This window comes from Nicotiana tomentosiformis, chromosome 4 (assembly GCF_000390325.3).
Source record: "Nicotiana tomentosiformis chromosome 4, ASM39032v3, whole genome shotgun sequence".
Classification (NCBI taxonomy): domain Eukaryota; kingdom Viridiplantae; phylum Streptophyta; class Magnoliopsida; order Solanales; family Solanaceae; genus Nicotiana; species Nicotiana tomentosiformis.
The window spans coordinates 97,812,410-97,884,498 of record NC_090815.1 but is presented as its reverse complement, the minus strand read 5'-3'; the positions used below and the strand labels follow the sequence as shown (position 1 = coordinate 97,884,498).

The window sequence follows — 72,089 nt, the reverse complement described above, 5'->3', positions numbered from 1 at the left end:
CTTACCATAAAAGGGTATTGTTTCTATTTTATAAGCAGGGAAGTGGATTTATCATCACATTGTCTGCTAATAAAACACCTCCAATTATCTGTGAAAACTAAATAAAAAGTAGCTAGATAATAATAAATCCATGGCTATGTTTTTTTTTTTCCTAATAACTACAGTTATTTGATTCTTAGAATTCCTTTGGAATAATGCTTATTTTTCAATTGGTAGCATGATTATTTGTGATTTATTTAGTTTGCATTGTTAAGTTATTAATGGTTTTCTCTGTTGTGTGTTTCTCCTAATATTGGTCATCATATGTTGTTCTGGTAAGATTTTTTCATTCATAAGAAGTATCAGTATCTTGTTCCTGCTGCTCTTGTGAAATATCCTACATAATCCCCTTCTCTTGAAGTTTCAATCTTTGAAAATTGCGAGGTTCACAATTACCTTGGCGGAACTTACTCACAATTACCTTGGCGGAACTTATTCAGGGCTCTGTAGTTATGCATGGTGAAAATGTTAGTAGTTCGTTCCCTACCCACAAGCCGCATCAGCTGAAAGAGAAGGGAGTTGAGTTGATTTCAGTAGGTATAGGCGTAGAAGGGGAAAAAAAGGGCACTCTGAAAGTTTATAAAGTGAAACATATTGCATTGGCTTACATACAATTGCACAAGATCTAATTGAAGGCGACTTTTTACTTTAATTAAGTTCATGACTAACACATCCATGTTGAGTACCTTTCAAGATAACATACGATTGAAGGTGACTTTTTCACAATTTGGAGATATCAGCCGATGTACGATGTACGTATTTGCCATCGTGGGATTTTTATGTCTAATTTTGTCTTTGTTCTTTTGGCATAACTGTACATCTCACGAAATGTTCTTCTTTCATAGTTGCAATGTAAAGTAAAACTGCATTAGAATCTAAATCGTCGGGCCCGCAAGCGCGGGCAAGAGTCATCTAGTATAAAAATAAAAGTTAAATAAAAATATAAGTTCATGAATGATGATTATTGATATTAGTCGTAATCCTCTATTTTACATTTATGCCATTCTGTTGATCGAAGGTTTTGATTATTCACTCTAAATTACAATGTCAGGTTTATTATACATATATAACCAAAATTAAATCCGATCATGGAATACATTTTAAGAATGACTTCACGCACTTCTTCATGTTATATATGTTATTGCCTTTTTTTTTTCTTTACAGATGAAATTAGTATGTTTACTTGCAAATATATGTTTTGAATCGGTAGTTATTCATATTCGCATACTCATGTAGACTAAAAGGATGAATATCTTTAGCGAAATATCATTCGCTTTATTTACCCTTTAAAAATAGAGTTCACCTTTTTAAAATAAAACTTCTTATGTTGTAGTTCAAATAATGAAAGATTTAGTAAGTAAAATTTTAATTAATTTTAAAGTTCTTAATTATATTCAAAAATTAATTAAATAATAATTTTATGCAATATAAAATTTATTTTTAGGAGAAAAAGGTTGATTAACAATTTAATAATGCAGAATCTATGGGGAAAAGAAAAGATATTGCAATGACAAAGCTAAAATATCGATCTAAGCCTTTTATAAAACAAAGAATAATGTACCTTTGAAGTGTCGATTTCCAAGAAACCAAAAAATGTCGGTAAGCAAGAAGAAGAAAGAGGCGCATAAACAAAATATACAAAAATTAAGTTGATGTAACTGTCATCCAACTATTTAGATTGAAATTCTTTAAGCAAAAGTAAAAATACTGAACTGAAGTCCAATTCAAATACAAACAGCCTGCCATAGCAAATCTAATAAAAAAAAGATTTGAAATACATCGATGACCCGACTTATCGTTTTAAGAATTAACGCCCCGTTCAATAACTTAAGGTCTCGGGCAACTTCATAATATGTATTATGACCCGCGTGTATGGTCGAGTTTGATTTACGGATGATTCGGAGTGATTTGGGACACTTAGTCCATAAGACGGAAGCTTAAGTCTTAGAATTTTGACCATAGTCGGAACTGTGTGAAGCCGACTCCGGAATGGAGTTCCGACGGTTCCATTAGCTCAGTTAGGTGATTTTGGACTTAGGAGCGTGTCCAGACTGTGAATCTGAGATCTGTAGCCAATTTAGGCTTGAAATGACGAAAGTTGAATTTTTGGAGAATTGGATCGGAAGTGGCCTTTTTGATATCGGGGTGGGAATGCGATTCCGAGAGTTGGAACAGCTCCGTTATGTTATTTGGGACTTGCCTACAAAATTTGACGTCATTCCGGGTTGGTTTGATAGGTTTCGGCATGAGTTTTAGAAGTTGGAAGTTTTTGAAGTTCATAAGTTTGATTTGTGGTGCGATTTGTATTTTTAGCGTAATTTGATGTGATTTGAAACCTCGAACGAGTCTGTGATATGTTATGGGACTGGTTGATATGATTGGACGGGGTCTCGAGGGGCTCGGGGGTATTTCGGGGTGGTTTCAGACCAAATTGGAGTTGTTTGGATTGTTGTTGCTGTAGTCTGGTTTCCTTCTTCGCGAACGCGAAGGGAGTCCCGCATTCGCGAAGAGAAATTTGAGGGGCTGATGATTTGTCCTTCGCGAACGAGAAGCTGTGAACGCGAACGTGAAGAAGGAGCAGGGCAAGCCTTCGCGAACGCGGCCCAGGCAACACGAACGTGAAGAAGAAAGGAAGATAGGGGTCAGGGGTCGTTTGGCCTTCGCGAACGCGAAGGACTTGGTCAGCTGGTCATCACGAACGAGATGAGGGGTTTGCGAACGCCAAGAGGAAATGATGGTGCAGAAACAATTGGCCTTCGCGAATGCGACGAGGAGGTCGCAAACACGATGAAGGATTTGAGGCAGTTGGGTTTTGGCCTTCGCGAACGCGAGGCAATGGTCGCGAACACAAAGAAGGCCTACCTGGGCAGAATTAAAAGTCCCAAAAATGGGGGTTTGAGTTCATAACTCAAAAATCAAAGTTGGAGCTCGGTAGAAGGCGATTTTTGGAGAGATTCTTGCGTGGGTGTTTGGGGTAAGTGATTCTTATCCAATTTTGATTAATTTCCATGATTATGTCTTTGAATCCATCGTTTAATTCGGATTTAATGGAAGAAAAATCAAGTTTTTTGTTAAATCTTTCAAAAATGAAAATTTAAGATTTGGAAGTCGAGTAGTTATTGGAATTCGATAAAATTGGTATGGTTGAACTCGTATAGGAATGGGTGTTCGGATTTCATGAAAATTATGTCGGGTTCCGAGAGGCGGGTCCAGCATTGACTTTTGTTGACTTTTTGGAATAAATTTTTAAGTCGACGTATTATTATCCGGAATTGTTTCTGATAATTTTTAATAAATGTATACAATTAATTTGGATATATTTGAGCTGTCAGAAGGTCAATTCAAGCAAGAAGACAATTTTTGAACATCGGCATAACTTCAAAAAGGTAAGTGTCTTGCTTAACCTCGAGTGGGGGAAATTCTCTTTAGGCATTGAGTCTTATGTACAACTCGGGTAATTGAAAACCATGTACGCGAGGTGACGAGTACGTACTTGGTTTATATGTGCAAATTTTATTGAGTTAAAAGTCTTGAGCATATTGTGTATTAAATTGGATAATTATTGGCATGTATTTAATCATCTACTTGTCATGCCTAAACCCTCATTGTTGACTCTGTTGTTATATGACAATGTGATGTGATTGTTATTTGATTATTTATAAAATTTTGTGAATTTGCTAGTTTGATAATTATTGAAATTTAATTTCATTTTGAATTTTTTCCTCTGCAAATAATTAATTAAATGAGCTTAAAAAGAGGTGTTTATATAATTATTGAAAATTTGATCTTTTATGAAGACTTTACTTTATGTTGAGTAATTTCTATCTCTATTGATTGTTTATGGGTGTTGTACACATTGTATGGAGCATTTGGCTATTTGCTGTGAGATTAATTGACTTGGTTGTAGCTTTGAAATTTGGTTGTGGTCATTGGATAAATTATGATATGAATTGATTTTTGTTATGTTGTAATAATTTTTTATGTAAAATGTTGTGTTGTGTGAGTTGTTATTTTGGGGAGATAAGAGTGGCATTTCACCGTTGATATTATGTGGTTATAAGGGTGGCATTTCACTGTTGTGTTTGTTGGCTATTGATATTGTATGGGCGGAGCGATAAGGGTGGCTAAAGGAGCGATAAGGGTGGCAATAGGAGCGATAATGATGGCTATTGATATTGTCTGGGCGGAGCGATAAGGGTGGCTATAGGAGCGATAAGGGTGGCAATAGGAGCGATAAGGGTGGCTATTGTGAGGGACGATATGTGATGATGTGGGGTTGTGGTATTGAAACTTTTCATGTGATGTTGTGATTTTCTTGTGTTTATTTTTATACCTTGTGAAACTTGTCTTGTTGTTAGTAAATTGATAATAATCTAATTTTGTTGAAATTGGGAGCCTGTGGCTATTGCCAGGCGGTTTATTAAATGAAATGTGGGCATGAGGTGCCGTGAATTGTGATATGAAATGGGGATATTGGCACGTGAATTATCCTTGCAATTGTGATATAAAATGTGGGCACGAGGTATTGTGATGAAATGATAATGATATTTGTCACGTGAATTGTCCGTGCAGTTGTGATATGAAATGAGGGCACGAGGTGCCGGGCAAATATGATGATTTAATTATGGGCACGAGGTGCCGTGGAAATATGAAAATGGGTTGAGACCCGTATTTTGATGATTTTAAAATGAGGTGTCACATGGGGACTTTTTAATTGAAAGAGTTATATTCAAAATATTTATTTGGAAGGATTTTTACTTAGAAAGTATCATATAAAAGAATGGTATTTTGAAAGATATTTATTTGAGGAAATTGTATTTGAAAAGATTTATTGAAAGAATTATATTTGAAAAATAATTATTTGAGAGAATTATATTTGAGCTATATTAATGGTGTTCTTGTTGTCTGTTGTGCATATCACCGGTTGTTTTATCATGCCTTTATTATTATTTGTTTCCTATTATTTTGTATATTATATTGCATAGGTTATTAGACTAGTGAGTGTCTTGACTGTACCTCGTCTCTACTCCATTGAGGTTAGTCTTGGTACTTACTGGGCACCGTTGTGGTGTGCTCACTCTACACTTCTGTACATTTTTGTGCAGAGCCAAGTATTAAAGATATCGGACTTGAGCAGAGTTAAAGTGCGATCATAAGGATTCAAGGTAGAGCTGCTTGGCCGTCGCAGTTCCTTGGAGTCTTTTCATTTCATTGTACTGTTAATTTGTAATCAAACAGTATTGTATATTTGGTTCTCATGATCATTCCATGTATTCAGTTAGAGTTCGTGACTCGGTACTACCAGTCTTGGGAGGTTGTGTATTGTAATTATTTTCGCTGTTAGATGTTTAAAAAATAAATAGGCTTCAAAATGTAATAGAAATCGGCTTACCTAGTCTTAGAGGCTAGGTGCCATCACGACGTCTGTAGTGGAATTTTGGGTCGTGACAAGTTGGTATTAGAGCTCTAGGTTCATAGGTTCTACGAGTTACAAATGAGTCTAGTAGAGTCTTGCGGATCGGTACGGAGACGTCTGTACTTATCTTCGAGAGGCTATAGAATTGTTAGGAAATTTCTATTTCTTTCATTCCTGTCGTGCAGAATTTGTTGAATTTGGAATTTGAACCTTTGTATTTCCATTCTCTCACAGATGGTGAGGACACATGCTATTGGGTTAGCTGAGCAGGCATCCGCACATACTACTAGGGCTGCAAGAGGTGGGGGACGAGGTAGAGGTCGAGGAAGGGCTCGTGCTGCGACTAGAGCACCTATCAGAACAACAGTTGAGGAGCCACTAGTAGCTCCAGTTGGGGGACAGGTACCAGAAGCACATGTTGTTACCCCCGGACTTCAGGAGACTTTGGCACAGTACCTGAGTATGTTTGGTACATTAACTCAGGCAAGATTGATCTCTGTTGCAACAACATTCTGCAGATTGGGGGAGTAGCTCAAACTCCTACCACAACTCCAGAGCAGCAAGTTCACGTTGCACAGGTTTCGGATGTAGTACCGGTACAACCTGTTATTCCGGTTTGGCCTGAAGTCTGGCCCGAGGCATCAGAAGAAGAACAAAAGAGACTTGAAAGGTTTAAGAAATATGATCCACCAACTTTCAGTGGCACAGCCACAGAGGAAGCCCAAGGATTTCTTGAAAATTGTCACTGTATTCTCCGTACCATGGGTATTGTGGAAATTAGAGGAGTTTCCTTTACTACATTTCAACTGTCAAACGTAGCGTATCGGTGGTGGCAAATCTATGAAGAAGGTAGACCAGCCGATGCCACACCACTAACTTGGGCTCAATTTTCGAAAATGTTCTTGAAAGAGTTTGTTCCCCAGACTCTCAGAGATGCGTGGCGCACAACGTTTGAACGGTTGCGTCAGGTCACTATGACAGTATCAGAATATGCTATCAGGTTCAGTGAGTTAGCCCATCATGCACCTATCTTAGTTCCTACAATCAGAGAACGGGTTCGCAGATTCATTGAGGGGCTCGATTATGATATTAAAATATGCATGGCTCGAGAGTTGCAAACTGATGCTCCATTTCAACAAGTAGTGGAGATTGCAAGGAAGATTGAGGGTGTTTTAGGCGAGGAAAGGGAGTCTAAGGAGGCCAAAAGGTCTCGAAGATCTGGAGGGTTCAGTGGATTTTACTCTTCACCTAGAACCCATTATAGCGGAGGCTCGAGTATTCGGTCAGCTTAGTCCGCACATCAGATTACTCGGGGTGCTCCAGTTTATAGTGCACCACCGATATGAGATTCTTGCAGTGGTTATTCCAGTTATTCGACACAGACTCAGTACGAGCAGCCACGACCTCAGAGGGGTTATTTTGAGTGTGGTGATACTAGGCATATCATGAGAGATTTTCCTGGACTTGGGAAGGGTGGATTTAATCAGAACACTCCAGCTACAAGCTTTATTCCAGTTGATACTCCACGTGTACAGTCAGCAAGAGGTGGAGGACGGGCGGGTAGTGGGCGCTTAAGAGGTGGAGGCCCGACCCGTTAATTTAATCACTATGATTTGGCTAAAGCTAATACACCAGATGGTGTCGTTACAGGTACGATAGTGAATTTTATTATAAAAGGATATTTTCCTTAATTTGATTCGGTTCTGAATATTGAGGTGAATCCTCCTATTATGCTCCACTCATGGGTGGGCTTCGTAAATTTGCGACCCACTTATATGTGTATCCCTGTTGGGAGATTTAAAGATGTGAGCATGTGTCTGTTATTTTATTTCGGTACACCATTGATGGTTATAAGTCCAAAAGTAATTTTTATTATTCATTACAATGGGTTTAATGAGTTTCGGAATAATTGATTACAATTTTTATGAATTATATGCCCTACCAGTATGAGGGTTCATTATATGTTGTGAAAATTGTTTATGAAATGTATTAAAAAGAAGAAATAAAGGAAATTGAAATTTTCAGTTAGCACAATGTGCAACATAATTGTGACTCAGATTTGAGGACGAGATTCTCGCATTTTTACATGATGTAAAATATTTAAACTGGGCTGCAAGCCGCGATGGAAGTTATATAAGGATGAGGTCCTTGTGGTGAAATTTTTATGAGTTTAAAACTCTCCCCTTGTGAAATTTAATTTGCCCAATAATATTAATAGCGAGTCATGCCTGTTAGGCTTATTTGATAATGTTTGTATATTTTCTGTTCATATTCAGCCATTTTCGTGCTGTAAATATTGAGTTTTAGCCTATGAGGTGAGTGCCCAGGTGGCGTTAAATGTGACTCATTAATCCGAGTAAGTAATCATGATGTCTTCATTCCTCACGTTCTGTTTTCAGTATTGTAAAAATTCGAAACGAGGTGATGGTTAATATGAGATTAATTGGTGATACTGGAATTAATTATGAACAACTTTTAAGACCAGAGATGTAGTGATGAGCATACATATGATGTGCTTTATGTCCTGATATCATTATGATAAGGCAATGTTGAGATTAATGTTATTGATACTTACCCTGTGGTATTTTGTTGGGTTGTGGATATGTTGTTAGGAGTTGTTTGGGTGTTACTCTGGCAGGTGGATAGGCCCAATTACAGGGGAGACTCTACCGAATTTTCTGAAAAATATTTGCAAGTTAGTAAAATTTGGGGGATTGATATTTGCAAAGGAAGAGATGAATTATGTTATGTGTTTGAGGGCGAATGATCCTAAGCAGGGAATAATATAGCACCCCAGAGAAAGTTTTGAATTCCTTCAACACTATTGAGAAAATTTATATGTGCATAGGCACGCGTTGCTATAGCCAGTTGAGACTAATAATGTGCGTTGTTGTGAGAAATCAGGCATTTTGGAAATGATTGGAGAGTTAGGGAATTTGCTTTAAAGCTTATAAGAATGGAGAAAAGAAATAATCTCAATTGAGATGGTGTCGTCAGACCCGTGTTAAATTTTGGGAATGTAGAATCACCCACAAGTATGTGTGTAAGAATACACTCAAGTAATTTAAAGTCCTCAGAAAGATTTTTGGCACGTTCGAGGACGAACATATGTTTAAGAGGTGGAGAATGTAATGACCCGACTTATTGTTTTAAGAATTAATGCCTCGTTCAATGACTTAAGGTCTCGTAAAACTTCATAATATGTATTATGACCCGCGTGTGTGGTCGAGTTTGATTTACGGATGATTCGGAGTGATTTGGGACACTTATTCCCTAAGACGGAAGCTTAAGTCTTAGAATTTTGACCGTAGTCGGAACTGTGTGAAGACGACTCCGGAATGGAGTGCTGATGGTTCCGTTAGCTCCGTTGGGTGATTTTGAACTTAGGAGTGTGTCCGGACTGTGAATCTAAGGTCTGTAGCCAATTTAGGCTTGAAATGACGAAATTTAATTTTTTGGAGAATTGGACCGAAAGTGGACGTTTTGATATCGGGGTCGGAATGCGATTTCGAGAGTTGGAACAGCTCCGTTATGTTATTTGGAACTTGCCTGCAAAATTTGACGTCATTTCAGGTTGGTTTGATAGGTTTCAGCACGAGTTTTAGAAGTTGAAAGTTTTTGAAGTTCATAAGTTCGATTTGTGGTGTGATTTATATTTTTGGCGTAATTTGATGTGATTTGAAACATCGAGCGAGTACGTGATATATTATGGGACTGGTTGGTATGATTGGACGGGGTCCCGAGAGACTCGAGTGTGTTTTGGGGTGATTTCGGACCAAATTAGAACTATTTGGACTATTGTTGCTGTAGTCTGGTTTCCTTCTTCGCGAACGCGAAGGGAGTCCCGCGTTCGCGAAGAGGAATTTGAGGGGCTGATGATTTGTCCTTCGTGAACGCGAAGCTGTGAACACGAACGCGAAGAAGGAGAAGGGAAGCCTTCGCGAACGCAGACCAGGCAACGCGAACGCGAAGAAGAAAGGAAGATAGGGGCCTGGGGTCGTTTGGCCTTCGCGAATGCGAAAGAGTTGATCAGCTGAGCACCGCGAACGCGACGAGGGGTTCGCTAACGCGAAGAGGAAATGATGGGGCAAAAACAATTGGCCTTCGCGAACGCGACGAGGAGGTTGCGAACGTGATGAAGGATTTGAGGCAGTTGGGTTTTGGCCTTCGCGAACGCGAGGCAATGGTCGCGAACGCGAAGAAGACCTATCTGGGCAGAATTAAAAGTCCCAAAAACAGGGGTTTGAGTTCATAACTCAAAAATCAAAGTTGGAGCTCGGAAGAAGGCGATTTTTGGAGAGATTCTTACGTGGGTGTTTGGGGTAAGTGATTCTTATCCAGCTTTGATTAATTTCCATGATTATGTCTTTGAATCCATCGTTTAATTCAGATTTAATGGAAGAAAAATCAAGATTTTTGTAATATCTTCCAAAAATAAAAATTTAAGATTTGGAAGTCGAGTTGTTATTGGAATTCGATAAAATTGGTATGGTTGAACTCGTATAGGAATGGGTGTTCGGATTTCAAGAAAATTATATCGGGTTCCGAGAAGTGGGTCCCGCATTGACTTTTGTTGACTTTTGGAATAAATTTTTAAGTCGATGTATTATTATCCGGAATTGTTTCCGATGAATTTTAATAAATTTATATAATTAATTTGGATAGATTTGAGCTGTCAGGAGGTCAATTCAAGCAAGAAGGCAATTTTTGAACATCGGCATAACTTCAAAAAGTTAGTGTCTTGCTTAACCTCGAGTGGGGAAAATTTTCCTTAGGCAATGATTCTTATGTGCAACTTGGGTAATTGAAAATCATGTACGCGAGGTGACGAGTACGTACTTGGTTTATATATGCAAATTTTATTGAGTTAAAAGTCTTGAGCATATTGTGTAGTAAATTGGATAATTATTGGCATGTATTTAATCATCTACTTGTCGTGCCTAAACCCTTGTTGTTGACTCTGTTGTTATATGACAATGTGATGTGATTGTTATTTGATTTTTTATGAAGTTTCGTAAATTTGCTAGTTTGATAATTATTGGAATTTAATTTTATTTTGGATTTTTTCCTCTGCAAATAATTAATTAAATGAGCTTAAAAAAGGTGTTTATATAATTATTGAAAATTTGATCTTTTATGAAGACTTTGCTTTATGTTGAGTAATTTATATCTCTATTGATTGTTTATGGGTGTTGTACACATTGTGTGGAGCATTTGGCTATTTGCTGTGAAATTAATTGACTTGGTTGTAGCTTTGAAATTTGGTTGTGGCCATTGGGCAAATTATGATATGAATTGATTTTTGTTATGTTGTTGTGATAATTTCCCATATAAAATGTTGTGTTGTGTGAGTTGTTATTTTGGGAAGATAAGGGTGGCATTTCACCGTTGATATTATGTGGTTATAAGGGTGGCATTTCACTGTTGTGTTTTTTGGCTATTGATACTGTCTGGGCAGAGCGATAAGGGTGGCTAAAGGAGCGATAAGGGTGGCTATTGATATTGTCTGGGCGGAGCAATTACGGTGGCTATAGGAGCGATAAGGGTGGCAATAGGAGCGATAAGGGTGACTATTGTGAGGGACGATATGTGATGATATTGATATTATGTGGTTATAAGGGTGGCATTTCACTGTTGTGTTTGTTGGCTATTGATACTGTCTGGGCAGAGCGATAAGGGTGGCTAAAGGAGCGATAAGGGTGGCTATTGATATTGTCTGGGCGGAGCAATTACGGTGGCTATAGGAGCGATAAGGGTGGCTAAAGGAGCGATAAGGGTGGCAATAGGAGCGATAAGGGTGGCTATTGATATTGTCTGGGCGGAGCAATTACGGTGGCTATAGGAGCGATAAGGGTGGCAATAGGAGCGATAAGGGTGACTATTGTGAGGGACGATATGTGATGATGTGGGGTTGTGGTGTTGAAAATTTTTATGTGATGTTGTGATTTTCTTTATACCTTGTGCAACTTGTCTTGTTGTAAGTAAATTGATAATAATCTGATTTTGTTGAAATTGGGAGCCTGTGGCTATTGCCAGGCGGTTTATAAAATGAAATGTGGGCACGAGGTGCCGTGAATTGTTATATGAAATGGGGATATTGGTACGTAAATTATCGTGCAATTGTGATATAAAATGATAATGATATTTGCCACGTGAATTGTCCGTGCAGTTGTGATATGAAATGAGGGCACGAGGTGCCGGGCAAATATGATGATTTAATTATGGGAACGAGGTGACGTGGAAATATGAAAATAGATTGAGACCCGTATTTACGAAAAATATCAAAATGGGTTGAGACCCGTATTTTGATGATTTTGAAATGAGGTGTCACATGGTGACTTTTTAATTAAAAGAATTATATTCAAAATATTTATTTGAAAGGAGTTTTATATAGAAAGTATCATATAAAAGAATTGTATTTTGAAAGATATTTATTTGAGGAGATTGTATTTGAAAAGATTTACTGAAAGAATTATATTTGAAAAATAATTATTTGAGAGAATTATATTTGAAAGAGAGTTATCTGGAATAACTATGTGAAAGATATTTATTTGAAGGTCTTGATTTAATTGGGTGTAATTGTGTTTATTAATTGTTGAGTGATATTAATGGTGTTCTTGTTGTCTGTTGTGCATATCACCAGTTCTTTTATCCTGCCTTTATTATTATTTGTTTCCTATTATTTTATATATTATATTGCACAGGTTATTAGACTAGTGAGTGTCTTGACTGTACCTCGTCTCTACTCCATTGAGGTTAGTCTTGGTACTTACTGGGCACCGTTGTGGTGTGCTCACTCTACACTTCTGTACATTTTTGTGCAGAGCCAGGTATTGAAGATATCGGACTTGAGCAGAGTTAAAGCGCGATCATAAGGATTCAAGGTAGAGTTGCTTGGCCGTCGCAGTCCATTGGAGTCTTTTCATTTCATTGTACTGTTAATTTGTAATCAAACAGTATTGTATATTCGGTCCTCGTAATCATTCCATGTATTCAGTTAAAGTTCGTGACTCAGTACTACCAGTCTTGGGAAGTTGTGTATTGTAATTATTTTCGCTGTTAGATTTTTTTAAAAAATGGCTTCAAAATGTAATAGAAATCGGCTTACCTAGTCTTAGAGACTAGGTGCCATCACGACGCCTGTGGTGGAATTATGGGTCGTGACAATCGATTATATTGCTACTGTATTTAAGCATTTTCAAAGAAATATTATTCAAAGAATATCATATGCTAATACTAAGATCAAACTAAAACACTTCAAAATAAAATAAAGGAAATAATTGATAAGCAAAGAAAGGTAAGAAAAAGGTTCATTCATCTATCAGCAGCATCGCAAACCTTTCCACCTCAATGTGATAATATAACATCAATCAGACAAATTTAATTATTAGAATCATAGCATATTAAAATTTTGAGTTTTCAATGTGTTTGAAACTGATAGCGTCCCTAATATTAGCAGTAAATATTAACACATCCAAGATTAATTGAATAGCGACAATAAGAAAGGCAATTGGTAACCTTAAGGATATAAGATGTTTAAGTTTGTGTCATATGTTGATGTAATTGTATTCGCATTCACAGAGAACAAATACACACAAAAATATAGTAATTTGCCAATGATATACCAATATAAATTAAACATCATAGTGAATTTCTTATCTCTTGATGGTCGCATATGCTAGCTTTTTAAATATTGACATGCTTATATTAAATCTGCATGATAAGGCAAAAGTGACATCTATGATATTTTTGGAGTATGAAACATGTGCAACTAATTGCAATTCTAATTATTCAAATATTTTGTAACCATATTGTTGGAATAGAGCATGTAGATTTAATTAAATTCAAAGCTACGTACACTTACTTCTATATAGAATTTCAAACATCATTGAGATAAATTGAAGGCACTTCGAACTTGGTCACTTTAAATATAATCAATATTGAATATGTAAAAGACGCGTAAGAGAAATTTTTGACTTGCAAACTATACACACGCAAAGTATACAATAGATCTATAAAGTTAAATCAAAATTCATTCAATCATCACCAAATATAGAACAACCAATTCATGTTGTTCTTTCAATGAATTCGAAAAGAAGACTTAATTTAGCCCGGCTTCTACTAATGAGACCCATAATAGACCTAACTCTCTTTTTATTTTGAAAAGGATATTAATACAATTTTATTCCTTCTTAAATAGTGCCATCCTCACGTCATTCATGTTGGAAACAAATTGTAACCGAAAGATTCTTATGCCATCCTCACGTCATTCATGTTGGAAACAAATTGTAACCGAAAGATTCTTACCCTTAGACCAAAATTCCGTTTGTTTATTTAGGTAAGGAAATTTAACAAAGTCAAAGTTGGGTAAATACATAGGATACTTCTAAGGAAAGAATTTTTATAAATATGAAATTTACTCTATTTTAAATTCATAAATATTAAAAGCTTTTACACTGTTCAAATAAGGAAAACTCTCATAATTAAAATTTTAGTTGATTTTAAAATGCTAAATATTAGGAAAATAATTAAATTATAATTTTGTCAAATTTAAAATGTACGTTTAAAGGGCAAAAAAGGCTAACGACATTTCGCTAAGGACCTTCGTACTTTTAATATAACTAGTCTCGCGATACGCGATACACGCGTGAACCTTATATTAATGAGTATAGTTTTATTTTTTAAATTATACAAATATTATCATTATGTGTTTGAGTTATTAAATCCATACTATATTAAAATAACAAAGCCCCTTAATGAAATGTTGTTCGCCTTTTTTATCCTTTAAAATTAGTTTTTAAATTGGATAAAATTATCATTTAATTATTTTTTCTAATATTTAGGCCTTTAAAATCAACTAAAATTTTACATATTAAATCTTCATTATTTGAACTAATTGATAAAAATTTCTAATATTTTAAGACTTTAGAATCAATATGAGTAATAGTGAGTCGAGAATAATATAATTCACTTCCTTATGATTTCTATATTTATCTTCAATTACCGAAGTTATGCAAAAAAAAAAATTATTTTGAATTGATTAGAAGAATATACTTAAAATAAAGAACTAATTTATAGAAGATTGTAACAATAGTCTTTTATATGCTTTAAATTAGATTATTTGAGCTTGATATACCTTTGTTAATAACTTATTTAATTGCCTTAGCACAACTTTTGCAGTCTTCAACATATTTACAATTTTTCTTGAAATGTAAATAAATACCATAATCTATTTGTGGTTTCCTAGTTTTTCTTTATGTCCTCTTTGACTTCTCCTTGAAACTAATAGTCAAATAAAAAAGTATTTCTATTTTTTCCATTGATATTTCTTGCTCTCCTCTTTTTCCTTTCCCAAAAAATGATTATTAATTTTTTTTATCACAAATAAATAATTACTATTTTTTCCTAGCAGTGATTACTTTTTCTAACGCTAATGGCGATACTAATTGTAGAAATATTTTCCGTAGTAAATTTTAAAAATAGAAAAGTATAATTTAATAACCAAACTTTTAAATAAATTACTTATCGATTTAAAATTAAGAATGGCAAATAGTTTGGTATGAAAGAAAATAAATAGGCAAACTTGACCTTGTATGATTAAAATATTAGGACAAAGAACATAAAATTTATAATGGAGTTTTATTGTTGGAAAAAGTAAGATATAGATTATTCTTACGTTTATGCTTTTACATGATTTTGTGTTTTAGTTCATATTTTTAGATTGTCGATGGTTTTTTTCTTTTCTTTTTTAATAATTTATATAAAGGAAAAGTTTAATTAAATTTAATGTCCTAAATATTTGGACTTCGTATTTAATTCTCATAAGGAATAATTTAATAAGTAATATTTTAATTGATTTTTAATTTCAAAATATTAAAAAATAACTTAAATTATAATTTTGCCCCATATAAAATATATTTTTAAAGGGTAAAAAGGTGAACGACATTTCAATAAGGGCATTTGTGCTTTTAATATAGTATAGATATAGATATATAGATAAGAGTCTGAAGCCTGCAATTTTGCTAAATAAATTATAGGATCATAAATTTCGGAGCCAAAGCTAAAATCATCCCGTGAAAGAAATATAATAGTGAAAGATAAATAGTAATAATAGTGCATATAAAGGCCTCTCTCTAAGTAAATACTACCATATTTTATATACAAAGCAAAAATAAATGTTAGAGAAGGGAAAAGTGAGTATATTAATTAGCAATTCACCGTCTAAAGCTGAAATTTCTTAAAACAACTATCTAAAGAATGGAGATGAATGATGTCTCAAGTTAGAAAAAGACTTTTCACCGAAAAACTTGTAATGCGGGACGGCGGAGCGGGGCAGGGCGGTTTGGGTTGAAAATAGAAAAACTTGTTATGCGGGACGGGGCGGAGCGGGGCAGGGCGGTTTGGGTTGAAAATAGAAAAACTTATTATGCGGGGCGGGGCGGGTTGAAATCTTTGCGGGTTAAGGTTCAACTCGCCCCGCAACCGCTCCATTGCCATCTCTAGACGGAGGAGCTTCAAATTTGGCCAAATACATATACAACCCACTAAACTTGGCTCCATTTTTTATTTTGGCACTCTATCTCAACCTTGTTCCATTTTGGTCCTCCAATTCTATTTCTTATGTTTCATTTTAACACGAAAGCTGACTAGTCACATAGTGTGAATTGGCTAACATGGTAGGCGCGTGAGGCAGATTGTTTATGGCAAAATTCATTCTCTAACAGTAATAAAATAACTGTTGGCCCCATTTTTTGTGATGACCCAAAATGTCATCTTTAAATTTAATGATTAATTATGTGATCAAAGCACTATTTACCATTACTCGACTTGCGTGTGTAGTCCGAAAAAAAATTCGGAAAGTTTTTAGGTGAAAAATGAATTAAAATGTGAATTAGAGTTTTAAAACTCAACTGAGTTGACTTTGGTCAATATTTTGAGCAAGCAGACTCGGATCAGTATTTTGACAGTTTTGGTAGGTCTGTATCGTGATTTGGGACTTAGGCATATGCCCGAAATCAAATTCCGAGGACCCTAGCCCGAGATATGGAATTTTGATGAAAAATTAAAAGTTTAAGTTCAAATAGTGACCGGATGTCAAATTATGTGCAAACGACCCCAGAATAGAATTTTGATGATTCCAACAGCTCCGTATGGTGATTTTGGATTTAGGAGCGTGATCGAAATTTTATTTGGAAGTCCGTAGTGGAATTAGGCTTGAAATGCCGAAAGTTGAATTTTTGGGAAGTTTGACCGAGGGGTTGACTTTTTGATATCAGGGTCGAAATCCGATTCTGAAAATTTTTATAACTCAGTTATATCATTTATGACTTGTGTGCAAAATTTGAAATCATTCCGAATTGATTTGATGTGTTTCGACACAAGATATAGAATTTGAAAGTTCAAAGTTCATTGATTTAGGACCAAAAATGGTCATTTCATTCATTTCGTTTTGGATTTTTGGAGCACAGTTATTGGGCGATTTTCACGGAAAAACATTGGGGTAAGTGTTCCTTATCCTATATTGATTATATTTCATGATTCCATACTCATTTACATCATGAATCCGTGAATTTATGGAAGAAAAATCAAGATTTTTGCAAAATCTTTCAAAAACAAAATTTAAGATTTGAAGGTCGAGTTGTTATCGGATTTTGGTAAAATTGGTATGGGTGGACTCGTAATTGAATGGGTTATCGGATTTTATAAGTTTTGCCGAATTCCGAGATGTGGGCCCCACGGGCAAATTTTGAGCTAATTTCAGATTTTAATGAAAATATAATATTTTCTTATGAAATTGATTACTATAATTTTTGTTGACTGTATCGAATTAATTATGACTAGATACGAGTCGATCGGAGTCGGAAAATTGAGGAAAAAGCATAATACTTGGTTAAATTGGAGCAAATCGAAGTAAGTGACTTGTCTAACCTTGTGTGGGGGGAATTTTCCGTAGGATTGGTATTGATGTGATTATTGAAATGTGTTGAAAGTCGTGTGCACGAGGTGACGAGTGTGTACACGGACTACATTGCGAAAGATTATATTTTTAAATTGTGTAGATCACTGTTGCGCATTTATTAAATTATTTTATCTTGTTATATTCTTCATCATTGATCTGAGATATATACTTCAAATTTGTTTGATCTTTTCTTACTAATAATTTTACCTGTTTAGTTAAAACTTGGTTTATTTTATTCTGTGCATTATTTGAAGGTTGATTTTCATTAAATTAAATATTATTAATATGAAGTATTTGACATTTTTAAACTTAATATTGAAGCAACGTAGTAAAGATTTTGAAATATTATTTTCCTAAATTATTTACTCCTGAATATTTTTATACTCATTGTGAGGGAGCCGTGAGCTCTTTATTCTGGAAGAATATTATTGTTGAATTATTTTGACATGAGCCGTGAGCTCTTTATTGTGGAAAAATATTATTGTTGAATTATTTTGACATGAGCTGTGAGCTCTTTTTTGTGGAAATATATTATTGATGTATTATTTTGACATGAGCCATGAGCTCTTTATTGTGGCAATTTATTATTGATAATTTATTTTGGCATGAGCCGTGAGCTCTTTATTGTGAAAAAATATTGTTGTTGAATTATTTTGGCAAGAAAAATTATGATATATTGTAATATTGATACGCATGCGGTGGTATAAGGTCTGGGTGTTGAAACGCATGCAGTGAGATAAGGGTGGCTTGATACGCGTGGCTAGTAGGAGTGACCACTAGAAGTCATGCGGTGTGATAAGGGTGGCTAAAACGCGGGATGCTATTTCGGGATACCGCTGGGGTATACTCATACTACGCTTCTGCACATCTTTTTGTGCAGATGCAGGTACATCTTACCAGCCTAGACGTCAGTGAGTTACCTGCGCACGGAGACTTCGAGGTATATCTGCCAGCGTCCGCAGACTCCGGAGTCCCCTTCTATCATTTTATGTTGCTTCCTTATATTTTATTTAGACCTTGACATATAGAGACATTGAGAATAAATTCTTAGAAGCTTGTGACTTATTTCTACCGGGTTTTGGGAGTTGAAATTGTTTGAATTGTAGTTTATTTATTTCAGATATTTATTATTATTCCGCATTGATAGGCTTACCTAGTCTTAGAGACTAGGTGCCATCACGATATCATACGGAGGGAATTTGGGGTCGTGACAAGTTGGTATCAGAACACTAGGTTCATAGGTGTTATAAGTCACAAGCAGGTTTAGTAGAGTCTTGCGGATCGGTACGGAGACGTCTGTACTTATCTTCGGGAGGCTATGGAACTGTTAGGAAAATATTCATTTCCTTGATTCCTTATCGTGCGGCATTGATTTAGCTTGAAACATATATCTCATATTCCTTTGTATGCACTCGTGTATGACATTGCGCACTCAATATCAGTTGTGTGTCGACGGTTCGTGATGCCGCAGATGGACTACGAGGGAGCCAGAGATGCTCAAACATTTCCTTAACGTATGGTTCCGACTGAAGATGTGGGCGTATTGAGAGATCACCTAGTGAATCATGTGCGGGGTGCAACGGACATTGGCATCTGGTTGATTTATACGAGCTGTGAAGGCTATTATTGTGGATCATCGGACGTTGTGACCTATGACTTCACGCCGTCCACTATCAATGGGTGGATTGCGGGGTCATGTATTATATCAGTTTTGGGCCTGAAATGTATATATATGGTACTGAAGATGTATTACAGATGCAGGGCAGGCTATGTTTGCCTAATATAGATGGTTTTCGTGAATTGATTCTCTAGGAGGCTCACAGTTTGCGGTACTCCATACATTCGGGTGCTGCGAAGATGTAGCAGGACTTGAGGCAACATTATTGGTGGAGGAAGATGAAGAAAGACATAGTGGAGTATGTATCTCGGTGTCTAAATTGTCAACAAGTGAAATATGAGCATCAACGACCTAGTGGATTGCTTCAGAAGTTAGTGATTCCAGAATGGAAATGGGAGAGGATCACTATGGATTTCGTTGTTGGTCTCTCACGGATTCAGAGGAAGTTCAATGCAGCTTGGGTGATTGTGGATAGATTGACCAAGTCAGCTCATTGCAATCCTATGATGACTACCTACTCTTCCAAGCAGTTGGCTTGAATCTATATTCGCGAGATTGTTAGATTTCACGGCATACCGGTATCTATCATCTCTGACCGGGGTACGCAGTTTACATCACGGTTCTGGAGGGCAGTACAATGTGAGTTGGGTACTCGGGTAGAGTTGAGTACAAGATTTCACCCTCAGACAGACGGGTCATCCGAACGCACTGTTCAGATACTGGAGGATATGCTTCGTGCGTGTGTGATAGATTTTGGGGGTGCTTGGGATCAGTTCTTACCACTTGCATAGCTTTCTTACAACAACAGTTGTCAGTCAAGCATTCAGATGGCTCCGTATGAGGCCTTGTATGGTAGGTGGTGCCAGTCCCTAGTGGGTTGGTTCGAACCGGGCGAGGCTAGGCTATTGGGTACAAACTTGGTTCAGGATGCCTTGGAAAAGGTTAAGTTAATTCAGGATTGACTTCGTACAGCCCAATCTAGACAGAAGAGTTATGCGAATCGGAAGGTTCGTGATGTTGCATTCATGGTTGGTGAGCGGGTATTGCTCCGGGTTTCGCCTATGAAGGGTGTGATGAGGTTCGGGAAGAAGGGCAATTTGAGCCCTAGGTATATTGGGCCTTTTAAGATTCTTGATAGAGTTGGAGAGGTGGCTTACAAACTTGCACTACCACCTAGTCTCTTTGCCGGTCATCCGGTATTCCATGTTTCCATGCTTCGGAAATATCACGGCGATCCGTCTCATGTGCTTGACTTCAGTTTGGTTCAGTTGGATAAGAATCTATCTTATGTTGAGGACCCAATGGCTATTTTGGATAGGCATGTTCGAAAGCTGAGGTCAAAGAACATTGCTTCCGTGAAGGTTCAGTGGAGGGGTCATCCGGTCGAGGAGGTGACTTGGGAGACCGAGCATGATATGCGCAGCTGTTATCCACACTTATTCACCAGCTTAGGTACTTTTTCTAACTCCGTTCGAGGACGAACGTTTGTTTTAGAGGTGGAGAATGTGATGACCCAAAATATCATCTTTAAATTTAATGATTAATTATATGATCTAAGCACTATTTACCATTACTCGACTTGCGTGTGCAGTCCGTAAAAAAATTTCGGAAATTTTTCAGGTGAAAAATGAATTAAAATGTGAATTAGAGCTTTAAAACTCAAGTGAGTTGACTTTGGTCAATATTTTGAGCAAACAGACTCGGATCAGTGTTTTGAAAGTTTTGGTAGGTCTGTATCATGATTTGGGACTTAGGCGCCCGGAATCAAATTTCGAGGTCCCTAGCCCGAGATATGGAATTTTGATGAAAAATTAAAAGTTTAAGTTCAAATAGTGACCGGGTATCAAATTATGTGCAAACGACCCCGGAATAGAATTTTGATGATTCCAACAGCTCCGTGTGGTGATTTTGGACTTAGGAGCGAGATCAGAATTTTATTTGGAAGTCCGTAGTGGAATTAGGCTTGAAATGTCGAAAGTTGAATTTTTGGGAAGTTTGACCGAGGGGTTGACTTTTGATATCGGGGTCGAAATCCGATTCTGAAAATTTTCATAGCTCAGTTATGTCATTTATGTCTTGTGTGCAAAATTTGAAGTCATTCCGAATTGATTTGATGTGTTTCGACACAAGATATAAAATTTGAAAGTTCAAAGTTCATTGATTTTGATTTGAGGTGCGATTCGCCGTTTTGATGTTGTTTGATGTAGTTTGAATTCGTATGGTATTTTGGGACATGTTGGAATAATTGGTTAAGGTCCCGAGGGTCTCGGGTGGATTTCGGACAAAGAGTGCTGGAAATTTCTGTTGCAGAAATTTCGTGCGTGGAGCCAATTTTGGAAGCGTATAACTCGCAATTCATAAGGAATCAGAACATTTTCAAAACATGAAAGTTGTAGTAGTTTGATTATAATTTCCAGAAAGTTAAACCATTCATTATTTGGACATTTTTACAGAAAGTTATGATAGATTGAATGAAGGCTGGTAAAGCAGTTTCGCCAGAAATTTCTGATGCGTGGAGCCAAATTTGGAAGCTTATATCTCGCAATTCATAAGGAATCAGAACATTTACAAAACATGAAAGTTGTAGTCGTTGGATTATAGTTTCCAGAAAGTTAAACCATTTATCATTTGGACATTTGTACAAGAAGTTATGATCAATTGAAGGAAGGCTAGTAGAGCAATTTCTGGTGGACAGTGACGAAAAATGGACTTTTAGTGACGGATTGGCAGAAACTTAAGGACCAAAAATGGTCATTTCATTCATTTCGTTTTGGATTTTTGGAGCACGGTTCTTGGGCGATTTTCACGGAAAATTATTGGGGTAAGTGTTCCTTATCCTATATTGATTATATTTCATGATTCCATACTCATTTACATCATGAATCCGTGAATTTATGGAAGAAAAATCAAGATTTTTGCAAAATCTTCCAAAAACAAAAATTTAAGATTTGGAGGTCGAGTTGTTATCGGATTTTGGTAAAATTGGTATGGGTGGACTCGTAATTGAATGGGTTGTCGGATTTTATAAGTTTCGCCAAATTCCGAGATGTGGGCCCCACGGGCAAATTTTGAGCTAATTTCGGATTTTAATGAAAATATAATATTTTCTTATGAAATTGATTACTATAATTTTTGTTGATTGTATCGAATTAATTATGACTAGATACGAGTCGATCGGAGTCGAAAAATCGAGGAAAAAATATAATACTTGGTTAAATTGGAGCAAGTCGAGGTAAGTGACTTGTCTAACCTTGTGTGGGGAAAATTTCCCCTAGGATTGGTATTGATGTGATTATTAAAATGTGTTGAAAGTCGTGTGCACGAGGTGACGAGTGTGTACACGGGCTAAATTGCGAAAGATTATATTTTTAAATTGTGTAGATCACTGTTGCGCATTTATTAAATTATTTTATCTTGTTATATTCTTCATCATTGATCTGAGATATATACTTCAAATTTGTTTGATCTTTTCTTACTAATTATTTTACCTGTTTAGTTGAAACTTGGTTTCTTATATTCTGTGCATTATTTGAAGGTTGATTTTCTTTAAATTAAATATTATTAATATGAAGTATTTGACATTTTAAAACTTAATATTGAAGCAACGTAGTAAAGATTTTGAAATATTATTTTCCTAAATTATTTACTCCTGAATATTTTTATACTCATTGTGAGAGAGCCGTGAGCTCTTTATTGAGGAAGAATATTATTGTTGAATTATTTTGACATGAGCCGTGAGCTATTTATTGTGGAAAAATATTATTGATGATTTATTTTGGCATGAGCCGTGAGCTCTTTATTGTGGAAAAATATTATTGTTGAATTATTTTGGCAAGTTAAATTATTTGAGCACTTGAGGTGCAAATTGTGATATATTGTAATATTGATACGCATGCGGTGATATAAGGTCTGGGTGTTAAAACGCATGCGGTGAGATAAGGGTGGCTTGATACGCGTGGCTAATAGGGGTGACTACTAGAAGTCATGCGGTGTGATAAGGGTGGCTAAAACGCGGGATGCTATTTCGGGAAAAAATGTATGTTTTAAATAAATTGTGAAGGCTCCCGCGGTGATATAAGGAAAAGAGATATTGTGAAATTATTTATAACTTGGGACTACGAGGCGGTACCTCGGTAGTGCCCTTGTTGATATTGATTTATGGCCATAGTTGCTTTCGATTAATTGTTGTGATTTTCATAAAGTTGAAGGAAATTCTGTTTTGATTCCACGAGATATTATTTGCAATTATTTGGTGTTATTAAATGTGACATACTATTTGATTCATTTCCAATGTCATTTTATTTTATTACATTGATAAATATTTTACTATGCCATTATTATATTCCAGTAGGGCCTTACCTGACCTCGTCACTACTCTACCGAGGTTAGGCTTGGCACTTACTGGGTACCACTGTGGTGTACTCATACTACGCTTCTGCACATCTTTTTGTGCAGATCCAGGTACATTTTACCAGCCTAGACGTCAGTGAGTTACCTGCGCACGGAGACTTCGAGGTATATCTGCCAGCGTCCGCAGACTCCGGAGTCCCCTTCTATCATTTTATGTTGCTTCCTTATATTTTATTTAGACCTTGACATATAGAGACATTGAGAATAAATTCTTAGAAGCTTGTGACTTATTTCTACCGAGTTTTGGGAGTTGAAATTGTTTGAATTGTAGTTTATTTATTTTAGATATTTATTATTATTCTGCATTGATAGGCTTACCTAGTTTTAGAGACTAGGTGCCATCACGACATCCTACGGAGGGAATTTGGGGTCGTGACAAGTTGGTAGCAGAGCACTAGGTTCATAGGTGTTATGAGTTACAAGCAGGTTTAGTAGAGTCTTGTGGATCGGTATGGAGACGTCTGTACTTATCTTCGGGAGGCTATGGAACTGTTAGGAAAATATTCACTTCTTTGATTCCTTATCATGCGGCATTGATTTAGCTTGAAACATATATCTCATATTCCTTTGTATCCACTCGTGTATGACATTGCGCACTCAATATCAGTTGTGTGTCGACGGTTCGTGATGCCGCAGATGGACTACGAGGGAGCCAGAGATGCTCAAACATTTCCTTAACGTGTGGTTCCGACTGAAGATGTGGGCGTATTGAGAGATCACCTAGTGAATCATGTGCAGGGTGCAACGGACATTGGCGTCTGGTTGATTTATACGAGCTGTGAAGGCTATTAATGTGGATCATCGGACGTTGTGACCTATGACTTCACGCCGTCCACTATCAATGGGTGGATTGCGGGGTCATGTATTATATCAGTTTTGGGCCTGAAATGTATATATGTGGTACTAAAAGGTTCCCTAAAATTTACACATGTTTAAGGCCTGAGATTTCGTGGAGTATAAGGTTGGGACTTGCGGTATGTCCGCCTCCTTAATAATCCTATACTTCAATACCAAAGGAGTTATAGAAATAACTCTAAATTTATAGAAGGTCTACTCTGCGTGGACGTCACTGTTGCGAATTTTGGGGTGCTTCGGAGTAAGTACACTTATTGACGAGAGTCTGGACTATGTGGTTCGTGATAAGATCTGTCTGTATGGAGCTCTACTTTCGTGATCGTTGTGTATAAATAGGGGTAAGGGTTACCCCAAAGAAGAATCGAAGAGTTTGTTAAGAAATTGATCAGCTCAACAGTGTTGAGTTAGCATAACAAAAGAATAAATTTGCCTTGGGAGAGATAATTCTCCACCAGTGTTCGTGGCAAGCCTATGAAGAGGGCAGACCAGCCAATGCAACACCGCCCACTAGGCTCAGTTCTCAAAAACGCTTTTGAAAGAGTTTGTTTTCTAGACTCTTCGTAATGCATGGCGCATAGGGTTTGAACGGTTGCGTCATGTCACCATTGATGATGTTAGAATATGCCATCAAGTTCAATAAGTTAGCCCGTCATACTCCTTGTTTTCTTCATACACCCAGAGGGCGAGTCCATAGACTCATTAAAGAACTCAATTATGATCATAAAATTTTGTACGACTCGGGAGCTACAAGCTGATACTTCATTGCTGCTAGTTGTACAAATTACCAAGATATTAGAATGTGTTCGGGGTGAGGAAAAAGGAAACTAAGAAGACCAAGACATCTGGAGGTTCTAGGGGATTCAGTGGATTCTACTCTGCAAGTACAAATCATTATGGCGGGGGCTCGGGCAGTCGGGCAGTCGGGTAGCCCATTCCGCACATCGGATTACTCGGGGTGCTCCAGTAAGTTCTTTTAATGCACCACCGACATGAGTTGCTACAATGGTTATTCCAGTTATCTGCACAAACTCAATATGAGCAGCCTAACCCGTAAAGGGTTGTTATAAATACGGTGATACTAGGCACATCATGAGAAAATTGTCCCAATCTTGGGAGAGACATATTTCATCAAAGCACTCAGGCTACGTGCCCCATTGAATTTACTACACCACCCACAGGACCAGTTAGGGGTGGAGGACATACGGGTAGAAGGCGTCATAGAGGTGGAGACCCAGCCGTTGATATATTTATTTTACGGTATGGAGGAGGTCACTACATCAGATGGTGTCGTTACAGGTACGACCTCGGTTTAATATAAAGGAATAATTTCCTTAAGTTGATTCGGTTCTCAATATCGAAACGAGTCTTCCTATTGTGCTCCACTTATGAGTGAGCTTTATAATTCTATAATTTACTTATGTGTTTACCCCTGGTGGGAGATTTTATGGAGATAACTACGCCTATCATTTCGTGTTGGTCACTAATAAGAGCTGCGAGGCTAAATGTGACTTTCTGTTACTCATTTCTGTAAATTTTGATGTAAATTCTGAATAATTAATTGCAAATTATGAATTATATGCCCTACCGGTGTGGGGTTCATTATGTGTTGTGATCTGGTGTAACCGAAATTATTTAAAAGGAGAAAATAGAAATGTTCAATTGGCACGATGTGCATATTACTTGTGATTCAGAACTGAGGACGAGATCCTCACATTTTTATATAAATTGATATGTTTAAACCGGGATACGAGCTGCGGTGGAAGTTATATAAGGACGAGATCCTTGTGAGAAAAATTATTGTATTTAAGTTCTTCCTTGTGAAATTAAATTTGTACTATAGTACTAATAGGGAGTCATGCCTGTTAGGCTTATTTGAAAATTCTTATATGAAATTCTCTGTTCATAGTTGTCAAATTCGTGTTGTAATTATTAATTTTTAACCTACGAGGTAGGTGCCCGCCTAGGTGGCGTTAAATGTGACTCGTTAATTCGGGTAAATAATTATGAAGTCTTCATGCCTCGCATCTAGTTATCAGTATTGTGAAGGTTTGCAACGAGATTTTTGTAAACATGAGGTTAAATGATGATTCTGTAATTGATTATGAACAACTATTAAGACCAAATTGATCCAAGAGGGTGCCCCATTTACAGGGTCAAACGAGTGTGAGTTAAGCTTTCAGAAGCTCAAGATCACTTTGACTCCGACACAAGCGTTGGTATTACTTACATGTTCAAGGTCTTATACTGTGTATTGTGACGCGTCGCGTATTGGTCTCAGCGCGATGTTGATGCAAGACGGTAGGGTAATTGCCTATGCATCTAGACAGTTAAAGGTACATAAAAAATAAAATAAAAAATAAAATTTCGGTCCACGACCTTGAGTTAGCAGCTATTGTTCGTGCCTTGAAGAATTTGGCTCCATTATTTGTACGGTGTCCATTGTGAGGTCTACACCGATCACCGAAATCTACAATATCTGTTTAAACAGAAGGATCTTAATTTGCGGCAGCGGAGATGGTTGGAGTTACTTAAGGATTATTATATCACCATTCTCTATCATCTTGGGAAGGCCAATGTAGTGGCTAATGCCTTGAGTCATAAGGCGGAGAGTTTGGGCAGCTTAGCATATTTACCGGTAGCAGAGAGGCCTCTAGCCTTGGATGTTCAGGCCTTGGCCAACCAGTTTGTTAGACTGGATGTTTCAGAGTCAAGCCGAGTTTTGCTTGTGTGGTTTCTTAGTCTTCTCTTTATGACCGTATCATGGAACGTCAGTATGATGACCGTCATCTGCTTGTCTTTAAGGACATAGTTCAGCACGACGTTGCCAAGGAAGTCACAATTGGAGATGAAGATGTATTACAGATGCAGGGCAGGCTATGTGTGCCTAATATAGATGGTTTTCGTGAATTGATTCTCTAGGAGGCTCACAGTTTGCGGTACTCCATACATTCGGGTGCTGCGAAGATGTAGCAGGACTTGAGGCAACATTATTGGTGGAGAAAGATGAAGAAAGACACAGTGGAGTATGTATCTCGGTGTCTAAATTGTCAATAAGTGAAATATGAGCATCAACGACCTAGTGGATTGCTTCAGAAGTTAGTGATTCCAGAATGGAAATGGGAGAGGATCACTGTGGATTTCGTTGTTGGTATCTCACAGACTCAGAGGAAGTTCAATGCAGCTTGGGTGATTGTGGATAGATTGACCAAGTCAGCTTATTGCAATCCTATGATGACTACCTACTCTTCCGAGCAGTTGGCTTGAATCTATATTCGCGAGATTGTTAGATTTCACGGCATACCGGTATCTATCATCTCTGACCGGGGTACGCAGTTTACATCACGGTTCTGGAGGGCAGTACAATGTGAGTTGGGTACTCGGGTAGAGTTGAGTACAAGATTTCACCCTCAGACAGACGGGCCGTCCGAACGCACTATTCAGATACTGGAGGATATGCTTCGTGCGTGTGTGATAGATTTTGGGGGTGCTTGGGATCAGTTCTTACCACTTGCATAGCTTGCTTACAACAACAGTTGTCAGTTAAGCATTCAGATGGCTCCGTATGAGGCCTTGTATGGTAGGTGGTGCCAGTCCCCAGTGGGTTGGTTCGAACCGGGCGAGGCTAGGCTATTGGGTACAAACTTGGTTCAGGATGCCTTGGAAAAGGTTAAGTTAATTCAGGATTGACTTCGTACAGCCCAATCTAGACAGAAGAGTTATGCGAATCGGAAGGTTCGTGATGTTGCATTCATGGTTGGTGAGCGGGTATTGCTCCGGGTTTCGCCTATGAAGGGTGTGATGAGGTTCGGGAAGAAAGGCAATTTGAGCCCTAGGTATATTGGGCCTTTTAAGATTCTTGATAGAGTTGGAGAGGTGGCTTACAAACTTGCACTACCACCTAGTCTCTTTGCCGGTCATCCGGTATTTCATGTTTCCATGCTTCAGAAATATCACGGCGATCCGTCTCATGTGCTTGACTTCAGTTCGGTTCAGTTGGATAAGAATCTATCTTATGTTGAGGAACCAATGGCTATTTTTGGATAGGCATGTTCGAAAGCTGAGGTCAAAGAACATTGCTTCCGTGAAGGTTCAGTGGAGGGGTCATCCGGTCGAGGAGGCGACTTGGGAGACCGAGCATGATATGCGCAACTGTTATCCACACTTATTCACCAGCTTAGGTACTTTTTCTAACTCCGTTCGAGGACGAACGTTTGTTTTAGAGGTGGAGAATGTGATGACCCAAAATGTCATCTTTAAATTTAATGATTAATTATATGATCTAAGCACTATTTACCATTACTCGACTTGCGTGTGTAGTCCGTAAAAAAATTTCGGAAAGTTTTCAGGTGAAAAATGAATTAAAATGTGAATTAGAGCTTTAAAACTCAACTGAGTTGACTTTGGTCAATATTTTGAGCAAACAGACTCGGATCAGTGTTTTGACAGTTTTGGTAGGTTTGTATCATGATTTGGGACTTAGGCGCCCGGAATCAAATTCCGAGGTCCCTAGCCCGAGATATGAAATTTTGATGAAAAATTAAAAGTTTAAGTTCAAATAGTGACTGGGTGTCAAATTATGTGCAAACGACCCCGGAATAGAATTTTGATGATTCCAACAGCTCCGTATGGTGATTTTGGACTTAGGAGCGTGATCGGAATTTTATTTGGAAGTCCGTAGTGGAATTAGGCTTGAAATGTCGAAAGTTGAATTTTTGGGAAGTTTGACCGAGGGGTTGACTTTTTGATATCGGGGTCGAAATCCGATTCTAAAAATTTTCATAGCTCAGTTATGTCATTTATGACTTGTGTGCAAAATTTAAAGTCATTCCGAATTGATTTGATGTGTTTCGACACAAGATATAAAATTTGAAAGTTCAAAGTTCATTGATTTTGATTTGAGGTGCGATTCGCCATTTTGATGTTGTTTGATGTAGTTTGAAGCCTCGACTAAGTTCGTATGGTATTTTGGGACATGTTGGAATAATTGGTTAAGGTCCCGAGGGTCTCGGGTGGATTTCGGAAGGTAAACGAAATGGATTTCGGACAAAGAGTGCTGGAAATTTCTGTTGCAGAAATTTCGTGCGTGGAGCCAACTGTGGAAGCTTATACCTCGCAATTCATAAGGAATCCGAACATTTTCAAAACATGAAAGTTGTAGTCGTTTGATTATAGTTTTTGGAAAGTTAAACCATTCATTATTTGGACATTTGTACAGAAAGTTATGATAGATTGAATGAAGGCTGGTAGAGCAGTTTTACCAGAAATTTCGCCAGAAATTTCTGATGCGTGGAGCCGACTTTGGAAGCTTATATCTCGCAATTCATAAGGAATCAAAACATTTCAAAACATGAAAGTTGTAGTCGTTGGATTATAGTTTCCAGAAAGTTAAACCATTTATCATTTGGACATTTGTACATGAAGTTATGATCAATTGAAGGAAGGCTGGTAGAGCTATTTCTAGTGGACATTTAGTGACGAAAAATGGACTTTTAGTGACGGAAAATGGACTTTTAGTGACGGATTGGCAGAAACTTAAGGACCAAAAATGATCATTTCATTCATTTCGTTTTGGATTTTTGGAGCACGGTTCTTGGGCGATTTTCACGGAAAATTATTGGGGTAAGTGTTCCTTATCCTATATTGATTATATTTCATGATTCCATACTCATTTACATCATGAATCCGTGAATTTATGGAAGAAAAATCAAGATTTTTGCAAAATCTTCCAAAAACAAAAATTTAAGATTTGGAGGTCGAGTTGTTATCGGATTTTGGTAAAATTGATATGGGTGGACTCGTAATTGAATGGGTTGTCGGATTTTATAAGTTTCGCCGAATTCCGAGATGTGGGCCCCACGGGCAAATTTTGAGCTAATTTCGGATTTTAATGAAAATATAATATTTTCTTATGAAATTGATTACTATAATTTTTGTTGATTGTATCGAATTAATTATGACTAGATACGAGTCGATCGGAGTCGGAAAATCGAGGAAAAAACATAATACTTGGTTAAATTGGAGCAAGTCGAGGTAAGTGACTTGTCTAACCTTGTGTGGGGGAAATTTTCCCTAGGATTGGTATTGATGTGATTATTAAAATGTGTTGAAAGTCGTGTGCACGAGGTGACGAGTGTGTACACGGGCTACATTGCGAAAGATTATATTTTTAAATTATGTAGATCACTGTTGCGCATTTATTAAATTATTTTATCTTGTTATATTCTTCATCATTGATCTAAGATATATACTTCAAATTTGTTTGATCTTTTCTTACTAATTGTTTACCTGTTTAGTTGAAACTTGATTTCTTTTATTCTGTGCATTATTTGAAGGTTGATTTTCTTTAAATTAAATATTATTAATATGAAATATTTGACATTTTTAAACTTGATATTGAAGCAACGTAGTAAAGATTTTGAAATATTATTTTCCTAAATTATTTACTCCTGAATATTTTTATACTCATTGTGAGGGAGCCGTGAGCTCTTTATTATGGAAGAATATTATTGTTGAATTATTTTGACATGAGCCGTGAGCTCTTTATTGTGGAAGAATATTATTGATGATTTATTTTGACATGAGCCGTGAGCTCTTTATTGTGGAAAAATATTGTTGTTAAATTATTTGAACACTTGAGGTGCAAATTGTGATATATTGTAATATTGATACGCATGCGGTGATATAAGGTCTGGGTGTTGAAACGCATGCGGTGAGATAAGGGTGACTTGATACGCGTGGCTAGTAGGGGTGACTACTAGAAGTCATGCGGTGTGATAAGGGTGGCTAAAACGCGGGATGCTATTTCGGGAAAAAATATTTTTTTTAAATAAATTGCGAAGGCTCCCGCGGTGATATAAGGAAAAGAGATATTGTGAAATTATTTATAACTTGGGACTACGAGGCGGTACCTCGGTATTGCCCTTGTTGATATTGATTTATGGCCATAGTTGCTTTCAATTAATTGTTGTGATTTTCATAAAGTTGAAGGAAATTCTGTTTTGATTCCACGAGATATTATTTGCAATTATTTGGTGTTATTAAATGTGACATACTATTTGATTCATTTCCAATGTCATTTTATTTTACTACATTGATAAACATTTTACCATGCCATTATTATACTCCAGTAAGGCCTTACCTTACCTCGTCACTACTCTACCGAGGTTAGGCTTGGCACTTACTGGGTACCGCTTTGGTGTACTCATACTACGCTTCTGCACATCTTTTTGTGTCAATCCAGGTACATTTTACTAGCCTAGACGTCAGTGAGTTACCTGCGCACGGAGACTTCGAGGTATATCTGCCAGCGTCCACAGACTCCGGAGTCCCATTCTATCATTTTATGTTGCTTCCTTATATTTTATTTAGACCTTGACATATAGAGACATTGAGAATAAATTCTTAGAATATTGTGACTTATTTCTACCGGGTTTTGGGAGTTGAAATTGTTTGAATTGTAGTTTATTTATTTCAGATATTTATTATTATACCGCATTGATAGGCTTACCTAGTCTTAGAGACTAGGTGCCATCACGACATCCTACGGAGGGAATTTGGGGTCGTGACATTTTTAATCCCCCAACTTTCTTCCCCCATATTTCATCTTTATTATTTCCTTCCCCATTTACTGTTTATATGAAAACCGACCGATTTCAGTCAGTTTCTTAAAAAATAAATTTTGCGGGACACTAAAATAGTTTCATGTATTTTTGCGCAAAAGAAAACGACCGAAGTTGGTCGGTTTCATAAAAAAAATTAAAAAATAAATATTTTGAAATAAATTTTATATTTTGTGAAACGTGAGTACATGCATATTCTGAAATGCCCACAAATTTCATAAACTTCTGAACCGCTAAACTTTCGAAACCGCGAACTTTCGAACCCGTAAACTTTATAATTTTTAAGCTCGTAAACTTCCAAACACATAAAGCTCTGAACTAATAATTTTGGAACTTGTAAAATTTCGAACCTGTAAATCGAAAGATGAAAAAACTAAAACTGAAAATATATATAAAAAAAAATATTTTTCCCCGAGGGGAGGGGGTGCAGAAAAACGAAAAAAACAAAAATTTGAAATTACAAAAAAAAAAAGTAAAAATGTATTTTCTTTTGGGGAGAGGGGGGATTAAATCCAGCTGACAAGGATAAAAAATAGGTGTCCAAATCTAATTGGATGGTTGTTACATATTAGAAGCAAGTATGTATACGTGCTGCATTTTTACGTCGGATAAAAGCTTTTGTGTTAAAATAAAACATAAGAAATAGATTAAGAGGGCCAAAATGAAACAAGGTTGAAATAGAGTGCCAAAATGAAAAATAAAGCCAAGTTCAATGATTTGTCTATGTATTTGGCCTTCAAATTTCAATACTTGATTGTCCTGATACTTCAAACTTCTAGCGATCATCAGGAGTGTGCTTTAAAATTCTGGCACGAGGCTAATTTTTCTTAACGGGGTCAAAATATAAAGATTGGTTTGCAAAAGGTTCATCTACCGTAATTATTCAATTGCTCATTGTTGCGGCCAAACGCACACGCAAGTATACGGGGTCGTCAAGTAATAAAGTGACTAAAAGTCGGATGTCGAACCCACGAGGGCTTATGATTAACTATTAACTAAATTAGACTATCCTAATTATCTAAACAAGAATTAAACCTAAAAATATTTTATTCTAAACTAATTAAATAAATAAAAATATAAATAATGAACTTTGAACAGAGAAAGAGCGGATTTTTTATGATATCAATGTAATGAAAACGATCTAGGGTTATGGGCTATCTAACAATCATATTGTATTCTTAAATTGAATTGACCGACTAATTTATCTAGCTTATTGGTTGACAGAGTTAATATTGCTCATAAGAATCTATCGAGTTCCTACTCGCCTATTCAAGCTAACCTAACGCTTATATGTCTATGAAGTTAGAATCAATAAGAACGCATTTATAATTCCTGTAAATCAACCAAGCAAGGCAATTAGGTATATGTCTATCCTAACCATGAATCCGTTCCCCGATGCCCGAGTTCAAGTACTTTCCCTACTCAATCCTATATGCGATATAGAATTCCCACTTTCGAGTTCAATTCTAGATTCGTAGATAATATTCAATTGGTGATCAAGCAATTAAATAATTAAGCGCAAGATTGAATAAATAAACTAATATGATAAATCAAGAAGTCAAAATCAATATCCGAATAACAATAGTCATGAAAGAACCACAACCCTAGAACGTGAAGTTTAGCTCCATATAGACATGGTAGCCAAACAACAAATCATACAAAGAAACATAAAAATTACTAAGTTTGGTGGGAGAAAGATGGAACTTGATGAATTCCGGCCTCCACAGCTTTGTCGTGGCTTTTCCCCCCTTCCCAATATGTTAGATGACCTAAAAGAGGCGTTTTTGGCTTATATATTGCGTACAAAAGTCGTGGACCAAAGTTCTCCTATTCCTAATCCAAATCAGCTTCAGGGATTGATGCTGGGGTGGATGCGTCGCATCCACCTCGTCCTCCACTTCCCAGCTTCGAATGCTAGGGTGGATGCGTCGCATCCACCTTTTGTTCCTCCATCTCAGCTTTTCCCAGGTGCGGATACTATGGCGGATGCTATGGGCCGACTTCACTGCTAAGGGTGCACGAAATCTGATTTTTTTCTAGATTGGATGCGACACATCCAATTTCTCTTCCTCTACCTAGAACACCTTTTCTTCATATTTTTGCACTCCAAACACCCTAATTCACCACACACAACTCAATTAGTCATAAAACTAATAATTAAACCATGTTGGGCATTTTAAAGATCAAATAACATCAAAAAGCGGTTAAAACTTGGAAAAAGTAACATCAACACATATCGAAATATGCCCAACATCACCACCTCACACTTAAACCTTTGTTCGTCCTCGAACAAACCATCACTATAGTAGACGAAACACAATTAAGCTCTTATCATTCAAAGCATACTACACCTATGACCATGGTCATTTGCCACAATTAGGCTCTAGAATATGCATCATATGCACTTACCTTTACTTGTGTCATTCTTTTAAAAATATTCAAACAAAGACAACATGCTCACAACAATCCTAACCTCAAAAACTGACTCAATGTCACAATGCACGCATGGCTTGAACACCCAACATCATAGAGAAGTCTAATAACGTTACCTATCCCTCGTGAAACCATGTGCCCTCATAACAAGAACAAGAGAGCGAGTTCAATCCACACATTCGAATCTCATGATCAAATATACTTTAATGACTCACATATATCAAAGAAAATCGCTCACTCTCACAGAGAAGTCACATGCATGCAATTGGTACCATAGGCTTGCCCTTAATGTAAATCTCTACTAATGTAAGCTCGCTCGATCTAAAATTAATTAGGACTTTTTCATGGTTGTAATGTGGGCTAAGAGAAGGGTAGGATATATTTTAGGAATAGTGACCCAACCTCCTAAGCACTTTAACACATTATCATATAACTTAAGCGCAAATTCTTCAACACCACTTCAATTTCACAAATAATATCACCCCCAACAATATTTTCTCTTTCTTTAAGCACTACTTTAATTCATACCCACTAGCAAGAACAAGACAATAATTTATTCATCTATATTTTTCTTTCTTTTTTTCCAAATTTTTCTCTTCTTCTTTTTTTCTTTCAATTTCCTCTAGTGGTATATTATTTTACAAAATAAGTGCACCCTTCTTTCTTTCATTGGTTCCACTCAAAAGTCACCCCAAACTTAGTCCTTTCTTACTTCTTTTAGCGCTCATAATTAAAGTGCTTTAAGAGGTAAAAGGATCAAAACAATGTCAATTAAGAATAAAAAGGGTATAGGCTTGTAATGTGGGTACCAAATAACAGGTCTACATGCTCAAAAGGGTTAACTAGGGATAGATTTTATTTGTGATAAGCAATAAACTCAAAAAGATCAAAGAAAGCCTAAAATCATTTTTCAAACCGAGCATCACCTAAAATTTCGCTTCAACTCACATACCGGGCAAGTTCTAGACACAAGTACAATACATGGACAACACAAAAACCTCACTACACATGGCACATGACTCACTAAGGACGATCACATTCCGACTCTCAAGCAATGCAAGTATTCACAGAGCCACGAGATATTAAGTATTAAACACAAGGTAAACATAAGTCATGTAAACGAGACATAGGCGCCACAAAACATGTTATCCAATTTAACAAGGCATCATCAATAAATTCAAATCATACAGAAGATACTACACATGCCAAAGCTTAAATATGTTACTATCAAACAAGTCAAGGGCGCCTAGGTTCATCATTCTTGCTCCTTTTATTCCCTAAATTCCTAATCTAATCGGAAAGAAAAAAAACTACCCGGTTATCCCATGGAAAAGAACCGAGGCACAAAGAAAAACCACAGGGGATTATTACTACCTAAAGAAAGCTAAAAGACATATTTTGGATTTTTTGTTTAGACTTTAATCCCTCAAGAAAACTGTCTAGGAGATCAATCGTCGGGAAAAGTCCAATTTTTCTACTTTTTCGTTTTTTTTTTCCCACAAAAGCTACTACACTTAAGAATGAGTACTATAACTAAGCTAAAATAGCACAGAAACTCATCCAAACGATCTCCTCACCCCACACTTAAAATTTTGCAATGTTCTCAATGCACACTATAAATAATAAGAGGGTAAACGAGACTCCCTGGTAGGACAAAGGCCGAAGCAATAGCGGCTCACGAGGTACTCAGGCTTCCCCCAGGCATCGTCCTTTGTGTGGGTACCCCACACTTAGTCCTCACCATCTAGCTCGCTTTTGCACTCTTCTAATGGCTTTGCTTCCTATGCTCATAATCCTACAAAATAAAAATAAATACTACAAAATAATAAAAATAAAATAAAATAGAAAGTAAAAAAAAATAAAAGAAAGTAGTAAAGTTGGGTTGCCTCCCAACAAGCGTCTGATTTAACATCGCGGCACGGCGTGAACCGCTTTTTTGCCTCCACCTCGAACTTATGAATTGAGCCCCTAACATGGCATCCAGTTTGCGGCTATGCTCCAATGGTGGGGCTACAAAGATAACCAGGCCAAGTAATAAATTTTTTACTCTACACTTCTCGGCCTTTAGATGAGGAATGTATTTTTTGCTTTTTGGCATGACAAATTCAAGAATACAAGCACTCTCATCCTCACTCTTTGACTCCCCCATAGGCTCAGATGGCTTGATTATTATCTTACTATCTAAACACAATGTGGAAAAATATTGGAATGAGGACCAATACGCCCTAACTCTAGAATTGTATTACTCTTTACATCCTCATATTTACATACACAAGAATCTTCAAATATAACATTATATACTTCCTCACATGGCTCTAGTGTACTTTTCTCAACATGGGCATCATCAACAAAAATATGCTCGAGTGATTGGCTCTCCACTTTTAGCTCCTCAATTTGGCGTATAAGCTCATTTTCAGCTTTACACAACTCATTATTGTTTTGTTGGGCGTTAGACGCATCAACCTTTGTATTCAATTGAGCCTCTAAGTCGTGAAGAGTAGTGCCAAATTTATCGATCTCTTGTCCCAATTTGGCTCTTCCTTCTATAAAGTATCTCATCTCATTTGTAATTTCCTCACGTTAAGCCTCATATATTTCTAATCTTTCGAATTGTTCCACCAGCGACATATGGCTCAAAATCTCCACTTTTTCAAAATTATCTTCTTGATAGTACTCGCTCTCTTCATTCAATTCTTTCATATTGGCCTTCATTCTTGTGATTGCTGCCCTCATTCTTTTCATATCTTTTTTGAGTTCATCCTGTTGCTCTGCTACTTGCCTCAGAATATCCCTAATATATGCATCAGGTTCCATATCCTGCACTTCATTGCCCCTATCAAACTCAGAAACATCATTAGAAAGATCATAATAAGGGCTCAGAGAAGGATGAACAGGATTAGGACAACCATCCCAATGGCCATCTTGACCACCACACATATTACAAATATTCCACTCAAAGGATTGACATTGTGCGCACAAATCGGTCTCGAGAATATTCTGACAATTTTTCTACCAGTGGGGTCCTCCACAATATGGACAAGGATCATCAAAATAAGAATAACCATCATTCGAATAATTTTCATTCCAAGATGCCATGTTAAAATAAATAACAAATACTAACTAAACTAAAAAAAAATGAATAGATAAAAAAAATGTCTAATCTAGAAAAATAGCTAATTTGTAAGTCCCTGGCAACGGCGCCAAAAACTTGTTGCGGCCAAACGCACACGCAAGTATACACGGTCGTCAAGTAATAAAGTGACTAAAAGTCGGATGTCGAACCCACGAGGGTTTATGATTAACTATTAACTAAATTAGACTATCCTAATTATCTAAACAAGAATTAAACCTAAAAATATTTTATTCTAAACTAATTAAATAAATAAAAATATAAATAATGAACTTTGAACAGAGAAAGAGCAAATTTTTTATGATATCAATGTAATAAAAACGATCTAGGGTTATGGGCTATCTAACAATCATATTGTATTCTTAAATTGAATTGACCGACTAATTTATCTAGCTTATTGGTTGACAGGGTTAATATTGCTCATAAGAATCTGTCGAGTTCTTACTCGCCTATTCAAGCTAACCTAACGCCTATATGTCTATGGAGTTAGAATCAACAAGAACGCATTTATAATTCCTGTAAATCAACCAAGCAAGGCAATTAGGTATATGTCTATCCTAACCACGAATCCGTTCCCCGATGCCCGAAGTTCAAGAACTTACCCTACTCAATCCTATATGCAATATAGAATTCTCACTTTCGAGTTCAATTCTAGATTCGTAGATAATATTCAATTGGTGATCAAGCAATTAAATAATTAAGCGCAAGATTGAATAAATAAACTAATATGATAAATCAAGAAGTCAAAATCAATATCCGAATAACAATAGTCATAAAAGAACCACAACCCTAGAATGTGAAGTTTAGCTCCATATAGACATGGTAGCCAAACAACAAATCATACAAAGAAACATAAAAATTACTAAGTTTGGTGGGAGAAAGATGGAACTTGATGAATTCCGGCCTCCACAGCTTTGTCGTGGCTTTTCCCCCCTTCCCAATATGTTAGATGTCCTAAAAGAGACGTTTTTGGCTTATATATTGCGTACAAAAGTCGTGGGCCAAAGTTCTCCTATTCCTAATCAAAATCAGCTTCAGGGATTGATGCTGGGGTGGATGCGTCGCATCCACCTCGTCCTCCACTTTCCAGCTTTGCATGCTAGGGTGGATGCGTCGCATCCACCTCATCCTCCACTTCCCAGCTTGCATGCTAGGGTGGATGCGTCGCATCCACCCTTTGTTCCTCCATCTCAGCTTTTTCCAGGTGCGGATGCTATGGCGGATGTATGGGCCGACTTCACTGCTAAGGGTACACGAAATCTGATTTTTTTCTAGATTGGATGTGACGCATCCAATCTCTCTTCCTCTACCTAGAGCACATTTTCTTCATATTTTTGCACTCCAAACACTCTAATTCACCACACACAACTCAATTAGTCATAAAACTGATAATTAAACCATGTTGGGCATTTTAAAGATCAAATAACATCAAAAAGCGGTTAAAACATGGGTAAAGTAACATCAACACATATCGAAATATGCCCAACACCACTCATGTAAGAACTGGAGAAGGCTAAACATACAGTATACAGTATGCTTTGCTTATCAATAAATAAATAAGTAAGATATAAGTAATTAAAATGGCTAGTTAGCAACATTATGACAACGTTCGAATTAGAATTGGTCAATACTTTTTATGTTCACATTGAGTTCGCATTAGGGACTTGATATCCATTATCTTTCCAAACAAATAGTGCTCCTTTTTTGAAGAAAAAAAACAGCAATAACAACAACAATCCAGTATAATCTCATTAGGGGAGTTTAGGGAGGGTAGTGTGTACGCAGACCTTACCCCTACCCTGGGACAGAGAGGTTGTTTCCGATAGACACTCGGCTCCCTCCCTCCAAGAACTCCCCACCTTGCTCTTGGGGTGACTCAAACTTACAACCTCTTGGTTGGAAGTGGAGGGTGCTCACCACTATATCAACCCAAGAAGAAAAAAAAAAGAGTAATATTCCAATAGTGCCTATCCTAGAAGCAGAAATCTTCATTTTCTTTTAAGTCCAAGAGAAATAGATACAGAGTCATGTATGATCTAAATGTTTTTTTGGCCTTGAGCCTCTTGGCCCTTATCTTATCTATTCAAGTTAATATGGCCATGATCCAAAGAAGTAGCCCAAATTACTTGCAGTCAATGCTTATGTCCAAACTTTGATCTCAATAATAGGCGTTAGCCAATGCATCAACCATCAAGTGTACAATCTATAAGAAGTAACGAAGCATTCAGTTTTTAGTTTCTACTTTCTAGTGATAATAACACAGTAATTTGTACTCAGAACGAGTCACTGATAATTGACCAAACATTATATAAGGTACATTCAAATTTATAAGCATTCAAAGACATACCTACAACTTTTATTCGAAAACTTCATAATTAAAATCTACAAAACTAATTGCTTAAGAAATAAACGAACTTATTGTGCAATACAATGGATTGATATATTTTACTAGAGAAATTTAATTTTAAGTATTGATCCATATGAGTTCACTTAAAATAAGATGAAAATAGAATTTTGGTATAACATGTATTCCTGCAGCATTAAGCGAATCAAACAAATGTTGAACTTCTTGTCCCAAATCAGTGGCGAATCCAAAATTTTCAAAAATCAAATTATAAAAAAGTAAACACAAAATCAAGAGAATTCAACGTATATAATTTGTTCTATACAATATAATTTCTAGCAAAAAGGTGTCAACTGACACCATTTGGACAAGAACAGTTCCGCCGTTGTCCAAAACCCTAGACCCCTAAATAAATAAAAAGAAAACACGAAAAAGGGGCTTCTTACTGGGGCAGCACGTATAGTAAATAAGACATGAAACATGGGAGGAGGGAAAGGATACATTAAAGGCATGGAAGAAAATTAAAGAAGCAGAACGTTACTGAAAACTTCATTTATTCCAAAAGTTCAGACCTTCACGTTTTAGCAGAGACCTTCTTTAATGGACTCCCCTTTTGCTTTGCATTTGCTAAATGCTCTCTTCTCTTTCCTCATGTCCCAATTACTCTCAAATTTCTGTCCACTTTAACTTCAATTCATGTGTCTTCTAGCAAATTACTTAAAATGTATAAATAAACATTTTAACTTATATGCGTACATTGACAATTTACAATTTTTTTTATTATCCGTGTAATTTAATATGTTGTAAAGTTAACTATTGCCTTAATTTCAAGTTGCTAATCTCATCAATTATGGATAGTTATTTTTAGGTGACAATAATAGTTCAAATTGTTTTTTCACTGTCAATACATATTAATTAAAAGCAAAATATTAACAAGTTCAACATTTGAATTTAAAAGTCTTTAAGAAGGACAAGAAAAAGACCAATTAGTGGGTATATAGTACTAATAATAAATCGAGCTAGTTCTTCTCAAATACACGTGAAACAAAGGTAAAAAGTTATGGAGTTGGGTCGGCAGGGTTGCAAGGTGTCAGGGCCACCATACTTATCTATGGGGTTACATTTTTCTCTAGTAGGAATAATCTATGAAAGTCAAACGAACTAACTAGTAAATTTTTATGAGATTTAACTTATATACATAAAAAATGGTATTCTTTATACATAACTGTATTTTAACCTATAGTAACAAATTTTTATAGTAACTTTTTTTTAGACGATTTTATGACGTAACAATATTTTTATGTTAGGTATAAAACTTAAAGCCAGATGGGGAGCTTTGAAGCAATGGTAAAATTGTCTTCACGTGATTTATAGGTTATCGGTTCGAGTCATGGAAACAGACACTAATACATGTAATTAGATTAGGCTATCCATCACACTTCTTGGGGTGCGACCCTTCTCCAATCCTGCATAAACGCAAGATATCTTGTGAAGCCTTTTTGTGGGGGGAGGATAACAAATTTGGATTTGTATATGTATATATCTGTGGGGATTAATTAGTTTGGAAGAACTCAACAAAACCTGTGAATCCTTCAAAAAGTGGCCGTGTATCATGTGAAGTTCATCAGGTGTACATCCTACATTAAAATCACCTCTTCACTCTTCATTTCAAATTTCAATATAATCTTCCCTTATTATAAATATTTGACAAGTTGGTCCCAAATTTTCTGCTTCATTATTATCTTTCGCACTTCTTCCACTTTTTTCAGTTATATTTCTTTGCAGCCGTTTAGCCAACACATTTCATACAAATTTTCAAGTATTCTAAGTTGGTTGGTCCTGTAAAAGAAGACAACACGTAAACAACAGAAATTCGAAGATATGGTGACTACCACTTCTTCAATTGGATTTCTGACGCTTTCAATAGTTACTCTTGTTCTAATGCTAGTCGGCTCTACCCAAAGCCTACGGCCATATCATTGTAAGTGCCCACTATCTTTAATTTGTCCTATGATATATATCTTCGTAGTTTATGTTATACACTCTCTGTTCCAGTTTATGTTAACTTATTTCCTTTTTTATCCGTTTAAAAAAGAATGACCCCTTTCTAAATTTGGCAACAATTTATCTTAAACTTATAATTTTATCCTTAATGATAAGCTTTTATAACCACACAAATACTCTGAGTTCCTTTTTGACTTGTTTAGGATCATAAATTTCAAAAATCTTCATTTTTCTTTAAACTTCGTGCCCAGTCAAACATGTTACATAAATTGAAATGGAGAGAGTGTGTGTATATATATATATATATATACTGAATGAAATTTGTTTTATACCATTATAAATAATACTCCAATATTTAATTGTTAACCGCTATTTATTATTTTATTTTTCAAGTTACCATATAAGACTTGATATATACGTGCATTTATATGTTGTTATAAGTCAAATTAACATATGATAACGTAATTTTTTTTTATACAGTCACTACACAAAACCGAGTTAAAATGAAAAATAAGGGGGGAGGGGAGAGAGGAGCTAGCTAGCTAACAATACGTCTTCCACTTTAATGCTTTCGACGCACATATTATTTTATTTACTTTGTTATTATTATTACGGAAAAGAGTCAAAAATATCCTTAACGTATTAGAAAATGGCTCAAAAATGCCTTCCTTTTACCTATTGGTTCAAATTTGCCCCTAATATTATTTTTAGGCTTAAAAATGCCCCTCTCTTAACGAAAAAATGACATGGCATTGATGGACACTTTAATTAAACGTGTAATATTTATTTAGTCTGGAAAAAAGTGAATATTTTTTTACTAAAAACTGAAAAAAAACGAAATTTTTTTCTTCAGTTTTTACAAAAAAACTGCTTTAAAAAAGCTGAAAAATATTTTCTAAAACAATATTTTTGTAAAAACTGGAAAACAAAAACTGAAAAGCAATTTTCTAAAGCAATATTTTTGTTAAAGCAGAAAAAAATATTTCCTCTTCTTCTTCCTTCCTTGTTTGTCTATATGCTTTCTGAGTTCATTTTTTATATATTTTAGTTCTTCTAATATTTTGATATACTAACTCATTAGAAGAACTAAAATATATATAAAAAAATTGAACTCGGAAAGCATATGGACAAACAAGTAAGGAAGAAGAGGAAATATTTTTTTCAGCTTTTACAAAAACATTGTTTTAGAAAATTGATTTTCAGTTTTTTTCCAGTTTTTACAAAAATATTGTTTTAGAAAATATTTTTCAGCTTTTTTTAAAGCAGTTTTTTTGTAAAAACTGGAAAAAAAAATATTTTTATTTTTTTCAGTTTTTAGTAAAAAAAAATACTTTTTTCCAGACTAAATAAATGCTACATGTTTAATTAAAATGCCCATCAATGCCATGTCATCTTTCCGTTAAGAGAGGAGCATTTTTAAGTCTAAAAATAATATTAAGGACAAATTTGAACTCATAGGGGAAAGATGGACATTTTTTAGTCATTTCTAATACGTGCGTTTTTTGCCCTTTTCCGTTATTATTATTATTATATATAAGTGAACAAGGGGTGTAGGAAAACAACGGTCCTGAATTATACAATGTGTTGAATTATTAGCGAACTGACACGTGTACCACACTTTTACTTTACCAAACCACATGTACTTCACTATTTCAAATACACTATAACTTTGATTATCAATCTCTTCACTCCAATTCTTTCTCCTTTAGATGCTCTCTGCAATTTTCTTTTATATTGCTGGAAGTTGAATTATAAGATAAAATATTCAACGGACTCTCTTTATTTTGATTGACAAGCTCCAAGTCTTTCTATAATATATATATATATATTTCATAGGCAACACTATAATATATACTTTCGCGAAAACATACACATACATATTGTTCTTCCTCCATTGAATTAGCAATTGATATTTTTGCCTCTCAATTGATACATAACGATGTTAAAATTAAACTAGTACACCTAGATGCTAGGCATATTATTAATTAACGTTGTCTGCTCATACAATTTCAGTTACCTACCAAGGGAAAGGAACAAAGATGGACAAGCAAAACCATATTGTCCACCTTAAGGTAATTTAATTTGTATCCTAGCAACCATTTGACATCTTAGCCTTGTCTCCTCTTTATAAAATGCTGAAAAGAAGTTCTGAATTGCAGGAAGAAAGAAAAAGGGATCAGTTAGGAATGGCTTTGTATCCAACAGGATCAAGCCTACCAGATTGTTCCCATGCTTGTGGACCTTGTTTTCCTTGTAAGAGAGTTATGGTGAGCTTCGAATGCTCCATTGCTGAGTCTTGCCCCATTGTTTACAGGTGTATGTGTAGAGGAAAATACTACCATGTCCCTTCCAATTGATCCATCTCGTACCCGAAAACGGCTTAGGAAAAGTTATCACTGAAAATTCCATTTTTTCATGTAGTGTAATGTTTATTATCGAGTAGTATTATGCCTTTTGGGTTATGCATGGTTTCGTTCTTGAGAATAGAGAGGTCAATAGTTGTAGTAGAGGTTTTTCTTTTTTGGTTGTAGCAGAAAGAATTAAGATTTTGTTTGTGGTAATTGTGTAAATAGGAGGAGTTAGTGATGTTGTAAGAGTTTTGTAGGTGTAGTAAGTGAAGTAAGAACGTTCTCTTCTTGCTTTTTGGCAAGACTTTTATTGCTAGATATTATGTCTATGATTTGTCCTGAACTGCTTGAATGTCTCTTGAGAACATTAACTTTCCCAGCAAAATCCCAAGTCAATTCGACAACTTTAAAATTTAAACTACTAACATATGGAAAAATCTTTGTTTGTCTAACTGATTATATAATTAGCTGATGAGAATTGTTAGCCAAAAATAACCATTTCTTGAACGAAGATAAATATCTAAAAGATGGGAAGTAGCGTTAAGATAAATTTAGTTTGTCTAACTTGGCATTTCCGGATCCGTGGCGCAATGGTAGCGCGTCTGACTCCAGATCAGAAGGTTGCGTGTTCGATTCACGTCGGGTTCAATCCCCCGATCCAAGGTCCTTCTTTTTACATAATTTTTCCTACTGTATATAATCATCTAATACAGTTAAATGCCTTTTTTGTTTTGTTGGCAAATGCTAAAATGATACAAGTTCGCTCCTGTTATAATATTGTTATAACAACTCAAATAGAAAAAACTTTTCGCCTGATCTCAGAAGGGGGAAAAAAAATGAACGGACGGCAAATAATCCGTCGATGTTTTCTAGATTTTTTGGTGTTAACTCCCAAAGTGCAGATCAAAACCATTGATATCTTTGATAAATCCGTATAAAACATATTGCTTAAGCTTTCTAATTATCATATTTTTGACAGATGTATGATTGAACATTATTTTAACTAGTATTATTTTCACACTTTTCTTTAAACTAACAAAAGGTATATTGCCGGCAAAAGCTTACCAAACGGTTGCCGGAAACTGGCTGCCATTAATTATTTGGAAATTAGAAATAAAAAACGAATATTTATAATTACATTTGTATTTGCTGCCGAATTCTCCAAATTCAGAAATTCTTCTCAACTAACTTCCGGAAAGGTAAAACCCCAGTTCCCGGTCCAAATTTTTTGGGGTATGAATATTGGGTTTACTGAGCTGAGTTTCTGCACCAGTTGATTTTTTTTTGCACTGCCTTGCTTCTGCTGTCTTTTGAAATCTCTGTCTTTGAATACAAGAAAGGGAGCGGTAAAGTTGTCTCAACGTAAGGGTTTGGGGTTCGAGCCGTGAATTCACCCATTAATGCTTGCACTAGGGTAGGTTCTTACGTCACACCCCTTGGTGCGGCCCTTCCCGGACCCTGCGTGAATACAGGATGTTTCGTGCACCGGCTTGTTCTTTTTTTCTTTTTTTTTTTCACTACCTATCCATTCTTTTTATTTTTATTGCTTCTTAGCGATTTGGGAATATCAAAGATTTTGGGTATTCAGATTATGCAAGTGTTGCAGAAAATTTCCAAATTTAATGTCTTTCTTGATCAGGTCAAGGTGCATCACATTCCTTGATATTCTTAAATTGCTTTTATGTAGTCTTCACCCATAATTTTTTCGTCATTTGGAAATTTTGATGTGTGATTGATAGCAGTGACGAGGGGATTCAAAAAAAATTGAACTTGTGACCTATATCAATTTTTGTACTACCGTTGCCACTACAAGAGATTCAAAAGTTAATATATATACGAAAAAATTGTTTTTACCCTATTTGCACAGCACAATTTTCCAACAAAAACGATTAACCTCTTCCTTGGTTGTGGCACCGCCTCTGATTGATAGGAATAGATAAATTTTTTAGGGAAAAGACTATTAAGGAGTGAACTTGTTAGGCATGCTCTATGTATATGTTGTGCGGCAACGATTCTCTATTTTTATTCAGCATTTCAGCTTTTTACTGGATTTTTTGAAAAATGGAAAATATTGTTATAATCTCAATTTTGAGGAAAGATATCAAAGTGTTGTTAAAGCTCAATCCTTTGATCTAAAGCCTTAGTCTAATTGAAGTTTGACGTGCAGCATGTGTATTTCATTGCCCGTTATCGAGTGATTGCATCGTGTCAATGAAATACTATTCCATTGCTTCCTTTACCAATTAATTGAATACAGATATGGATCTTAAGGGTCAGCTTTATCTTGGATTGGGATATTGTCTGTGACTGATCTTATCAGCTAATCGAATGATTAAATAAACCATCTTGTCAGGTTTTCACATGGATGCAGTCGATGATGCCGATCAGTTACCAGAAACAGCAAAAAATGATGTAACATCCTTCTTTGAGTCAGCTCCACCGCTGAAGGATGCTGCTGAAACGGAAAAAAGTTTGAAGGAGTTTGTTGATCGCAATGCTTCATTATCAGGCAATTATTATCTCTTTAAATATCAACATCTCATAGTGTTTAGCCTTTTAATTCTCTTATCTTCAAATATAGATGCGATTAGACTTTATTTTGTGTATCCATGTTCAGTGAATGGAAAAGCAAACAGGGTGGTGTGCGTGACTTCTGGTGGTACAACTGTTCCTTTGGAAAAGCGATGTGTTCGTTATATTGACAACTTTGCTTCTGGTCATAGAGGGGCCGCATCCACAGAGTATATTACGAATATCATGCTTAGATGCTTTGTTTGCATTTAATTTCTACATACATTTGACATTCAAAAATGACAATGGAATTGCAGATACTTTTTGATGGCAGGTTATTCTGTAATCTTTCTCTACCGAAGGTTTGTAATCAATTGCCACGTTAATTTATCTGATTATCGAGATAAGCTGATTTTAGAGTAGTAACACTATGAGATATGCAGGGGGACCTGCCAACCATTTTGTAGTTTGCTGCCCGATGATCCGTTGCTAGAGTGTCTTAGTGTAGCTGATGATTCAAATATTGAAGGTGTGTAGCTTTATATTTTCACGCCCAATATTGATGCTCATGGTACATTCGTATCAACCAGCTTCATACTTCTGTCTCTTTACAGCATGTTCACTAGGAATTCCACATAAACTTCGTAGGTCCACATAAATAATAGTCAAATGCTCAACACTTCACAATATAGAGGTGCGGATGAATCATAATGAAATAGATGGAGGGAATAATAAGGTAAAGAAAGTCACAAGTCAGTTCAACTAAGCTTCAATCCAAACTAATTGGGGTCGGCTATATGAATCCTCTCTATCTGCTCCACTTTATTCCTACCTCCCATTCCAAATTTATAAAAAGAATTCTTTTTAGCGCAATTAGGATTCACTAAAAGTAGAGATTCTCTAAATCGTCTTTAACTATACTAAAATGACTTGCTGCTCTCTTAATGCAACTTGTCATTCTTCTATTAGGTATCTGTTAGCTTATGAGAATCATAAGGCAAAGGAAAAGAGAAGAGAAGGAAATCCCCTGTTGCGAATATGCCATGTCCCCTTTTTTATATATTTTTCTTCTGCTTTAGTTTGCAAATCTTATTATTGATTGGCTTGTTCTTCCTTTTCCTATTTCTTAATATTGTTTTTATCCCAGTGCTGGTTAAGTTTACTGGGAGAAATCTTTACCACCAGTGTTCATTTTGAATCTCAGTTGATTTTGTTGACCAATCTACACTTCTTAATGTAATGACCATTTTTCGGTTGCACTGTTTTATAGCGGATCCATTGCATGCTGAAACAGTGAAGAGAGCCATTACTGAAACTCGTGCAGTATGAATTTTTACTTACTGATCATTTTCTTTCTATTTGTTTATTCTAAATATTCTCTTTATTCTATTTGAACAGACACTGTAAGAATTTAATAATTGCAGGCAGTTGCTGATGGCATCCTGTTGAAACTTCCATTTACGACAATATTTGAGTATTTGCAGGTTAGTTTTAATAGATCAGTGAAATCTGCTTCACTTTAAAATCAATGTGAATTGTCGAAACTTCAACTTCAAATAAGCTTCATATGAACTTCTTTAGCATGCTTTGCGGAGGCCAGTAGCACTTTTAATAATATTATTTTTGTTACTAGCAGATTCTTCAGCTAATTTCTGCGTCTTTGAGGGGCCTTGGGCCTAGTGCTATTTTCTATCTTGCAGCTGCTGTTTCTGATTTTTATGTTCCGTGGGAAAGCATGGTAACCATTTATGTTCTTGAATATATCTTCTCCTATTTTGCATTTGCTTTTGCTGTATTTGCGTTAGGGAATGGATGGATTTAGTGCTTTGTGAATTTTACTTGTCCTTCTTTCTTGTGTCCCAATCCCTCCCCCCCCCCCCCCCCTCCGTCTCTCTCTCTCTATATATATTTATATATATATTGCAAATGGTAGTTATAAGACATGTCTGAATCGACTTATAAAAGAGAAAATGGTACTAGATCTGTTTCCTCTAAATGTGCTGCTATCTTTTTACATATTAGCTCTTTTTCAGACTTTACATAAGATCCAGTCAGCATCTGGCCCTCTGGACATGCGACTCGCCCAAGTACCAAAGATGCTTTCAGTGCTTAGGAATGAGTGGGCACCTATGGCATTCTACATATCTTTTAAGGTTGGTGATCATCTTGTATGGTTTGGTAAAATTATGAACTTTAACAATGCTGCACTTTTTCTTTTGAAAAGAAAAGAAAACAATTCTACTTGTGAAGAAGTGGTGACGACAGGAATCCTTTAAATTTTTAACATCTTTTGTATGTGAGTGTGTTTATGTATGGTGTACGTATGCCTATGTTGTGTTGTATATGATTACGTATTTAGCTATTTAAATTCACTTGTCAAGATGAACTGAAAAGACACCTGAAATGATCCACTTCATGGAACTTCCAAGATCAAAGTCAAGTTCCTTTTATCTTAGTTTTGCAACTCCAGAAATCTGCTTTTGAGCTGTTTTTACATGTTTGACTCACTTGAGAGTTTAATATTTTAGATCTTTCACAAGTTACAACACTCGTTAAAGAATTAATATTTCAGTATAATGTAAACCCTTTTCTGTCAAACCAGCTGTACTTGTGGAGTCTAACATTTAAAAAATTTGTACCTTTATACAATGTAAAATGTAGAGTTAGTTCAGAGTACCTCCTAAATGTGTTTCGAGTCTATTTGTGTCACACAAGTGAATGGAAAAAGCAAGGTTTTTGGTATCAGGTTCTGCAATATTGGGTCTTTGTTGGGTTTGGATTGGATTAGTCTTGTTTGGGGTGGGGTTTTTTTCTTTTGGGGGGGTGGGGCGGTGGGAGGGTGAACATGATTTGCTCACATCTATATAGAATGTTGTAAAGTTGCTAGCCTAATCTTGCTTTGAAACTGTTTATGCTTAAAAGTTTTAAGACCTACCCCGGAAGATACCGGATTTAAACTCTATGCGTTCAACTTTTAAAATTTTTTGCTTTGAACCCATTATATTTTTAAAGTTATGGGTTCATATAAACTATTTGTTGCAATTTTAGTGAACTTTTACGCATAAACTTATGCTCCGCACCGAAAGTCTGATGAACCTGGTACCAAAGTGCTGGACCCCATTGAGTTAGTAAATATTTGAACATTTGTTTGGAAAAATATGAGGTTAATCAATTTACAGAAATATGATGTCAGAAGTTCGTTTATTTGTCCTTGAGGCACCTAGTATGCTTGTCATTCTAGACAGTTTTTGTCATCTAATCCATTTGTTGTTTTAATTTTGTTAGGAAGTTGTTCATATCATTTCGTTACTAATTTTGACATCTACTATTTGGCAGCTAGAAACAGATAAAGATATCCTTTTAGCAAAGGCTGATATGGCCCTCAAAAAATACAAGATGCATATGGTGATAGCAAACGAACTTTCAACCCGTAAAGAGGAAGTTATAGTTGTGACAGAGCAGGAAAAGGTTACAGTTCGCAGGGACAGCACTCAGGCTGGGGCTGAGGTTGAGTGTCCATTGGTCGAGCTTGTTGTTGATAGACATTCAGCATATATCAAGAAGGTTGATCCATGACCACTGTATGTAGCCGGATCAATGGCTATTTATCAATTAAATATCGAGTTACAAGGATATTTCAGAAAGCTGACATAGTGTAACTTTAAAAAAATGCACTCTGCCTCTCCTGAAAAAGAGAGTCCTGTTTAGTTTGTCTTATCTTTGATCGGAAATCTGGATTTTATTTCTCTTTCTTATGGTTTGAATAAATTCATGAAAGTAAATGCAGCTATGCACAACATATGTAATTTATTCTAGCTGTCATGTGGTTTCTGTTATTATTGATGCCAGCACTTCAATATTTTTATTTTTTTGGGATAATTTGCAAAAGTCTATAGTATATGTAGTGTCTATCTCTAGTACTATGTATACGGTATACCCCAAGACTTTGGGACGAGTCTTCCAATTTGAGCTCAATTTCTTGTAATCAACTATGCAGTGGCGGAGCCATAATTTTCGTTAAGGGGTGTCAAAATATATAAAAGTAAACATACCAGAAAATTAAGGAGAGTCAATACATAGTATATATACATATGATTTATTTTTTTACCTAACTACATAGTATATTTTTCTCGCAAAACCCCTTTCCTATAAGGTGGCTCCGCCACTTCAACTATGCCCTAGATTGGTTTGCACCAATTTACACAATGTAATTGAGGCTAAGGTTTATGTCCTCTGTGTAATTATTAATTTTGTATATACAGGTTGGAGTTGGCCATAACTCCTCCATCGCTATGATGCACCATTGATTAGAAAGAAAGATTCGATTGAATCTTCATTGTTTGCTTTGCTACTTAGTGTCGAATTCTAGTGAGCTGCAAAATTTAGAAGAAAGAGCAACAAATCCACACTAGATGTGAAACAAACATGTATGTGAGCACAAACATAGACAACTATGACGATTACCGAATTTACATGCGGCAAATCATCGATCAGTACAACACAATACTAATTTAACTTTGAAATGATGTGTTTTGAAACACACTAACAAATAATTTATTGATAGGCCAAAGCTAGGGGAAAAGGGACGAAAGAGTCAATATTTCACAAGATCGATCAGGGGCGGATCTAGCGTATACTATGCGGGTTCAATTGAACTCATAACTTTTAATATGAAGTAAAGATTTATATGTAAAAATCCATTAAAATTGCAAAAATTAGTAGAGATGAACCCATAACTTTAAAATATAATTGGTTCAATACTAAAAAATTTAAAAGTTGAACCCACAGGATTTAAATCATATATCCGCCTCTGAGATTGATAGCTGCTAATGCCTCTATTGTTGTTATAAAATAATTCTGAGGTTGATATGATTTTGTTACTGAAACTGAAAACATAACCCTTTCGTCAATAATTCAGTAGATTTGGTACCTATGAAAAGCTAAAATTGTCCTTAGACGTCTTTTTTTATTTTATTAAATAAAAAGGAGGTTTAGGTAAGTGATGCTCATGTCTTCAACATGCCATAATCTCACTTTTGAAATCATTTGAAATGTTTATTGTTTTCCTTTACTGTTATGACGTTTTTATGCAACTTACCCAACATTTTATGCCTCTTCTTTATGTTTTGTGACTTGTGGCTTCCCAATCAATCTTTCTATCCTTACTTGTGGACAAAATATAATCAACAAAAACGGTCTGATATGTTCCTCTACTATTAAAAATTATTTAAAATTATCTCTCGTTATATTATTGGATCAGAAAATTCTCTATCGTCTTATTATCCATGGACTGGACACGTGGCATTCATCCAAGGCTTTTGGTCCATCCGATCTTCGATTAGATCCGACGTAGCCCACTATCGGTTACCCGCCTCCATGAAATTAAAAAAAAATAAGAAAATAATAAAAAATCATGAAAATAAAAGGAAAATAGAAAGGAAAAAAAAAAGGGGATTGGTGCGCTCCAATTCTTCATCGGCAATCACCGTCGTCCCACCACTTCACTTTTCCAACTACAAACATCATCTCAGCAAATAACAAATCTCACTATTTTCATTTCAAACTCTTCAAATCATATTCTTCTCCTTGAATATTCAGCTCATTTGGGCCACGGGAAGGCCTTAAAATATAGCAGAACACTTTAGTCGGATAAATTTTTTTTCTCTTAAAATGACTTAAATTATCTTAGAACTGTTTACACTTATAAGGGCGTAATTTCTTCAACATTTTTGATTCCAGATCGATTCAAACACAAAATATTCTATTTATCATGTTATTTTAAATATAATTTTAAGATATTTTAAAATAATTTTTATGATAAATATAATTTATTTTATGATAAACATAACCATTTTAACAGGATCAAGTGGCGGGCGGTAATCCGCCATGCCTTCTCAATTAAATTAAAACAGAAATCACCGTTTGACCGGGAACTGGACTTGTTTCACACCTCACATCTGGCTTTTATATGCCTGGAAGGTTTTCACCAGTTAAAGATTTCTATTTTAACATATAAGAGAATTCTTAATCTAGCTAATTCAGTACCCTTATATTTAAAGACTGGCGGTAATCCGCACAATCAGTAAGGATAAGAATTGAAATATACTTGAATTTTATATATAGTTTAATGACTGTATGGAGGGTTAAAAACCTTTACTCAAGCAAGGGGTCTGTCATAATATAATACATACTTTTATTGAGCCCATGTGTCTAGCAGTTCTAACCGTGAAAGAAGATGCCCTTTTAACTCCTTTATCGGGCTGAGGTTCACGGCTGGCTAGACGGAGCCACTAAGGCAAAGCCAATAAGAGCAGTGTTATATCAGACTGTACCAACCATCTTGACACCAAGTCAAAACTCTATATATAAAACTCATTTATATTTTAATAGATGCCGTCGCTTTCATAGTGTATATAGGAGAGAAGTTAGATACTCAACATAGATATGAAGTCTCTTAGCCGGACATCGTCACGGCCAGAGAGGAGAGACTAGAAGAAAATCTAAACTAAGAAAGACAGAAGTATGTACCTTGTGGCCAAGAAGCAAGGCCCTGAAGATGAAGAACTGAAAACTTTTATTTATTTGTTCTTCTATTACAATCTACAAACTTCAAACTAACTCTTTACTTACACTTAGAGAGAGAGAGAGAGAGTTTTAGAGAGAGGGAGTCTTAACGTCTGCCTCCTAAGAATGAACGAATGACTTCTATAAATAGAAAAAGAAAAGGAATCTATGAACAGTAAAAGTGGGTCCCCGTGGGTCCCTGTAACAGTGTTTCTACTGTTGAAACAGTGTATTTACTGTTGATGAACAGTGTATTTACTGTTGATGAACAGTGTATCTACTGTTCGAGTGGGTCCGGCGGCTTCACTATGCTGTAGGTCCGGCGGCTTCACTGTTTGAGTGGGGTCCAGCTGTTTCACTGTGCTGGTTTCTTTTCCGCTTTTTTCAATTTGCGGATGAATTCTTCTGTATCACGTAAGTCTTCTTCAGATAATATCCTTTCTGCTTCAATGGGCTGAGAATCTTCAGCAATATCATCGTTGCTTGTTTCACTTTGCATTGACGTATCTGACTTTTCATATTGATTAATGGAAGACAGTAAATTTCTTTTAACCTCTTCCAAGTAACTGTTAATCATCTCTGTTTTATCTCCTTCTTGAAAGGAGATCCTTCTGGCAATATGCCTCACTGAACTGTCATCAATTACCTCTTTCTGAGGTTTACTGGAATATTCTTGGATCTTTATCTCGATTGAATCCAAGAGCTCTTGACCATATAAGGTCTTTGTTTTGGGATCCTTCTTCATTAACTTGTCCCAAAAATTATTGTAAAAAGTCCTATATAAGCAGGGGACTTGTTCTTCAGTGAATCCGACTTCTGGATTCCATTTGTGTATCCAAGGGATAGAAAATTCCAGAAAAAAATATATTTGGTTAATTTTTTCTGGGTAGCAGATATGATCTGCGTGATATAAATCATTAATAAAAGGAGAAATTTTTATCCATTCTTTGTATAACATGAGAAATAGATCTGGTAAAATCTTTATTGTTGGACCGTGGTATAACCACCAGTTTAGAAACTAATTAGGAACAGTTGTTGCAAATATCTTTGCACATACTTTTATAAACCAAGTATGTTTGTGTCTATCATTATTGTAGTATAATACTTTATCAAAAGCTTGGATATAATCCCAATAAGTAAAATTTATTTTATTTTTGTTAAGGCTTATCTGCCTTTCCTTCATTGTGGATATACCCCAGTCTTCAACAGATATAATCTGTTTAATTATAATCTTCGAGAAGTTATAAACGTTCTCGTCTGTGCTATACCCAGAAAAGTGCTGAAAATCTGCACTTCCAGTACTGGTCAGTATCATTTCATAGTAGGAACGGGTTTTGTATGACTCACCCGGATAATATAACCCATTTATCAAATACCTTTGGAATATCTTCCATGGTTCTTCTTTTCTCTGAATGTCAGAATTTTCTAAGAGAAATATCATTTCTCTTTTTGGCACTTTCTCGTATGACTTGATATCATCATTGTCATCTTTAGTAATGGAAGCAAAAGTATTACTTTGCTTAACAGAAGTATCTTTCTGTTTTTGAGCAGTCAAATATGCCTGCAAATGTGCGTATAACGGACTATCTTCTGGAATATCTTCCAGATGGACGGATGGTCCAATCGATGATTCTTCTCTGAGAGATATCCTCTCATTGACTAAACTCCTTCTTCCCATTTGTATAACTGGGGAGTTTGATGAGGATCCGTATGACGATTCCGAAGGTGATGACCTTCCTTTGGACTGTGAGGATGATCTTCCCCAACCTCTACCTCTTCCCCTACCCCAGGGGGGTTCCATCCTGTAAATATTCACGAGATAAGAAATCTGGCAGAGAATTATCAATTCCCTTTTTATATTGTATTTCAAAATCAAAAGGGGCTAATTGAGCTTGCCATCTTGCAAATATCATTTTTGAGGCATCATGTTTAAAATCTTTATTAAACATATATTTAACAGATTGTGCGTCAGTTTTTATCAAAAAATTTTGATTGTATAAGTCGTCCTGAAATTTTAAAACACATTTTACTATGGTTAACATTTCATGTGCCACAGTAGCGTATTTTCTCTGGGCTTCAGACCATTTACCAGAGTAAAATCTAATCAGATATTCATGTTTATCATTGGGATTTATCTGTTTTAATATCCCTCCATAACCAATATTAGACGCATCAGTCTCTATAATTTTTTGCCATGTAGGATTAGCAAGGGTTAAGCAAGGTAAAGATTTAACACGTTGTTTAATATTTTTTACCAAAGTAGTGTGACTATCAGTCCAAGGGCTTTTATAATTCTTTTTTAACCTATCATATAAGGGGGCTAAATCACGTGACAGATCTTTATAAAAAGGTGAAATATAATTTAAACTTCCCAAAAATCTTTGTAACTGAGTTCTATCAGTAATAACATCGGGAAATTTTGAGGCAAAATCAATCGATCGTTGAATAGGAGTAATCTTCCCCTGACAAATATAATGTCCTAGGAATCGAATGTTAGTTTGAAATAAGCTCATTTTTTGTTTTGAGATTACCAAACCATTTTGTATAACAATTCTTTTGAAAATATCTAAATGCTTAATATGCATTTCAAGTATTTTGGAAAATACCAAAATGTCATCGATATATACAATGACGAAGTCTAGATAAGGGTTGAAAATATCATTCATAATTTTTTGGAATTCTGAAGGGGCATTTTTTAAACCAAAAGGCATAACATTCCATTCATATTGCCCAAATGGAACATTAAAAGCAGTTCTATAAGTATGCTCTTTAAATATTTGAATCTGCCAATAACCAGATTTTAAATCAAATTTTGAAAATATATTGGCGTCATATAATCTAGACAATAAATCTCTTTTATTAGGAATAGGATACCTAACCCATTTCAAATATTTATTCAAGGGCTTATAATTAATGACTAATCTAGGAATACCACGTTCCTTTTCAGCTGCATTATTAACATAAAAAGCTGTACAAGACCAAGGAGATTTTGAGGGTTTTATCAAACCCTTTGATAGCAGACTATCAATCTCTTTTTTGCAAAATTCTACCAATTCTGCATTCATCTGACAAGGTCGAGATTTAGTAGGAATATCATCCTCAGTGAAATTATCTTTCATATGGAAGAGTAACAATATGCTTTTTTCGATTCCAAAAAGCACTAGGATGCTCAGCACAAATATCAATAGCAATCTGCTCGGAAATCAATTTGATTTTTTCCTGTACTTTAGTAGAATTCAGAGTATCAAATATATTCATACTAAACATTTCTAATTGTAAAGAATCAACATGTTTTTGCTTCATATCAATTAAAGCATTAATATCTCTAGTTACTGGATCTGTAACAAAAGTATAACTTATCTCTTTATCCTTATAAGTAGCAGTAAAACCTTTCGAGTCTATGCTAGTAAAAGGATAAACGGCGTTAATAAACGGTGTTCCAAGTATAATTGGAGGGTATAACTGGTTTTTTACCAAGAAAAAGAAGTGAGGAATACAGACTTTATTCTGACAAATACCCGTATTAGGAAGTTTATACTTTATATCTAAAGCATGTCCGGATGCAGATCTAACCATATGAGTAGTTTTTTAAAAATATTTCGTAGGTACTAAACCTTCTTGAATGCAGCTAACATCTGCTCCACTATCAATCATGGCAATGTTTGTAATTGAGAAACTATTATCAATGAGAATAGTACATTTGATGTACCATTTATGAGCAGTAATAATTTGCATCATTCCTAAAAACATATCATGTTTAGGATTAAAATTAATAGGTTTTTCTTCAATATCATTTTCAAAAATACCTTTATTTTTATCATTAGATTTCTCAGCTGGAGAATTGATTTTCTCAATCTGAGTAATCCTATGATCACAAATCATTTGATTTTGTTTAAGAGATTTGATCTCTCGTTTTAAGTTTTCAACTTCAATTTTTAAATCATCGAAAGAAGAATCTCTTGCTGGAGTTGCATTTTTGTTTAACAAACGGTTATTAACCTCTAGTAAGGAATAAGGCGGGGAATATTCAAATTCTTTTTCAAAAGGTTTTGCAAAACCAGAACTTGAATTAGAACTTGAACTAGCAGCCAAATTAATAATTTTTTCACGAAGTTTTTCATCATTAACTTCTTTTAAAAGTTCTATTACATTATCAGAAGTAATAGTTTTCATGTTTAGGTCTTGAAACTGTGATTGTAATTTATAAAATTCATCATCACAAGTACATGTATCACCTTTGCAAGTTGTACAAGTATTATCAATATTTTTATCACTATCAGATAAATCAAGCAAATCAATTTCAGCTTCGGATTCTGATTCAGAATAATAATCAGATTCCGATCCAGAAGTGTATAACAAACTATAAACCTTATCACGTAGTTCATCTTCTAGTCCTAAGGTTTTCAGCTTTTGAAGCTTACAATTTGGAGCTATATGGCCAAATTTACCACACTTATAACACTTAATGTCAGCAAGATCTCGCTTAGACCTATTTTTGGTAAATCTAGTAGACTTGCGATGTGCTTTCTTGGCTTCTCGTTCTTCTTTGGATCTATATCTAGATCTCTGTTTCCTATAAGGACTGTCTTGGTTGGGGTATCTATGATACTTATATTTCTTTTTCCTATGAGTAGAAGTCTCGGGTAAACCGAACTGGGCGCAAAAGTCCCCTAACTGGTTTCTTTCTTTAAGCTTATCCATCTTAAGTTGTCTGGACAATCTTAATTCATTGCACAGGTTTAATCCTTCCTGTGTGCAAATTCCTATTAATTTACCATAGGTATAGTCTGCGTAAGGAATTTCTCCATAACTACCTCTTAAAACCTTTCTAACTCTTTCGGCAAATAAAGAGGGAAGGCCATCTATGAACTTAGCTTTCCAATGTTCAAACTTATTTTCTGGTAGTTCCATCACTCTACTCATAAAGGTGTCTTTATACCACCTAAACTCACTTAAAGTCTTACATCTAAGGCTATTAAGGAGAGTACGAACAGTTTCATTTTGGTTGGTAAATCTACCATTGAAGTGTTCTAATATAGTAAGAATAAGGGTATAAACGGCATCTTCTCTATTTGCCACTAGGGCCATGCCTAAGTTATCAAGTCCTTCGTCAACGGCTTTAGCGTTAATAACCATTGCCCTTTCGTCGACAGACAAATAATTGTCCCACCAGCCACGAAGTTGGCCAGTAAAACCTGCAACAATTATTCTGCAAATATTCCTATCTGTATTTTTTACACTTTTACAGATAGTTGCATACATAAGCATTCTATGTACTAGAATAGTTAACTGCCTATCAGTCAAACCATCAAGATTTCATTCGTAAATTTCGGAACCACTGTAAGACGTATTAGTCTGATTCCAATCACGTTCCTCTATTAAAACATCTTGAGGAGTAGGACGATTGTAATAATAAGTCTGCATTCTAGGTTTATCAGCATATCTGCTATCTGCAAACTTACTATTCTTTTTGGGGTAACTTCTGAGTTTATTAAACTCTGACAAAACATCCTTTTTATAGTCAAAAGTAGAATCTAATTTATCAGCAAAATCATTTGATAAATCAATGGGTTTGATATTCAAACCGGATAACTTTTTATCAAGAAGTTCTTCTAAGTCTCCAAAAGATTTAAATTTAAAATCCTGAATATCAGAAGGTCTTTGAATATGAGTAACAACAATCTGAGGTTCTGATTTGCTTCCTGAAGAAGAGGCAATATCAGTCAAAGTCTTTTTCGTATTCATCTCCTTAATCAAGACTGTTAAATTATCAAGTTTTTTATTAAGAAAACTAACGTTTTCACCCAAAACTTTAACATATAAACTCAAATAATTATTTTGAGAAATTAATTTATTAATTTCTGCGATGCTGACTGCAGCAACATCTTCATCAATAAATTTTTGAAATCAGTAAAAGTAATACCTGTATTATTAGGTAAAACAAAAGATGATTGAGGAGGGTAAATGACTTTAGTAATATTGCCACTCCCGTCTTTATAAGATCTTTCCAAAACTTTTATAAAAAGTGGCAAATATGTGGTTATAAACCAAGGAATAAAATACATAATTTAATTATGTAAAGCACAAGTTTCATAAAACTCTTGTGAAATATTGTTTAAATCTTCCTTACTATAAGTATCAAAAAATCAAGTTTTAAACTGGTTCCATTTATCAGTAAAAAATTCTTTTTGAATATAATCTCTAGCTTGTGACCCTGGACTAAAAACAATTTGATGTGGAATCATTAAGAATCATTGGGGTCAAAATCCATTTCGGACGCAGAAGGAATATCCTTATCAGAAATATTATCACTATCCTGAACAATATTTGTTTTGGGGTTAATCTTAACCCTTTCAACAGGTTTATCACCTACTTTAGTAGAAATTGTGTGTAAAGATGCAGCACGATTTCTAGCTGGTCCATAGACTGGTTCAACAGGAGAAATGTGTTGAATATCAGGCAACAGTCTACGACTAGTAAAGGAATGTCTGTTATAACTAGAACTAATAGTAGGCAACAGTCTATTATTAGAAAATGACTGTCTACTATAAGTGGAACTATTATCGTCAAACTGAATGCAAATCCTACCATCCGGATTTTGAGTAATATGAGAATACTCAGTATTACTAACAGTATCAGTTATCTGACTGGGGGATATAACCGAATCCAAAGTCCATGTGGTTGAAAAATTAATTTCTTCCCACTTAATAGGTCTTCTCGTGGTGACCTTAGACTTTGCAAAATTCGTTTCCACTAGAATAGTCTGATCAGATGTATCATATAATTTACATCTGGGGTTTAACGTAGATAGTAATTTAAAATATATTCTATACGATAAACATATCAGTTCAGAACCAGGCGCATAATTATAACCATGCGTTTTCACATTTAATGTTAATGCATCAAGTATATTAACATCAGATAAAGATAATTGCAAATTGGGTTGAGTATTAAAATATACTGGGCCATAGGCGACAGTAGATTCAATAGAACCCATCAGAGACTGTCTAAAATTCAAATTTCTGGCATCTCTGAGAGCAGCCAAAAATGTCTCTGGTAACCCTTTAAGGGTTAAAGGCTTAAAAGCAATTTGAACCATACCAATATGCAAATAATTATACTGGTGTTTATAAACATCTACATCATGCTTGTTTAACAAACGAATAGTCTGTTAAGACGAATTTAAAGCTAAAGATTGCTCAGTTGTTTTAACAAGTTGTTTAGAAGAGAGTTTATCAAACCATCCATAATCATAGATTGTTCTAATAGGGACATAAAAATAATTTATTTTATGATAAACATATAATTATAAGTTATAATAATTAATAAATTGACAAAAGTTTCTACGTAGAAAATAAACCTAAATAGGACAAAATATTTGAAGAGAAACAAATACTGTCTTCATCACCGCAACACTTAGAAAGCAATACACCAAAAGTTTGATATATCCTCATTTATTATATGCATTTCAAAGATTAATGCACAATCACATATATATATATATATATATATATATATATATATATATATATATATATATATATGCAAAGGAATAGAGAATTTGCTTATCTTAAAATTTAAATAGTCAATGAGAATTATAGACTTGAAGAGGGGGGAATTAGGTTGAAAAAAATACTTGAGGCAGTGAGTATCGATGTAAGAGTTTTCTTGGTCAAACTTAAAGTGCTTATAAGCTAAAAATTCATAAGCTTGGGGTGACACTTTTGACTTATTTTTGGCTTATAAGCACTTTTAATTTTACCAAACGCGTAGATAAGTCAAAAAATACTTATAAGCTAGTTTGACCCGTTTATAAGCTTAGCCAAACACACTCTAAATCATCCAAAGCCTTCGTCTACGCAAAATACCCTCATCTCTTAAAATTCAACTCATTTTGACCCGCTTATAAGCTTAGTCAAACACCCTCTAAATCATCCAAAGCCTTCGTCTACGCAAAATACCCTCATCTCTTAAAATTCAACTCATTTTGACCATGTCGTTTGCCACAGATCTGAGAAATACTTAAGCTGTAGTGCTTCTCTCTTATTGATTAATTCTTTTGATTCCAGTACTATCAACCCAACCCTCTGGCTCTCTTCAATTCTTTGTATTTTTGAAGGTGTTCTCATCCTTGTTTAAATTAATTCTATGCACATATGGTGTTCTGCATCGTCGCCACCATGTTCCTCTGTCATTGCTCGTCGGCTGTGCCAATTTGTGGATGAGAGATGTGGGTAGTGGGGCGGGGCGGGTCTAATCTAAGATCGGATGAACCAAAAGTCTTGGATGGATGTCACATATCCAGTCCATCAAGTGAGGGGTATATGTGTTTGGATAGTAAGACGGTTGTGATTTTTCTGATCCAATAGTATAACGACGGATGATTCAAAACAATTACTAATAGTAGAGCCATATATCAAACCTTCTCCGTATAACCAACCTAAGTTTTATTCTTTTTATTTTCTTCCTTCACTTCTTTCTTTTACGTTAAGCTTTCTGTCTCTTCATCCACCCACTTCCCCGCTATCCTTTTGTTAGAGTGAAGAAAGGATTTGAATCGATCCTTTTGATAACTTATATTGTATGAATCAAAAGTGTATAATATTTGACTAAATTTTAATTGAAAATCCATTTTTATATGTTCTTCAAATATTTATAATACATAACTATCAATATTTCTTATTTAATGTCTCTATATATTGTTAATTATGGGAGATATTAGTCACAACATGTAAGTGGTATTAAGATCTTTATAGGGAAAGTGGTTAAAAATACTACTATTTTACTAGAATATATATCTTAATTTTACCCATCGGATATATTGTAGGGTCATTAATAACCTTATTGTTAGCAAGTTATCTCGTATCCGTTCTTGACCCTAACTGAGTTTCACTAATGCGGACACAAATGAAGGTTGAAGGATCATTCGCTTCATTAAGGGGCATAATTAACATAGGATACTTTTATACCATATTCAAAAGTATATGGGTAATTTTGAACATTTTTTGCTGTAGTATTTTGGCACGCGAAATTCACTATGGTCCGCGCGTTGGAGCTCTATTAAAAGTTTAAGGTAAATACCAGATGATTTACTAGTTGCAAGCAGAGGCGGATGTATTATAGAGATATCGAGTTCATTTGAACCCAGTATTTTTGACACAGAATATAAATTTATAAGTAAAAACTCACTAAATTACAAGAAATAGTAGATATGAATCAATGACTTTAAAAATATAACAAGTTCAATGCTAAAAACCTTAAAGGTTGAACCAATGAAGTTTAAATTCTGAATTCGCCTCTGGTTGAAGTTTAAAGGTTGCAGGAGTATGAATGACCATAACAAAGTATAAAGAAAAGAAAATTAGGATATCTGGTATAGTAGAGGGTAAATTTGAACTTTTTTACCTCATATTTTTCAATATTTCTTCCTTTCTTCATTATTCAAAGCTATAACGGATATGTCTAATTGCAAAACTGTAGCATCACATTATTCGATGAATTTTTGTTGGGTATAATCCATATATACATTATAATTTAAGATCATTAAATTAAAAGTAGAATAATCCTTTTATAAATGTTATAAATTTACTGTTATCTTTATGATTGTTATTTTAATTTAATGCATATTAACAATATATTAATTTTTATTTTCTTAGTGGTGGAGCCAGGAATTTATATAAGAGGATTGGAAAAAAAAAACTAAAATATCATATTTAGGATTTGAACTTGTGACCTAAGATAACTTTTGAATCTCTATACCACTTTAATATCATCTTCTTATGTTAAAGGGATTCAAAAAAATTTATACAACTAAAAAGTTTACTTTTGTCCTATTTGTGCATTCTATTTTTCTTGCGAGGGGATTCAATTGAATCCTCTTACCTCCTCCGCCCATTAACTTTCTCTCTTATTCTCTATTGTAGATATATATTTTTGGATTTTGCTTACCATTAATGAACTAATTTCTAAATTTTGTACTTTAAAATTCATTTATTATAAGGTATATCATAATTTAAATTAAAGATAAAACCATAAAAAATATCATAGAATAAAAAAATATTACATAGAGAAAGGAATTGAAAATGCAAGGGCAAAATAGGTATATTACAGGATAAATGACTATTGTTCCAAGTTGAGGGTGGAGTTTGTTTTTAAGGCAAAATTAGAGGGTGTAAATGAGTATTTAGTGTTTCTGGTTGGGCCTGGGGAGCAAAAGGGAACCAGTTATAATTTGCCAGGAAAGAATTTGCTCTAGGACTGAGGACTTCATATAACATACTTTCAACTACTAAAACTGGCTTTAAAACAAAATTATCTTGTGACAATTTAGGAATGCCATAACGAAGTCATAGGAAAGAAACATATATATAAAAACTTTTGTTATGAATGAAAATAACATCTTGGAGGACATATTGGGAAATTTAGCAAGTTAAGTGTGGGACCCGGGTTAGAAAAAATTTAAAATAGCAGTAGGTTAGTAAAATAAGGTAGACGATTGTATTGTGATGTTCCTTTCTCCTTTCTCTGAGTATGTCTTCTCACCCCCTTTCTATTTCTGTATCTCTAGCTTCTCATCCCCTTCTGATTATGCTTCCTTTAATTCCGTTAGTATTTCTTGCTTCTAGTGTAATTCCATTTAGTAATTATAATATAAAAGTGTATATTTGTGTTGAGAAATTGGGTTCATTACATCGGTGCTTTCATTGCTCGTACTCCATGGTAGATTCTTCTGAGGCAGTGGGGATTTTAGATTGATTCACTGGAGGGAACCTAGTTGGTTGGATTTATCAGAAGGAATGGTACTTCAATTTTTGTCATATTCCCAAGGACTATTGGCTATCTCTCGCTTCATTCTACCTAAACGACGATGCACTCGCTTGGTTCGATTGGCTTTACCGCAATGACCAGTTCTTTGATTGGAAACATTTTACATAAAAATTGGTTATGCGCTTTCAGAAACAGACTTTTGCAAATTCGGTGGAGCGTCTGGCCTATCTTTCACAGACTCGCTTTGACTATGTTCATTTTGAAATTTCAGTCCCTCCTAAAGCCCATAGGCCTGCCTTGGCTCCTCTGAGCAATAACCTCAATTCTTCTGATGGAGTTGACTGCTTACCTACTAGTGATTTGGAGGCCAAGTCAGCTAGTGATGACGATGCTCCAAAGCCTTTAAAAGAACTACCAGATGAAGAAGCTGTAACTCTTACGAGCAGTGCTATCCAACTGTTTGATGAAAGTTCAGATAGGCACATTGATGCAATTTTTCTTGATAGTGGCTCTATTCAACGACAATTTGAATTTGAAACCGTTGAAGATATGTCTCTTGCTGAATATTTCATGGAACCTGAGCCTATTCTGGATCTATATCTTGATAATTTTTTTTTTATGGAGAATGAGGATGGCATCCCAATAAGTGCAATGCCTTCTGATCAAATAATGCTTGAAGATGTGCATGGAAAGTCCAATGTAGGAGTAGAACATGATGAAGGTTTTCTTCCAATCTGGGCGGACAACGTGTTGCGTGTACAACAGTTTGCTTTTTAGATGAAGGTATACAGTCCGTGCAAGGATTGTTCAACATAGTGGTGGATGATTTCAAGGGAATCCTTAAGAAATCAGCTTGTCATATTAATACCATTTTCCCTTATCAACATAATTAGAATCAATTTCCGTTTAATCCCATTGTGACGGATCTTTGCGTTTGGGATCCAGGAATAAGTTCTATGTTCATGACTCTAACAGGTTCCACAGAGACTGTAGAAGGACTACTTTTGTTGGGATCTACTAGCAAGTTTTCATCATTTGTATTTTCTAACTCTAAGACTAAAGTGTGGGATCCCGGACAGAAATGGTATTTACTTTAATATATTTTGCAATTTAATTTGAGGACCCAGTTGGTTTGGAGGGCGGTCATCCATAGAGATGACCTGTGATCGATCCCCCCTCAATGCCTTCTGGGTCGAGCCTGTCTGTAACGACCCGATCGGTCGTTTTGAGCTCTAGTACATCATTCAGCGATTTGAGACCTTGAGTAGCTTCACTTAAGGTATTTTAACTTATACGTGTGGTCGGAGTTGAATTTCGGGAGGTTCAGAGTTGATTTGGAAAGAAAATTCTAATTTAGGAAGCTTTAAGTTGGAAGAATTGACTAAGGTTTGACTTTAGAGTAAACCACTTCAGAATCGCGATTTGAAGGTTCCAATAGGTTCGTATGATGATTTCGAACTTGGGTGTAGGTTCATGTTGAATATCGGATCACCCGGTAGCATTTCGGCGCTTATTGTTGAAAGTTGGCATTTGGAAGGCTTTAGAATTTTCTAAGTTTGGTTTGAGGTGAATTTTGGTATTGTCGATGTCTGTTTGAGATTTCGAGCCTTGGAATAGGTTTGTATTGTGATTTATGAGTTGTGCATAAAGTTTGGTGTCATTCCGGAATATTTTGATATGAATCGGACTCGTTTGTCGAAGTTTGAAAGTTTAAATAAAGGTTTTGATCGTCAATTCACAACTTTGATATTGTTTGGTGTAATTTAAGACCCCGGGTAGATTCGTGTCGTATTTTGGGATGTGTTGGTATTGGGTGTGTCAATAGTTCGGTTCGGCCTGTTATTTTATAAAATTTATACCATACCAATTTTTCGGTTATTCTATTATGTATAACCAAAATTAGACTTTTAAAAATCGTACCAATCATATATGTTTCTCTTTGGTATCGGTACGGTTTGGTTAATTTTTGGTATTTTTTTAAATGTCATTCAAAAGTCACTAGTAGAAGCAGAATGCAATAACATACGTACTTTTATAAGAGTTAGCAAAACTCTCTAAACATTTTTATTATTTAAAGGGTGATGAATTAAAAAAAAATATAAAAGATGGTCAAAGTATAGATCCATCAAGCGTAAAAGAAATTAAGCAAAGACAAAGAAAATATAAATGTCACGACCCAAAATTCATTAAGGCTGTGATGGCACCGGACACCACTGTCAGGGCAAGCCAACCATAATTCGAATAACTTAATTACCCATTTTTAGTATTTTTGAAATAAAAATTTCTTCAATGTAATAGTAAAGATAAAATTCATAGAGTAAATGATAAATATTTTTAGCAACTAAATTTCAAAAAACTTCACAACCATTCCCAAAATCCGGTGTCACAAGTGCATGGGCATTTACTAGGGAATTTAAAATAAAATACAGCATCTGTCCAGAATACAAATTAGACAGAAAAATATAATAACTCTAAAGGAGACTCTGTTAGCTGCGGATCGTAATATAGAATGCAGCTCACCTATGTCCCCACAATTATTAACCACACCTCTGCACCCACAAGGCCGCTATACATATATGTACCTGCACAATAAAATGTGCAGCAAGTGCAGTATGAGTACGAAAATAACGTGTACCCAGTAAGTATCAAGCCTAATCTCGAAGTGGTAGAGACGAGATGGTCGACCTTGACACTCACTAAGGGTCAATAATAATAAGTAACATAAAAGCAGAAATATTTTTATCAATATGATTCACAATTGAACCAGCAGAAATAATTAAATTCCTTCAAATGAAACAATTCTCAATATATTAATTAAATTCTTTCAATTCAAATAATTTCCAATTTATCAACTAATCTCATTTACGGGAATAACAATTAATTCCTTAACAAGCTGAGATAAATAAATTCTTTAAATCTCAATAATTTTCAATTTATCAATTAGCTTCACAAGCTACAATAAACTATCAAAGTATCATGTAATTATTATTATTAGGCACGATTTCTGCCGAGGACGTACGGCCCGATCCAGAGTGTCGTGTACACTGCCGAGAGACGTGCGGCACGATCCATAGATGCATCTATCATGCCGAGGCGTTCGGCCCGCTCCACAAGAAAGGAGGACATTTTTCTTATGTACCTCCGGGAATGAGAGTATGTTTATTATAAGATAAATTCGAGAGGATGAACAATTTCTCTTAACAATTAATTAATTTAAACAGAAATTCAAACATATGAGATTTTCATCCTTTAATACTTTATCTAACAATATATATATATATATATATATATATATATCAAATAATTTAATTAAGTAAAGACTACCATTTACACAAGTAATTCATGCTTTTGAGTCTTAAACTACCCGGACTTTAGCATTAATAGTAGCTACGCACGGACTCTCGTCACCTCGTGCGTACGTAGCCTCCACAATTAGCAACAATTATTTAATTTTTAATCACCTATGAAAAAAAAATTTCATCACAAGATTAGATAAGAGACTTACCTCAATTTGCTCCAATTTAATCCAATAGAAGTCCCTTTTCCACAATTATCCAACTCTGACTGGCTTGAACCTAGCCAAGAATAATTCGATACAATCACTAAAATTTATTGGAATTAATTCCATAAGAAAATACTAATTTCCCATAAAAATCCAAAATTTAGCTCAAAAATCGCCCGTGGGGCCCACGTATCGGAACCCAACAAAAGTTACAATATTCGAACACCCATTTCGATACGAGTTCAACCATACTAATTTTATCAAATTCCGATAATAACTCGACCTCCAAATCTTAAATTTTCATTTTTGAAAGATTTTACAAAAATATTGATTTTCTTCCATTTAAATCTGAAATAGATGATGAATATAACCATATAATCATGAAGTATAATCACTTTCAGATATAGAACACTTACCCCAATCCATATGGTGAAAATCGCCTAAAAAATTGCTTCAATCCGAGCTCCATAGCTCCAAATGTGTTAAAATGGCCGAAACCTCAAAATATATCTTCTGTCCAGGAATTTACTCTTCGCGATCGCGAAGCACAAAATTTTTCAGCCCCAAAATTGCTCTTCGCGAGCACAGAAAACTAATCGCGATCGCGAAGAACAAACTCCCCCAACTCTTTCAGACAGCCTCTAGTTTAATGGTCATAACGTTTTGTACAAAACTTCAAATTGTAAATGGTTTAACTTTATGCAAACTAGACACCAAGGTATATAACTTTCATTTGTTGCTCATATCCCAATTCCTTATATATTTCTAGATATAAGCTTCCAAAGTCAGCCCTATGCAACGGAGATTTCCAAACTCTTCCTAGATAGCCTATAGTATATCTATCATAACTTTTTGTATACAACTCCAAATCACAAATGGTTTACCTTTCTCAAAATTAAACATCAAGGGCTACAACTTTCATTTTTGGATTATCTCCAAATTCCTTATAGATTATGAGATATAAGCTTCCAAAGTCGGGTTAGTGCAGCAGAGATTTGTTCTACGCGATCGCGAAAGAGCTTCTACTATCGCAATTCACAAGGCCCCAAACTGTTGTTTGCTCTTCGCGAACACGAGAAAATGTTCGCGATCGTGATGCACACCTCTGTAGGCAGAAACCATCAGTTAAAAATGGCCTAGAAATGGTCCGAAACCACCCCAAAACTCACCCGAGCCCCTCGGGACCTCAACCAATTATACCAACAAGTCCTAAAACATCATACGAACTTAGTCGGAACCTCAAATCACATCAAACAACACTAAAACCACGAATCATCCTCCAATTCAAGCTTAATAAACTTAAATTTTCCAACTTCTACATTCGGTACCGAAACCTATCAAATCAAGTCCGATTGACCTCAAATTTTGCACACAAGTCTTAAATGACATAACAGAGCTATGAAAAATATCCTTCAATAGTTCTCAAACAAGGACTCAAAACAGCTATGAGCACACCTGATGAAATCATATACCGCCCCTCGGGCAAAACATTACTCAGTCTTCCCAATCACTCCAACCTCCCAATCACTCGTGCCTCCCAATCGCTCAACACTCAGCACTCGTACCAGTAGGTACCTGCACTTACTAGGGGTGTGCACAGACTCCGGAGGGGCTCCTTCAGCCCAAGCGCTATATCAATGTCCATCATGGCAGAATCAATGAAACATGTTGTGACGTGCAACCCAATCCCATAAATGTCCTCACAATCAAGCCCTCGGCCTTACTCAGTTTTCCTGTAGATTATATCGTAGTGTATATAGAGGAGAACAAGGAAGTCCCTCTCATATTAGGAAGACCATTCTTAGCAACGGGTAGAGCAATCTTAGATATACACGAGAGAAGACTCAAGCTTAGAGTGGGTGAGGAGACTGTAACTTTTGAGATGAATGTAGAAACAAGGGTTAAAAAGGAGAAGTCAGCTGCAAGTGTTGAGTGGAAAGTGAATGGCTCAAAAAGGAAGGCTGCACCGAGTGAGAAAGATAAGTGTGGGGTGAACCCCAAGAAGGCTGAGAAGAAGGTATCGGCGTGGATGTGCGCATTGGTTCGAAGGCGAGGAATGGATCTCAACTTTGACCCAGACCCTAACTAGAGATTCAGGGGAGTTTCCTTTACCTTATGTTTTTTAATTGTGTGTCATGGGTACATGCCACAACTTAAAGTGTGGGATGAGGGATATTTGTATGTTGTATGTATATGTGTTAGTTAGAAAAACATTTGAAACAAAAACGTAAAAATTGAAAAAAAATCATTTTTTTCCGACGATGGATATCATTCGACGGGTTTCTTGAGGGATTAAAGTCGAAAGAAAAAGACAAAAAGATGTTCTTTTGTTAGGTATTGTAATAATTTCACCTTGATTTTTATTTGTGTCGTGGTTCTTTTTCAAGGATTTTGTTTGAACCAGGTATAGTTAGTTTTTAATTTTGTTAGGAGTAGGAAACCTTATGCTTGAATTGAAGACAATGTCTCTTAACTTTATTATACCTTGAGAATAGTAAGTGCTTTAGTTGTGACGCTTAGGCTCCATTTTTTACTCTTATATAAGTACCTTAAATTGTATGATCTTAAAATTTCTTAACTACTTTGAATAGAGTGTCTTGATGAATCCAATCTTGAGTAAGTTATGTGCCATGTGGGTGTGAGATTTTGTGTTATTCTATGCATTGCATTTGATGTCTAGAACTTGGCATGTGTGTTTACAAAGCGAAATAGTAGTTTATTCAGTCTTGGAAGTGATTTAGGCGTTTCTTTGTTGAGCCAGTTATAAGTTTTTACCCACCTAATTGTTATGTATCTTAGTCAACCCCTTTGAGCCTGTAATCTTGTTTCTTTGGCAACCATAGTACGAGCCTTACCCATTTGTTTGAATTGACCATCTATTTGAACCTTTTCACCTCTCATGAGCACTTAAAATTATTATGAACTTTGTAAAAGTTGAAGTGTGGTGTGGTTGGTTTGGTTTTTGAGTGGAACTAATGAAATAAGGAGAAAGGTGCAATGTATTGAAAAAGAAAGAAAAAAGGAAAAAAATATTGTATTGTTGTACAATTATTCTTTCATAAGTGGTAACTTTTGATGCAATTGTGCTTAAAGAAGTAGGGAGTTAATGCATATTGATGTGAATGTGGAGTATGGTTTGACATAAGTGTGAGGTTTTGAATATTAAAATGTATGTATTAAAGTGCTTAGGGAGGTGTAGTCAATCTTATATCTAAATGTATCTTACCTGTCACGCAGCTTACATTACAACCAATTAAGGTCCTACTTGATCCTTGACAGAATGAGCTCAATTAGTAGAGTAGTAGACAATGGGCAAGCCTAAGGTTCATCTTTTGTGGCATATGAATGTTATTTCTGAGAGTGAGCGAATTCTTTCTATCCTGAGTTCCTAATTATTTTTAAATTCTATTGTTGTGTGAGGGAACTTGATTCATGAAGGAATAGTAATGCTTGAGCTCTATGTTAGAGTAAGTAAGCGGGTTATAAATAATGTGTGGTGCTTTTGAGTCAAATCATGAGGCGAAGATGTTACACTATTGTGCTTAGTCTATTTTAAATATTCTTGGTGTAATGAGTTAGGAGAGTTATTTGAAAAAGGTCGTGTATTTATAAAGTGTATTTTGATTGCTCGAAGACGAGCAATGGTTTAAGTGTCGGGTGTTGATGGTAGGCTATAATCTCGTATTTTAGTCGCTTATTGCATTCTAATTTACTGCACTTTAATTGAGTTTGAGCTTTAATTGCTAGTATTTTGCACTGAATGTGTGTTTTATGCCTTGTAGGAGTGACTCCGAGTTATGTAGATGTTATGAAATGAATTTGAGTGATTTGGAGATTTGAAATATAAGTAAAAGCCCAAGGAATTAAACCGGGATCGTGTTCGGGGGTCGAAAACCACGTCTGGATATCAAAAAGTCAAGAACAAGTCGTACTCTGAGAAAACAACACTAGCACGGCGCGTGGGGCAGCACGTGGCTTGTTGCGCCTGTACATTTTCCGGTTGCTTGACAGATTTCAACTCTCTATATTTCCTCACTAATGCCCTGCATGGTGCATCTCCCCATGTGACGCACCTGTACAATTTTTACAGAGTAGTTGTCCTATTTCGCGCAGGAAAAGGTATTTTCGTCTGGGCCCGACCCTACTTGGTATATATACATGGAAAAATATTATTTTGGGACTTTTGACACATTGGAGACCTAGGGAGGCTAAGGATGAGTTGGAGAAGCAAAAGCACAAGGATTTCATCATTCAATCCTCACTCAAGACCCGAGTTTGGATCGTTTTATGTTTTCCTTTACTTTAAACATATTTGTGATGAATTGCTCCATGTCTATGGAGTAGTTCTCTTTAGGGTTTTATGGATTGTGTGTATTGATGATTTTTTGTGGATTATAACTCTATTTTTATGTATTGAAGCATTTTTGGATGATTTAATTGTTCCATCTATATTCACTAGTTCATGTAATCGAGAGAGGCATAACTTGTGATATCTTTGCATTATATTGTTGGTTTAGTTCATTAATTCTTCTTAGTAATCGAAAGAGGCTAGTTGAATCATTGATTAAAC

General features: G+C 35.5%; 1 protein-coding gene, 2 long non-coding RNA genes and 1 other non-coding gene across 8 annotated transcripts in view; all 4 read left to right on the top strand.

Annotated features, from left to right (window-relative positions):
• LOC104106821 (uncharacterized) overlaps positions 1-919 on the top strand; it is a 3,520-nt gene extending 2,601 nt beyond the window's left edge. For 2 of the 3 annotated variants that reach the window (XR_004509726.2, XR_011415532.1), the window contains one exon: positions 1-695. This exon is cut by the window's left edge. This is a non-coding gene — a long non-coding RNA (uncharacterized lncRNA). The other variant, XR_001971337.3, reaches the window with a different exon arrangement.
• Positions 920-41,720: 40,801 nt separating this feature from the next.
• LOC104107856 (uncharacterized) lies at positions 41,721-43,900 on the top strand. Its single transcript, XR_011415531.1, has 2 exons — positions 41,721-41,804; positions 43,841-43,900. It is a non-coding gene; the product is annotated as an uncharacterized lncRNA (long non-coding RNA).
• Positions 43,901-44,751: 851 nt separating this feature from the next.
• Positions 44,752-44,823, top strand: TRNAW-CCA (transfer RNA tryptophan (anticodon CCA)). The gene has a single exon. It is a non-coding gene; the product is annotated as a tRNA-Trp (tRNA).
• Positions 44,824-44,951: 128 nt separating this feature from the next.
• Positions 44,952-50,545, top strand: LOC104107836 (phosphopantothenate--cysteine ligase 2-like). Of its 3 annotated transcripts, none has more exons than XM_009616750.4 (10): positions 44,952-45,374; positions 46,529-46,684; positions 46,793-46,916; positions 47,004-47,048; positions 47,130-47,215; positions 47,957-48,009; positions 48,111-48,170; positions 48,323-48,424; positions 48,720-48,839; positions 50,023-50,545. In XM_009616750.4, exons 2-10 carry the CDS (start codon positions 46,537-46,539, stop codon positions 50,260-50,262), a joined length of 978 nt encoding a protein of 325 aa, XP_009615045.1. In that variant the 5' UTR covers positions 44,952-45,374; positions 46,529-46,536; the 3' UTR covers positions 50,263-50,545. The 3 variants fall into 3 exon arrangements, with proteins under 3 accessions (XP_009615045.1, XP_009615048.1, XP_009615052.1); XM_009616753.4 differs by lacking the exon at positions 44,952-45,374 and adding an exon at positions 45,388-45,589; XM_009616757.4 differs by lacking the exon at positions 44,952-45,374 and adding an exon at positions 45,666-45,820.
• The last annotated feature ends 21,544 nt before the right edge of the window (positions 50,546-72,089 follow it).

Excerpts from the sequence above, each read along its gene's own strand:
- LOC104107836 (XM_009616750.4), top strand. The coding sequence starts at position 46,537 with ATGGATGCAGTCGATGATGCCGATCAGTTACCAGAAACAGCAAAAAAT. Across the intron at positions 47,216-47,956 it reads TGATGATTCAAATATTGAAG|CGGATCCATTGCATGCTGAA; the intron begins GTGTGTAGCTTT and ends ACTGTTTTATAG. Across the intron at positions 48,010-48,110 it reads CCATTACTGAAACTCGTGCA|GCAGTTGCTGATGGCATCCT; the intron begins GTATGAATTTTT and ends TAATAATTGCAG.